This window comes from Sarcophilus harrisii, chromosome 5, assembly GCF_902635505.1.
Source record: "Sarcophilus harrisii chromosome 5, mSarHar1.11, whole genome shotgun sequence".
In the NCBI taxonomy this organism is placed as follows: domain Eukaryota; kingdom Metazoa; phylum Chordata; class Mammalia; order Dasyuromorphia; family Dasyuridae; genus Sarcophilus; species Sarcophilus harrisii.
In genome coordinates this window covers 109,729,768-109,790,715 of record NC_045430.1, presented here as the reverse complement: position 1 = coordinate 109,790,715, position 60,948 = coordinate 109,729,768, and the positions used below count along the sequence as shown (strand labels likewise).

The following is a 60,948-nucleotide window of genomic DNA, read 5'->3' as shown; positions in this document are numbered from 1 at the left end:
ATGATCAAATCAATTACAGGAGAAATAGTGAAAACCACGGGAGCGAGCAGCCAACCGGAGCCAAGGAATAGCAGCACGGAAGCTGACAGCTCAGCACCGCTGACAGCAAGACTCGTGTTGACGCGGGGAGCTCAATTGATTGGCGGAGAGCTTAAAGAGCTGATTGGTGGAAAGCTCTACACTCTAAAAGAGCTGATTGGAGGAAAGAAGAACCATCCGTTGTGACTAAATTGCGGCTGTTGCCTGCTCTGCCTGAGAGTGGAATTTCCTCAAAGGCTTTCCTCTCTTGCACTTTATTATTCCCTCTCACCCCAGAGAGGGAAAAACCTGAATATTTTTGTAGATTCCAGCATTAAAGGGTACTCCTCATAGTCACTCTGAGTTGACAGCCCACCAAAAATTCCTAGATCTTTTCCAAAGAAACATACTCCCTTAATGACAATTTCCCTCTTCTACGTATGCAATTGATTTTTTAAAAAAATATGCAAGATTTTTTTGTTCATATTAAGTTTTATCCTGTTATATATTAACCCCTGTTCTAGTTTTCCATAATTTTTTTGTCCTTTGAATATCCGATAAGTATTGCTACCTGTATTTCATTTAAATCACCTATGAAGAAGCTGAATAACAAAGCGTGGGCCGTACTCCACTAGAAACCCTCGTCCAATCTGACGTTGACCCATCCGTAGGTCAGATTATTCAACCACTTCCGAAACTACATTAGTGCAGTCATTAAGTCTACAGGGTTTTATATTTGAACACGAAGACGGAATGGCATTCTTTGTCAATTGGCTCGTTGAAATCTAGGTATTCCCCTGGTAATACCAGTTTGGAAAGGCTGTCTAAAAGAGGAAATGGAAGTCTGGCACAAGCAGCTTTTGACGAAATCCAGTCTCTTGCTTCCTTTTTTTTCTAAGTGTTCACAAACTGTCACTCTAGATTCACATTCTAGAACTTTCCCAGGAATCTAAATTAATCTCATGGACTCACAGTCTAGTCCCTCAGTACTACTATCAGACCGAGACTGGTGGGCGCAAAGGTGCAGGAGGAAGAGGGAGGTGAAATTGGAGGGAGAGCAAAAAAAAAAAAAGACTACAACTCCCAAAGTGCGGAGCGGCATATACGTCAAGCTCTCTCTCTCTCCTCCACGCCAGTTTCCGCTTCCCTATTTTACAATTCACATCCCTAGGAGCGGAGGACCAGCTATGAGGCACGTGAGTCCGCGTGACTACCGGAGGTGGAGGGGCGAAGGTTACCTACAGAAGGAAAGACTGGGTTTAGGGGCGGGGCATGCGAGATAGGCTGGAAACAAGGGAGGGACCCATCTGAGGATCTTGTTAGTGATTGGATGGAGTGGGGCGAAGGCGGAGTTAATTTTGAAGGGCGAGGGATTGAACTCTCTTTTGCCAATAAATTGCCAAATGGTGGGCTGGACTATTTAGGGGGAGGGGGAGAGGTGGTGAGGAGGAGCGGGAAGAGGCAGGGCTTTAAAAAAAAAAACAACCCTCTGTGGTCGCCTGCCGCGGAGCCTGGTGGGAGGTAGACTTGCCGGGCTGTAGGTTTTCGCTTCCTGTTTCCGGTTCTCAGAGCGGGGTACTGTGAGGTGCTACTGGAAATCCTGGCTGTTGGGACGGGGGCTCCCGGGACGGGGGCCGCGGCTGGGACTCTGAACTGCCCCCTCTTCGGGTCCTGTCTCCAGACGATATTCATTGGGGATTCCAAAGGAAGGGCATTCTGATTAATATTCATGAGGGATCATTAATAATTCAGGACGATCGGCGTTTCGCCCCTCCTCCCTAGTGACACGTGAGTATGCCGGGGCCCCTGGGAGAGGGACCCTCAGAAGGCCTCTGGAATCGGCATCGCTGGGGTTCCTTTTCACCCAAGGATTTAAACCCCCCCCCCCAATTTCCATGGCCGGAGAGGGGGAGTGTTTCGGGAAGAGGGGGAGGCTGAGACTCAAGAGTAGGCCACAAAGAAGTTGCCGAGACGAGATTAGGAGTGGAAGGAGAGGGGACCCTATGGGAACTCCGTTACATAGGAGGGATGTCGGTGAGGAAAGGAAGTCCCCTGCCCCCCTTGATGCGAAACCTGGCAGAACTGTTTGAGGATGCTCCCTGGTGTGGGAGTCCCAAAGCAACTTGATGGGGGCGGGGGGCAGAAGAAAGCGCTGGAAAAGAGGTCCGATAGAGGAGGAGAGGGACTCGGCTAGGAAGGCGCAGGAGTCTTAGAAACACTACCTGGGAGAAGGTGTAGTGACTCCTGCCACTTGACCCACAGTTTCTGCCGGCCACGTCATTTGAGCTCCTACCTAACTCAAAAACTTTCTCCTTGCATTCCCTAAAGGGTTTTGGTTCTGGAAGCAAGAGAAAGGTGGAGGGCCGGACTTATTATGATAGGGAAAGCTCAATCAAAGTCATTCCTTCGGACTTGGTAGGTTGAAATGCTACAGAGATGGAAGCTGCTTCCCATCTGCCAAACTAGTCTTTCCATACTGCAAGTAGAGGAAAACTCTGATGTCAAGAGTTGGAAGGGGATCGCAAGCGGTCATTACCCTTCTTGTTTCCATGTTTTAAATTAAGAAAGATAATTGCTTGCTTCTTGAGAATCTCTAGGCAGACCCCCTCAGCCTACTTTTGATGACCTTTTCTGATTTGGGAGGGATTTATTTTTAATCATGGCAAAATCAGGAAGTTCTTAGTTTTAAATTAAAAAATATACAGAAATCCTCGTGCCTTAATTTAAGCCCATTTCCTTTGTCACCATGTCAGGTGGATGTCAGTCATGTCAAGAATGCATGTTTTCTTCACTTCAGACTTTTAAGAATCAAGATACACCTCAAAGGTCAACAGTGTCCTAACCTCTTTCATCTGTTAGTCTCCCACCAGGATGAAACTAATAACAACAACAAAAATCCTATGTGTATAATCTGTATATATCTATATGCATATTTAAATCTGTCTCTTAGCAGATTGTCCAAATGATAACTAGTGTTGTGCTAAATAAACACTTGTTGATAGATCCATTGATCTTGTCTCTAATCATGATACTCTAATAGTCAGCCATTTTGAGGAGGATAAATAATTATAAAAATCTATTTACTAGCTTAGTCATCTTGGTAGATTTTATGAATCATCAGCATAAATAGTATGATGATTAAAAATTGCATGCAAAATTATTCTCTACTAAGAGTTGGACCAATTGGGGAACAGATAAGAAAGGGTTCTTTATCCCATTCATGCTGGTATTTGAATATCCTGACTCCAATTTTCCAGCTAATGCCTCTGTAAAACTGAGTGATAATGTTACCTAAACAGCCTTCTATACCACTTCCTAGAAGAGGCTTCCATAACTTAAAAGTTAATCAGATAGATTCTTGACTATTTGGTGTAGGTTGGAAGAATGGAAAACCTCTTTCTTTTATGGCCTGTTACTTGGTATTAACTGTTTAGAAAATTGGGGGTGTCCCCTACTAGTTGCTGACTAAGATATTCTTATAGGTTTTATTATTAGAGGCTTTTTTCAGCTAATAACAGAATAAGGGCTATAGAAGCCTTAGACCTTAACCCAATGCCTGAACTTCTCTTCATAAAACTTCAGAATTTTTGTTACTTTAATCTGTAAATATGTGGGGAAAGTAGCATGCAGTCAGTCAGTTATCAGACTTGGAAGTGATAGAGGAAGTTGCTAACAGTCTGGGACCTGAGTCCTTTGTTCCATTTTCCACTAAATTACTCGAGCTTTGGAAAAGTCATTTCCCCTTTATTTTAAGTCAAATGGAGAATGTAGTTTTTGTCATCTGTAACTTTTTTCTAGGTCTGGAGAAGATTGGTGTTTGGGAGATCCTCAGACCATGTGAGGGTTATTACAATGAAAAGTTAGTTTTGAAGGAGAGGTAGGAAAAAGTAGGACTATGAGAACCTGTCAGAATTCGGTGGCAGAATGGAGTGACTATAAAATTACTAGTTTGCAAAAGGGGTATTTTAAAGTAACCTGGGATTATTAAGGAATTTGGGTAAAGGTATATTCTGCAAAGTCTTGTACAAATTGGGAAGGGAATAAACAGAAAGAGACAATAAATTTTGAAATAAGGAGTAGATTCTAATTAATGAACAGTATTATTGTTCTCGGAGAAATTTGGCAAAATGGGTCAAGTATGCAAACATTAGATTGATTTGATTGAGTAATTCCCAGGAGCTTAGTCACAAGATGTGTTCTGACCTAATGAATTTTCTTATAATTTATAAAGTGATTTTTGGAGAATGAAAGACACAAGACCTTAAAGGAAATAAATGCTTATTGTTAAGTGGGGCTTTATTTTTTTATGTCATTTTGTCACTCTTTAGTAATAAAGTCAGGCAGGATTTTCTTGCTGATTTGATAGGTTAAGAACCAAGATAATCTTCACTTTTAGCTCTAGTTTGTTTGAACCTATATGGTGCTTTTGGAGGGAGGAAGGTACTAGACAGGTAGAAAGTAAGCTAATTTCAACTCTTCTCCAAAGAGGGCAGGAATGTACCCTGTTTTTCTGAAATTGAGATGTGATTTGTTTTGCCTTGGCTGCTGTGAAATCCTGATTTGAAAACAGCTTTTTTGGTGCCTTAACACTGAAGAGAGCTCTATTCATCAAATCTTCCCTATCCCCAAAGTATTGTAAATAATAGGAAAATTTTGTAAAGAAATACAAAATAACGAGGGTAACTAGCATAAGCTTGATACTTGGGGGAACTTGTAGAGACACTTTATAGAGGATTGTGGGGATATCTTCTATAAAATTGTGCCTGACTTGGAGGGAGAGCTCTAGGAAAAAGAATAGCTATAAGTTAGGGAGTATCTGACCAATGACAGAGGTATAAAATGTGGGTTAGCCAGAAGGGATATGTGTCAGACATTTTGATGTATTTGTGTATATTTCAAAGATTTTGCTGCTTTTTGACTAAATAGGATCAGCTTGGCAGTGTGTTGTGATGACTGATTTCTTCTCTCTCTCTCTCTCAATAGGATGTTCCCCTTTTACAGTTGTTGGCGGGCTGGGCTACTGTTTCTGCTACTTCTGACCTTGGCAGTGAAGGAGGCCTGGCAGGCAGAAGAGAAAACCTGTGACTTAATAGGAGAGAAGGATAAAGAGTCAGAGAAGGAGCTGGCCGTACTGAAAAAGCTGGCTCCACTTTTTGGCCAAAGGTAAAAGATGGAAGGAAATGACAAATTTGGAGAAGGAAAAGGAATAGGGTCATAGTTTGGACCCAATTGGAAAAAAATTGAACAATCACAAAGGACAGAAATTTCTAAGGGTTTCATGCCTTTGTTGTTTTAAAGAATCTTTCCTTTTAAAATCTCTGATTCCAGAATTAAAAAAAAACTTTACATCGGTGGCCTTTTTTGAGGACTAACCAGCCAATTTCATAATGAATAAAGGGAAGGGAAATCAGTCCAACTTTTCCCAGAAGCCTGTATTTCTCACATTATGCAGCCTGATTTATCTGTCTCCAAGAAAAGACTTCAGGACTAACCCTGTCTTCTCTAAAGTGGATGTTTTATGACAAACTATTTGACCTGGGCACTGAGCCTTTGTTATACGGGCATTGTTAGCTGTTCCTGCTACCTTAAGTCTTGGGAATCTCAAGAATATCAGTTGCTTGGAAGGAAAAAAGCAATCTTAGGATGCCTTATTCTTGAGCATGGGGAAATAGCATATATAGAGTAGCAGAGCTTAGTCCAGATGATCCGCTAAAAAGCTCAGAAGCTCTGGCAGGTGTATTTGTGTGTTTTAATTACCACCTAACCTTTCAGAGTCTCAGATATCACATTTCTGCAGATGGTATTGGCTACTATGTGTGACCATAATCATCTCTGCCAAAATGATGGGGGTGAGCTCTGATAAATAAATCAAAACCTCAGTGGTCAGAGCAAATTCTGCTTTAAGTAGAAATACTTATTTTGACTTCTTTCTTCCTCATTTCCCTGCTTTGCCTTAACAGCTTTGAAAGTACTGTGGGCCAGGGTTCAGACTCCTATACCTACAAATTTAGGGTGTGCCGGGAAGTTGGCAGTAACAACTCTGGGGCTGGACTGGTGCAGATCAACTTGAAGACTAAAGAGGAGACAATAATAGGAAGGATTAATGAAACCCATATCTTCAATGGAAGTAAGGCCTTTTTTCACTTTTCATCATCAGATAACTCTAAAACAAGCTCATTTCAACTCAGATATCTATTTCTTTACTCTTTCAACTGTATCTTATGATCTACCACTGGTCTCCCATTTAAGAGTATCCATTTTTATAATTTTCTTTACATAATTGTTGCTTGAGGAACAATTATTGGCGTGATTGTTTCACTTAGTATTAAAGATGGAAAGAACATAGTCATCCTTGTGCCACCATCCCCTTCTTCCCCTATTCAACCACTTCAGTACATAGATCATACTTTGAATTATCAGTCAGATAATTTTAAATACCAGAATGTAAAGAGCCTTCTCCTTTTCTGCCCTTTTGTCAGCAAATAATGTGTATTCAATAAATTTGGTTCAATATGAACTTATAAGATTGATTTGAAATAGCCATCCAGTATATCCCAGTGAAATAGAAATTTAGATTCATGTCATTACCGTTACATTAGTACTGAAAAAACAAGATTTCTTACAAGCCTAGTGACTTATCTTTTTCCGTTTCAGTTATCCTATAGGATGATGGGCATGCAGCTTTGTTAAACAAGATATAATACTTGGTATATAAGTCCCTTGATAACAATTACAAATTTTTCAAGTAAAGCTAATTCCTTCTGAGTTCCCTTTATATACTTTTCTATCTACCACAATGCCCAAATCTGTTGCTATCCTTTCCTGTGACAAAAAAGATTTTCCTTGTCCCTCAGGTGACTGGATCATGCTGACCTATAAAGGGGGTGATGAGTATGGCAGCCATTGTGGCAAGGAACAGCGACGAGCAGTAGTGATGATCTCCTGTAACAAAAACACCATTGGGGTGAGATATCATGGGGCTAGTAGAGTTGGACAGAGGCTGAACAGCAGAGTGGGCACAGCATTACTAGATGGGTATAGTAGGAATTATGTAGTTAAGGGAACTTTTCTTTTTCTTCATTAGGTTCCTGAGCTAAGGGGAGTATTAGGGTACTAGAATATTTTACTTTTAACATAGTAAACTATTATTTCCTGTCTTCACACAGGGCAACTTCCTGCCTGTCTCTGAAGAAAGGGGAAAAATCCAAGAATGTTTCTATCTTTTTGAGATGGACAGCAGTCTGGCTTGCCCACCTGAAGATTCTCACCTCAGCGTGGGATCTATTTTACTTATTACGTGAGTGCTCTGAAACACAAAAGCCTTTAATATTTATTCTGTTTTTTTCTGGATCAATAGAACAATTTCTGTAGAGGGCTAAGTGATTAAAAATGCATTCTCATTCCTACTTCTGCAACTTTGAGAATTTGAATGGATTTAACCATAGAATCAATCTAATTATATTTAAAGGGAGAGAGACTTTGTTCTAAGTATTTGATAATTCTTAGAAGTTCAGGGGCTGATGATGTCTTTGGATTAAGCAGGAAAGTTCTTTGTTTACTTGTGCAGGTCAGTAGCCTAGCTGGCTGCCTCAGGGTCGTGGCTGAGAGGTCACTTAATTGTGTTGCTAATTATTCACCACCTCTAGTTCTTAGTGCCCAGTCTTATTTGGAAGGATGTTTCATCTGTGCCTGTATCTCTGTTTAATGTGGCTATTTTTATACTTTTTTCCCTTCTGTGTAGGTTTGCCTCATTGGTGGCTGTCTATCTCATTGGGGGCTTCTTGTACCAAAGGCTGGTAGTGGGTGCCAAAGGCATGGAGCAGTTTCCTCATTTAGCCTTCTGGCAGGATCTGGGCAATTTGGTAGCAGTAAGTAGTAAGAGGACTGTTGTTCTGGTACTTATTCTGTACCTAACTGCAGGGAACACACAGATTCTGGGCTTATGCAAGAATTGGTTTATTCTAGTTTTCTCTTGAACTCTTACCTCTTTTGGAATTGGGAGAGGGGTAAGGGAAGGGAAATGGTTACTGCCATCAAGACCCTTAGTCTCCAACACTCAAGAAACTCAAAACTGAATTTTAAACTTTCATATCCTCAGATGGCATCTTTATTCTTTTGAGTTATTTTCCTGAAACAGCTTCTCTCGTGGCTAACCTGTGATATTTATAGACTAGGAAGCCTTTCTGCACCCCACACAACTCACTCCTTCAGTCAGTTGTTTCTTTTCCCTCACAGGATGGCTGCGATTTTGTGTGCCGGTCTAAACCCCGAAACGTGCCTGCTGCCTACCGAGGTGTGGGGGATGACCAACTTGGGGAAGAATCAGAAGAAAGGGATGACCACTTGCTCCCCATGTGACTACACTGGAGATACCCAGCCTTTCTTTCCACCCCTGAACCAAAGCATCCTCAGCCAGATTTCTCCGCCGCTGCTGCTGCTCCATCTCTTCTACCAGTTTTTTCCTCTAGTTTGCTTTTAACTTGCACTCACTCTTTCTACCCACTAAGCTGCCTTCTCTCTGCTCCATGTTTTCCCTTTGGAGTCTATTAGTGGTACTGACCCAGAGAAATGTGCCTAGGAAGGACAACCCTTACGGGCCAAAGGGAAATGAGGGTTTGAGAGGGAGGGATTGCCCTTGCAAAGAAAGGATGATAGGGAGATGTACAGATGGCTGGGAGTGGGCAAGAGACTTTCCTGGTCTTTTTACTGCATTTTTTGATGTTAGGCTTTTCTGTGAGACACTGGATTCTAAAGAAAAAAATTATTTATATTGGGTTTTCATTGTAACCCTATGCCTGCTCTTATTTACAAGAGTTTTTGATCACTTCCAACTTCATGAATTTGGTCTGGGCCCAAGACAGCCCATCTCTCTTAGTGTCCCCGCATCTCCTCTGGGAACAAAACCATAAAATGTGAATTTTCCCAGGCCATAGATTTTTGAGGTACCACTAGGTCTTTTGTTGGCTTAGATAGGGACCTTTTATCTTGAAATATGTGGATTGTGATTTTGTGTTGTCAATTCAACATTTAGCCAAAAAGCCCAATCCAGAAAGCCAGAAGCTAAAAGGGGGAAGTGAGACTGAAGTATTGTGCCACATTGGCTCCTAAAAAGGAAAATTAGCCATGCCTAGAATGGTAGAGGATTTTTTTTTTTTTTTTTTTTTTTTTTTTTGTCTCTGTGGTTCCAGAACCTGGTGAAGCTTTTATTATATACCTACCTTTTATGAACATGGTCGATCTCCCCAGGTATGTGACTTTTCTTTAGCAAAAATTGCCAAGAATGCAAATAGAAACAGGTAGGGAGCCTGGAGCTCTCCTTCCAAGTGTAGAGAATGCCTAACATTCCCTCTGCTGGCTCAGGGAGAAAAGTGTATCTTGCTCAAGATGTTTCTGGGCAAGAATGGGTTTTCAGAATCCCTTCTGGTGCCTCCCTTTTCTAATTAGGTGGTATGGCCAGGAAACTGGGCTGATCCGTTCTTTGGCTAATAAAGTTCTTCTGGCCAATCAGGGGCAAAATAGCTACAGACAAAAAAAAAAAATTATCTTTGGCTTTTTCATTACTGTTTATGAATTTTTTTTCCTTTTAAAGTGGGGAAATTAAGATTATAAAATCAGCAGGGTTTTTTTGTGTGTGTGTGTGTGTGTATATTTTGTTTTGTTTTCTTCCCTCTTCCCTAACCCAGTGTTTTGAAATAAGGCAAAAGTCTATGCCACATTTTGTATAAAAACACAACTTCAGAAAATTAAAAGGACCAAAAAAAAAAAAAAAGCCTCAATCTCTTTTTGGTCTGGCTGTTTGCATAAGAATTGATTGGGGTCTAGAAATTCAGGAATAAAGTAAAACAGACAACCAAGACCAGTTTTCATCTTTTTACTAAGGAAGGGAAAAAAAAATAGTTATTTTTGTTGTACAAGAAACAGGGTCTGAAACAAGAAACAGGCTTTTTACTCCTGCCCCCAGTAACTCGTATTCCTGGCCTTGTAAAGCTAAGGGACAAAGGAGGTAGAAAGAAAAGAGGGATTGGTGGGTAGAGTAGAAGAAAGCCAACAGATGAATGGGGAAGAAAAGAGAAGAAAAACCACACACGTGTCAGCCACAAACATGCCGGATGTCCCTAGACCAACTCATAAGGTTATGAGCCAACTTTCAAAGAGGATGGTAGCCTTGCCAAGGAGCAGGTGGAGCCTGCGAGGTACTTGGGGGAAAAGGGAGTAGGCCACAGTTAGTGATACAAAGAGAAGTACCATAAACTAGACAATCCTACCCTTATTTCCCTGATGGGGGAAAGCAGCCTCAGATCTTACCAGTTCCACCATGTATGGTCAGGCCCTTGCCATACTGTAGTCCTTCAGGATAACAAGCCCTGGTTGGACTCACTATCCAGGAAAGAGCTGAGTAGCCTTTGCCCTCCAGATCTCTCAGATTTGGGGGGAGTGGTAGGGAAGGGTGGGGTGGTGAGGGAGGAGCCATTTTTTAAAAAATAAACTAGAACTGAAAGTGTCAAAAACTGCTACCATGTGGTAACAGTAGTTCATCAGGGGATGGGTGAACACTCATTTTTCCTGTCTTATCTTCCCCACTGGTAAAACACCTCTCTTCCCCTGCCCAGATCTCTACTGGTCCTCAGCAGATTGCAGCTTGGGCAGCAAGGGAGGGCCCACTTTGAGCTAGTCTATGAGAAGGCTCTATTTAGGTCTCCTTGAGGACATTGATCTTGGCGCAGATCTTGAGGGCTGGGCCCAACTTGATGTTCATGGCACTCATGAGATGTTCTTCTTTGAGTAGTAACAAAGCTTGCCCATCAATCTCCTGGGAGCGGAACTCTTCTGCAATCTCTTGGCATCCTAGAAAAAGGCAAAGAGGGAAGAGTTTTAATTAACGGGAACCAGCCAGGAAAGGAAGAAAAAAGGGTAAAGGAGAGGAAAAGGAAGAACTGGAAGGCAGTGGGGCTATAACCTGGCCTGTCTCCCTTAGGACTGTCCCACCTGTTTCACAGCAGCCTCCAGCATCGTGGCCCCATCTCGTGCCATCCTGCTGCCCTCCTCTCCATCATTTCCATCCCAGGGTGCTCCTTCCATTTTCAGGTTGAGGAGCTTCAGATGCATAGCGACAGTATTTCCTTTGCCCTCACAGTGCCCCAGACAGAACAGTGGCAGGGCGTGATGGGTGAACTGAGGATAAGCAATGGCAAAGCTGGGATGGGACTCACTTATCCTAAGTTCAGTGCTATAATATGGATCTAAGATAGCATGTTCTTGGGATAGAATTGAGAGGAAAATGGGCAATTGGATATAACTGCCTAGAAGACGGAAAACTACAACAAACTATAAAACACAGAACAGCATATTCTATAGGGGTCCAAGTAAAGAATAAGCTTTACATTCGTAACTAAGCACAAAGAATACCTACCTACTCTACTCTGGGGCCCAGAACTCATTACCAGATCAAGTACCGTAGAATTGGATATTCCTTTGGGGCAGGGCAGGAATATCTTAAATCCCCTAAAATCTTGACTTCCTAGTTCTTTTTCTGACTTTAAGAAACCATAATCCCCTTATAGTGAAACAATGATTACTTCCAGTCACTACTTATAAAAAATAAGAAAATTTTCATTTTGTAAGGGAAAGCACAAAAGGCTCATGGTGATTAAAAGTAATAAAGTTGGAAAGCAGACCCTCTAATGAGAATAACAGCCATTAAAGTAGAAGCCCAACAAATTTCAAACAATGGAAAGTGGCTATTGTTTCTGTAACATGGTAGAGTGGCAAGCCAATTTCTGAGAAATTACATGAAGTGCCATAATCCCCCCTCTGAAATCCCAAACTATGCTACCGACAGGATACATAACTAAAGAAACGGCACTTTTTACTATATGTACATTAGTCACAATAAGGGGTATTTTCTAAAACAAAAAAATAAATAAAATGTAGATTATTCTTTTGGGTAATAGGGCGGGGTTTCTCAGTAAGGTCTGACCTTGTAGAGAAGCGATGAACTCATAAACTTCTTCCACGCTCCAGCGGCTGGGATTGCTGGACAGGAAGACCGGGTTGATACCATGCAGTTCTGGAGTTAGGGGCTCTGTGTTGGAATTTGCCAGGTCTCGTTCTCCATGACCAGCCCTCACTGATAAAGGTCCAGGGGAAGTGGGAGATAGCGCTTCATCATAACTAGAGTTATCTGAACCCCGACTAGAATCCTCCTGACCCTGTGCAGGAAGAGAGATAAGGAAGAGGGACTAGTAGAATTAAAAGCAGGACTATGATATGCATCTTCCACATTCTAGGGGCTTTAGAATATTTCTAAGATACACACATTTGAAATAATCTGCAAATGCAAGAGGCAACTCTATTTACAAGCAAATTTCAATTTTACCACATTGTTTTTGGATTTTTCACTTTTCTCCTTTTTTCCCCACAATATACTGACTATGCAAAAATTATATTGAAAGATAACAACTAGAGAACATATAAGGAAAATGAGGGAAGGCAACTATTGACATTTCTCACCCAGACTTAATGCTGGGTTGGAATCATGCTTCAAAACTCCTTGAAATAAGGGACATTTGAAAGTGAAGGATAGAAGGAAACTGTTTCAGGGAGGGTTCTAAATTTTTCTTTCAATGATCTTCTAGCGAGCCTCACCCGGTGTCGCTTGCCCTGGATCTTGGCGCGGGCAATGTCAGAGGAGCTTCGTCTAGGTCCACGCCGGCGCACTCGAGCATAATTAGCTTCTTGGAACTCCTTCATTTTTTTCCGCTTTAGTCGAAACTGATGGCTACAACTTACATTGTACCTATGGGAAGAGATGAGGCACAAGAGCAGGTCAAGACTTTGGGTAGGGCTTCTCAGCTCAAACATCAACCCTACACAAAACAAAGTGAAATTTTAAATGTTGTGAAAGGAAGAGTCAGGAGAGGAGCTAAAAGAGCATCTGGAAAATGGTCCTGGGAAGGGATGGTGAGGGTGAGGGGGCCATGAGTACCTCTTAGCACAAGTCATGGAGCAGAATCTCTTGGAGCCACGGAACTGCTCCTCTGGAGCGTATTTTCCACAGTACTCACACTTCAGCAGATTGGTTTTCTTATCCAGCTCTAAAGAACAGGGAAAGCTCAGGGCCAGGCTATCACCTCTACCACTAGGACACCATTCACATAAGACCCCTTCCAAGCCCACCACCATGAACCTCCTTCTCCAAAAGGGGTCTTCACAATCCTACTCACCTGAAGCTATGCTGTCCCCTACTATGGGGCCACCTGATTGGCTTTCATTCAGTCCTGCAGGAGCTCCTGTCTGTAATGGCTTCTCAGACTCCTTTAAGAGCTGGGAACAGCCCACCTGTAAGTGGCAACGTAACTAGTTAGCTTATTTTCTTTCCTTCTTCCTTTACAATTCTTTTTCAAGGATATTCCTCTGTAAAGTTCTTATAACCTTACAGATTATATATAATCAGTTACAGAATCTGAACCAGAGAAAAATCACTCTCCCAGGAATAGGTGGGACAATCAATCCCAGTTTTTCATAGACCCACTGGAGAGCGCAGATGGACACTCACTCTAGCAACTTACTTCTTTTTCCTGGCCTTTGCCTATGGTACAGTGAAATGTCTGGCCTGGGAGTCAATGGCTCTGCCACTAACTAGCTAAATAAGCTTGTATAGTCCTTTCAACTGCTGGAAACTGTGCTGGTTTATTTGTAAAATCAAAAGGTTAGATTACATGACCTCCAGAAACCCAACCTTAATTTCTTCTTTCACTTTCCCATGTCCATCATGCTTTCTTTCCAACTTATATAGGATCTTATATTGTGAGGCAGCAGGGTGCTTCGATTATTTAGTCCTTTCCATTCATTCTATAGAGGATCAGAGCCCATGCCCAAGGCCAGACAATGGCAGTGCCAGGATTCAAACACAAATCTATGAACTCTACATCCATCCATGGCTAATGAACCCTTTTCCTTATCACTGGGTCACTCATTCTGTTTTGGGGAACAACTATCTTTTGCTTAGAAGAGCAAATTGTAATTCCCAATTCTAAATTACTTGATCCTATTCCCTCACCGGGAAAGGTTCTGCCCCTTCCTGGATGACAAAGCCTTCAATGATGTGGGTGAGAATCTGAGGTTTCACAATGGCCTGTGGGGGCTTCAAGTCACCCATCTGTCGAGACATCATAGCCAGCGTGGGGGGTGGTGCAGATGGGGTAGGGGTTGAGACTGCTAGGTCACTGCTAGGAGTGTTAGGGACCATGCTGACCACTGGTTCAGCTTTCTCTAGAAAACAAAAAAACACGTAAGCAGTAGATACAAGAATAGGCTCCTCCGATTTGGTCTGCCATGATGGTGAATGGAATGGATCATCACAACCCACATTAGGGGTTTTGAGATCTTCCCATTTATCCAGCCCAATTTGGGTACACGACTGCACTAGAGTTGTCTTTTGGCTCTTTAGTGAACTCCAGAAATTGCTAGGAATCCCACTGCCATCTCACCTGCAAGGCTGCCCTTTTCTTCCATGGTTTTGGGACTCTCTACAATTGGTGATGACTTGGCAGGAAGCATAGTGTTTATAGTGGAGACTTCCTCTCTATCTTCCTCAGATTCAGCTTTTCGCTTAACAGCTAGAGTCTGGGGTTTGCCCTTTATATTGGGGAAATGAGAAAGAAAATAGCAAAGAACCCAAGGATGAAGGACAATATAGGATGATGATCACTCCCATTCATTCAGCAGCTCTAAATTCTTTTTTGTTTTTTGCTTCTTTTGCTGAGACAATTAGGATTAAGTGACTTGCCCAAAGTCACACAACCAGGAAGTGTTAAGTGTCTGAGGTCAGATGTGAACTCAAGCCCTCCTGACTTCAGGGCTAGTGCTCTATGCACAGTGCCACCTAACTGCCCCAGCTCTAAATTCTTTAATAAAATTTCTTTCTGGGTCCTCCCCTTTGTTCCCAGGCCAGGCGTTTCTGAGACTTAACCTAGGAGCAGAGGTCTGCCACATGTTGGTTTGTCCCCATACTCCTGTCTACCTTAGACAGGGTTTAAACAGAATTGCCACTTAAAAAACTGAATACTAGTGATGAGGAGTTTAAACACTGCTTACATTATTAGAGTCCTTCTACCATCAGGACCAGAAAAGCAATTTTCATGTTTGAACCACTCTTTGGCTAACAAGGGGAAGTACCCCCGCTGTGACCCAGGCCCTCCCTTACCAACTTCCCTTTCATTTTCAGGTGTCACTCACCGGCAGCTGGACAGACTGCATATAGAAGGCAGCAGGAACCTGGGCCACAACAGGTGAGGCAGCGGCTCCTCCCTTTACCACATGTGCTGTCCCCTGCAGAGGGGTCAAGCTGACCCCAGAGGCTAATGTTGGGGGGACATCTTGCAGGGTTCCAGTAGCCTGGGAGGGGGGGGAAGTCACATGGGGCTGGCCCACTCCTTGCACTGAGCCTGGCAGTCCTCGAGAAGTTGGCACAGCAGCCGCCAGCTGTGCTAATCCTAAAGCCTGCGCCTGAGCTGAACCCGGCTGCCTGCTTCCCACCACCTGGACAGGAATATGTGGTGGCGGCTGCTGGGTAGCAGACATCTTGGTAGCCCCTAACTGAGGGGGCTTAATGGATGCCATTGGCAGCTTGGACTGAATGGGCAGGGGTGGTTTAGGGGCAGAGTCAGGAGGGAGGGCAAGGGCCTGGGATTGGAGCATGGGCTGCACAACCAGGGTCTGAGCCTGCTGAGACTGTGGAGGCGGGGCTTGCTGGGAGGGGGGGACTTGTGCCGGAGGGGCGGTGAGAGTTGGGGCTTGCTGCTGCTGCTGCTGCTGCTGCTGCTGCTGCTGTTGCTGCTGCTGGGCTAGCTGGAGATGGGTAGCTGTGTGGAGCAACTGGGACTGCCGGTGCTGAAACTGTTGCTGGTGGTGGATGGCAATCTGCTGCTGGATTACGACTTGCTTCTGCTGTAGGTGGATCTGCTGCTGTTGCTGGATCAGTGAGTGGGGCTGGATCTGGGTGTAGGTTGCTAGAGGAATGAGGCCAAGGTGGGCAAGGGAACAGGGAAAGAATAAGATCTGATCAAACTAAAGCGTTCCTCCCCCATTTCTAAACTTTGAGGTCATATAATCAAAAGAATCCTAAACTGAAATGGATTTTCTGATGTCACCTTATCCATACTTTTGCTTCAAGTTAGGTATGATCAAATTTGCCTATTTCTAAAAATCAGTGGAAAGGGGATTGGATTTTGCAGAAAATTACAAAGAAGTGGTACTAAAAGTCGTTTTTTGTAACAACTACAATCTACTCCATCCTCTCTTAGTGCTTTATCTACAACAGATTATTTGTGGTAATATATAGGCTTCCTTTCACCCCTCCCTCTTGAGGCTCAGGACACCTACGCAGGGGATTAGGAATAAACAATAAAAAGGGTATTGAAAAGTAAGTGCATGTAGCTGGGTCTCTTCATCTACCTACATTCCAAAAAATTCTCTTTATTTTTATTTTTTGGTTTTAGTACTATCATTTCCTTTTCTTGCATTCTGTTAATACTATTTAATTATCAAGATCTGGCAATGTTAGAATATAGATTTTTCTTATGCTAATTCAACAACTGCTATTAACCCATATCTCCTAAAATCTCCAGAATGTAAACTTTTCAATTGCTTTAAAAGGCAAGAAAGTTGAGGTTCCCCCTTGAGGAAACCAAAGTCCAAGGAGCATCAAGAGGGCAGGCCTAATCATGTCCCAACTACAATTTTTTCTCTTCTCAGATAGTGAGTAATCCTGAATCTAGCAGATGGACATATTGAGCAAAGACTTGGTCTATTTGAACTCAATGCTTGGCCCATAGTTGGGACAACTTTCTGTTCCTAAGTCTCTGAGAGGGAACACAGTGGCAGCGGGAAGGCAATGGAAGATTTCAGAGTAAAGCAACCAGAACTGAGCAGCTTAGAAGCTGGCTGGTGCTTGGTGTAGAGTTCCAATTAGTATGCATTATTTTTCTTAATAGCACTAGCATGACATAAGATGAATGAGAATTCATTTTCTTTTCTCATGTTATTATAGAAGGGTTAATCAAGAGTAGTCTGATAAATCTTTTGAACAAAATGGAAATAAAGTAGCCAGTCCTCTTCTACTTTCCAAGAAAAAAAACCACAGGTCTCTGGTGAATAAAGATACCCTGCGGAGCCAAGATAGCTCACCTGAGCTGATAAGGGTCTGGCTGGGAGCAGGTGTAGCTGTCCGGGTCAGGTTCATGCCCACACTCTGCTGTCCACTGCTCTCTACCTCTGCCTTCTTGGCTGCTGCATTTTCTGCCTCTGTCTGGCTGCCCTGGCTCACTGTCACTGCCTGGGCTGCAGGCAAAGGCTGCACCACCCCAGTGCCTTTCCTGGAGCAGCTCCCACCTCCACCCATCCCTGAAGAGGCCACCTGACCCAGGCCCCCAGATGCCTGGCCACCCCCCGGCCCCACAGATCCTGGGATGCCATTCCCACTGCTCCCACCAGCTTGACTGAGGTTGAGGGACTGGCCTGCCCCGCCAGAGGAAGCTTGAGTCATAGCTAAAGGCTGGCCAGTGGCTTGGGGAAGGCCTGTGGTAGGAGAAGCTCCAGGGGGCATGGCCTTTTGAGCAGAGCCCTGCATTTGGGGACCCTGGGCTGAAGACTGTTGGCTCCTCACTGCCAAGTTCTGCACCTGAAAAACATGAAGTGAAAATGCAGATTGGGAGAAAAGGAGGGAGTTGGAAGAGACTCATTAGTCACTTCAGTCCCACCCCTCAGCTACTAGTATCTGCTTTAAGACATCCAAGGAGGAGCAGCTAGGTGGCGCAGTACAGAGAGCCCTGGTATTGGGAGGACCTGAATTCAAATTCAGCCTCAGACAATGATTGAGTGACCCTAGACAAGTCACTCCACTTCATTAACTCTCTGCCATCTTCCCCGGCCTCACCCCCAAAAAAAGACCTCCAAAGGGCTGGGGGTCAAGAAAGATCCACTACTTCTCAAGCCAAACTATTGTACTTTTGGACAGCAATTAGTATTAGGAAATTTTCCCCAACCTCAAATAAACCTAAATATGCTTCTTTTCAACTTCCATCAAATGCTTCTGGTTTCTGGTCTCTGGAGCTAAACTGAATCAATCTAACCTCTCCTTGATATTAAAAGAATTCAAATACTTTAAAACTAGTTGTAATGTCTTTTCTCTAGGCCAAACAGGCCCATTCCCTTCAACCAATCCTAATATCACGAACTCAAGGACTTTCACCATTCTGGTTGCCTTCCTCTGAGTTCTTGCCAGCTTTTCAATGACCTTAAACTCTGGTGTCCAAGTCTGAACACAGCTCTCTAGCTGAAATCTAACAATGGAAAAATCAATTGGTACATCTTCACTTCCATACTGCTGGAAGCTAGATCTAGCTAGAAGCTAATTCAGTTTAAGATTATATGAGTTATGAGCTTTTGGGGAACTGCCATATATCACATTAATGACTCATTGAATTTGCAGTCTACCAAGTATTGCAATTATTTTTCAGAATTGCTGTTTTCAGAATAATTACTAATTATGTCTCTTTTCTAGGTACACAAATGAAAGGTTTAACATTTATTCATTTTGAGTTTTTAACCTACTAGATTCATCTCAATGCTCTTGCTTGTCAAGACATTATTCAGTATGTTAGCTTTTATGTCACTTGCAAATTTTTACTATCTATGCCTTTTGAAGTCATTGAATGGTACAAGGGCTAGGGACAGATCTCTGTTATATTTCACCTCTTGCTGCAATGAAACTGAACTGTTAACTACTTTTTAAATCCAACCAGTTCTGATTCCACAATTATATTACTACTAAATCCTTATTTATCCATCTTCTTAAGGAATCTCTGGTGTTGATATGAAAGGGAAAAGCTTTCATTACACCATAACCTCAGAACACATCAGAAGCATTTCATTGTCCCAGATTAGAAATTTTAAGATAATAGACACAAAGCATAGCAGTTAGAAAGGACTCTCCAGAAATCATCTAGTCCATGAATGAACAGTTATGGCCTCTACAATACCTTCCACAAGGGGCCTACTTGAAGACTTCCAATGACAGGGACAAGATAGCTCTAATCTTTTTTCTGACCTCCAATCTCTTCTCAACTGCTTATTGTACATCCCAAATTGGAACATTCCATAAGCACCTTTAAAATACAGAAACTCATTATCTCTTCTCCCAAACCATCCTGACTTTGCAATGTTTTTATTATTCCAAAGGGCACCACTTTTCTCCCAGATACCCAGGTCCACAACCTTGTTCTTCTCCATAGCTCACTGATCCTTCCCATATATATGCACTATTATCAAATCTCTTCCCTCCACTCAGACAGTCACCACCCTAGTACCTTATTCAGCTCACATTTGCTGGATAAACTCTCTCCCCTCTAAACCCCACTCCACTCTAGTCTGCTTCCAATGTGATCTTCCTACAATCTGATCATGTCCCTTTCCTTAATCAAACTCTAGTGGCTCCCTACTACCTTTTGATCCTTCTGGATCAAATACAAAATCTTATTTTAAAGCCTTTCAGTCCTTTGATTGCCTTTCCAGTGCTCATACATTTTACTCTTCCACACCTTCCACAACCCAGTGATACTGAACTTTTCTCATAATTTCTCTATTTCTCATACATGTACTCTGGCTTTCCCACCTCATGCCTGATGTGCTCTTTTCTCATCTCTGCCTCTGTACTTCCCCTGTTTCCTTTAAGATTCAGCTGCTCCTAGAAGTGCCAGCCCAGAAGTCAAGAAGACAAGTTCAAATCTGACTTGAGACACTTACTAGCTGGGTGACACTGGGCAAGTCACTTAACCCTATCTGCCTCCAAGACAAAAAAAAAAAAAAAAAAAAAAAAATCAACCACTACTGCTTCTTCTCTAAGATTATGTCCCATTTATATTGCAAGTATCTTTCCCTGCTTTGATTGTATGGATTATTGCTCTCTCCTTTAGAATGTGATCTTGAAGGCATAGGATAGTGTTTTTACTTTATCTGTATCTCCAGACCTTAGTAGACTGGTATGACAAAGAGTTTTTCCTATGAGCCAAAATCTGCCTCCCTAAAATCTCTGCCTACTGCTCTTCCCTCTGGGGTTAATCTCTCCTCTATATGACAAGACCCTTCTCCCTATATTGAAAATTAGAAAACGCTATGGTTTCTTGCTTCAAAACAGTACTGATTTGCTGCTTCCTCATTTTCAAGTTACCTCACTAATCCAGGTTTTCATCACCCTATACCTGGATTACTCTAAAAGAATCCTCACTAGTCTTTCTACCTCCATTCTTATGCTCTAATTCTTCCTGCTTAGTCCTGCTGTCAAGACTCATCTTCCTAAAATCATTTCAGCTGCTATTCCCCTATTTAATGATCTATTTCCTCCCTGTTGACTATTGAATCAAGTAGAAACTCCTCAGAGTTTCTCAACTCAAAAAATTCAAAATAAAACACTTTTCCCTCCTGTAGGTCCATCCAATTCCCCAAATTTCCCATTTCTGTCAAGAGCATGGTTATGCTAGTTATGCAATTCAGTCTTGGTATCAATCCTTGACTCCTCATGTCTACCTGTTGTACACATTCATGTGTCAAATCTTTGTATTTCTACTCCACATCTTGCAATTCATCTCCTCTCCATTCACATGGCAGCCCTCTTAGTCCAGATCCTCATCAGTTCTTGCCTTTACTATTGTAACAATAGAGATAATGACTTCTGATTTATCTCTCTGCCTCAAGATTCTTCTCCTAGCCACTCTCCACAGGGCAGTAATCTTTCCAAATGCAGATCTGACCATATCACACTCCCATCCAATAAACTCCAGTATCACCCTCGTATCTCTAGGATCAAATATAAACTCTTCTGTTTAGCAGTTCTTTACAACCTCTCCCAATTCTATTTTTCCAGACCTATTAATGCATTCTCCTCTACACAGCCCACAGTCCAGCCAAATTGGCCTTCCTGCTGTTTGTCACATAATACTCTAGTTCCTGTCTCTAATGTCTGGAATGCGTTTCCTCCTAATGTCTGCTTCTTGGAATCTTTGATTTTCTTTAAGAAAATGACAAGTGCCAGCTCCTGTAAGATCTTTCTTGATGACCCTTACAGATATTAATTTCCCTTCCTCTGCCAGGTTAAAGAGACAAAAACTATTCTCAAGGAGTAGACTATTCTGTTTTCTAACAAGAGTCAAGATATATACATATGCACATACACAAAACACACAGAAAATCCTTAATTCTCCTAATAACTTTGGATAGCTGTAATATATACGGGGAAACTAAGGTCAATAGCAGTTAAGTGACTTGCTGAGGGACACAGAGCTACTAAGTGCCCAATGTTGGATTTGAACTTATCTTCTTGATCCAGACTCCACCTCTATACACTAAGACATCTAAATGTCCCTCTTTGAATGTGGAAATCTAGCCAATTCAGTCTAATGGCAAAGGCTTTCTGTTCTTCTATATAAAATAAGAATAAGGAGATGAGCTATTTAAATCTGTTTTAGGGTCTTAATAGGAGACATAAGTACTTTACAAATATGTGTGTTCTATGCATATGTGTATGTTTTCATTCTTGTTAGAAGAGAGAATACTGTATTCCTTGAGGGTGGAGAATACTTCACTTTTTGTCTCTTTATCCCCAGCTCCTAGCAGAACCCCGGAAAAAGGAAGGTGCTTAATAAATGCTTGTTGAGATTGACTCTCCTCAGGTGAAGGAGTCATTACTGACCTGATCTGTATCTGTGTGGACTCCAGGCGACTGAGCAGATGGTACTTCCTGCTGGACAGCAGCCACAGCCCCATTAGGCATAAGGATGAGCTGGGATGCCAGGGGCACATTCCGGCCCAGGGTCCGGTTCACCTGTAACAGGTTACCCAGCTGTGGCTGGCAGAGACAGTAAAAGAACAAGAATGGAGGAGAGAAGAAAAGGAAGAGACAAAAGAGGAAAAAAGAAGCAGGAAAAATGGAGAACATAAGATAAAAGACATAATTGATGGCACAGCTAAGCCTGGCTCTCTCCATATTGGCTCGTTTGTTTTGAATATTTGATTAGTATATATAAAACTGGATTTATATAGCAAGAAACCAGAGCCAGAAATTAATGTATTTAAGAAATGGTCAAAATACCAAAGATTTAAAAATAAGTAAAGTACAACTGCAAAGTAGGCTGAGATATAGCAATCTGCTGGAATTTTCAGAGTCTAAAGTATTGGCTACGCGTTATGGTTTTCTTCTCATATCTACATTTTAACACTGAGTATATTATAAACAAGAAATCATTAACAGAACTTTAACAAAGAGCTGATCCTTTAGCCCTGATTCAGCTTCTTCGATTTTGAAATCCCAAAGCACTCTGTTGTCTGCCTAAGAACTGTCAAGATCAGTAATCACTCCTAGGGTAAGCTGAGGCAAGGAAAACAGCTTGACTCAAGACATCTGGGAGACCAAGATCAAAGGAAATGACAATGGTTACCAGGTTTGGCCCAAGTTCTTGCCAGATGACATCCTGCAGGGATGATAGTTATAGATAGTGGCTTACCCGAAGATACATCTGAGCCTGGGACTGGTTGAGGGGTGGAGAGGTGGTATTACCCAGGAGCACAGACTGGGTAAGGGTGGTAGCACTGGGGGAGCTCACGCTCTGGGAACGGCTGATGAGCTGAGCAGCAGAGGTGGTAGCCAGATTGATCTGTGTGATAGAAAAAAAAAAAAAACAAGACCTATGAGTAATTGGGAAGATTTAAAAGTGACAGAAAACCCTTGAATGTTTCCCCTCCAGCAAATCGAGCATTTCAGTCAAGAGGAGAATATCTTCCCCCAATGCACACACTCCCTCAGGCAGGGTCAAAGGAAAGGAGCATCACAACTCCTTGTTTAAGGTTTAGGAGGCACTTATTTGATATCACTTATTAATCCTGCACCTGGGATTGTCAGTCACAGAAGCATAGGATAGTAGCCTTTTCACATAGGGCTACATGGCTGAGTGCTGGACACTTCCAGAAAGTTATCTCCCCCAGTTTTATGTTTTTTCCCATAAATTATGTCTTCTATTCAAACCCTAAAACAGATTCAAATAGCTCATCTCCTCTTTGTTCTTATTTTCTACATAAGAGCAGAAAGTCTTTGCTATTAAGACTAAATTGGTTAGGTTTCCACACTTAAGTAGGGACATCTAGGTGTCTCAGTGGATAGTGATGGAGCCTGGAATAAATACACCATTGGGCACTTAACAGCTCTGTGACCCTGAGCAAGTCAGTTAATTGCTATAGACCTCAGTTTCCCCATATATATAGTAACTACCCAAAGTTATTTTGAGGATTAAGGGACACCTTATTTACAAAGTACTTAGCATAGTGCTGGCCCTTAAGGGTCACTTAATAAATGCTTGTTCCCTTCCTAATTCCTTTACATTCCTCCAACACTGGGAAGGCTATCTCAGCTTCCTTCTTGGGAAGAAGTACTTACTGACGCCTGAGTAGTAGTGGTCTGCTGAGGTGTGCTGGTGCTTGGGGAGCTGGCTTGCCGGCTGGCTGCAATGGTAGCCTGTGTATAATAAAAGAGAGGAGAGAGAGCACAGAGACAAGGAAAGACCCTGAGTCTTCCAATAACATGTAACACACACACACATACAAAAAATCCCTGGTAAGGACAAAGAGGTTTTACTATAGAGTAGGGAGACAAGGTATTTCACCTTTTGTTTTGGTTGTTGCAGAGCAGTTTTACAATTGCAACTACAATAACCTTCTAATGCCTCCATGGGACATACAAGAGGTCAAAATTTTTATTCCCATATATTAGATAAGCAAATTTTAGGATCAGAAGATCCTCTTGTAGGATTATATCATGAGTCAGTCCTGAGGTGAGACCTTAGAAATTTTAACTCGGGTTGGCTCTCCACTGGACCTTAGAGACTCTAGCAAAATGTCAAAGGACTCCCCCTCCCCCAAAGGAGGACAAGAGGCAGAGGAGAGACTCTATCCCCAACCCTACTTGAAGTTTATGCAGTGCTCCCCGAGGGTCCCCCGACCCACCTGTGGTGCCTGTCCCCTCCCTCTTGGGCCAGCTGGCTGCTGACCTCTCACCTGCTGGACGGCAGCCAGGCTGTGCAGCTGGGCATTGCTGAGCTGCTGCTGAAGCATGAACTGGTGGAAATACTGGGCTGCATTAGGCTGTCTCTGTAATGCCTGCAAGGCCTAAAAGAAACAAGAGAAAGAGAGAAAAAGTTATTCAAAATGGGGAACTGCTGACTCCTAACCTACTTGCACTGCTGTGAGCCAGTTTAAAAAAGAAAGGCTAGGTAGAGGTAGAAGCCAGGGATAGACACAACAGCACTCTGATTTTGTCCTTGAAGAATTGAGTAACTATTACATTTAGAGCAATATTCTATTTGAAGCAATAGGTACAAGCTGTACCAAGCTATCCAAGTTAGTGAGTGGAAAAGGAGAACAGTGAAAACTCATATAAATCCATAGTTTTCCAAGTGGGATTTCTGGCTAAATGTTCTAGAAAGTAAAAGGGGAAATTCAGAGGGGAAATAAAACAGTAGGTAAAGGCAGAGGGAGAAAGAGATTAAAAACCAAAACCATGGTTTCTAGGGAGGCAAAGTAACATCAAATGAGGGGAAAAAAGATAATAGTAATGGATATTTATGGAAGTTTGCAAAGGGCTTTACTTGCATCATCTCATCAACCAGAGACAATTTACTTCCTTATGATTCCTTATATTCTGCTTGTCCAAATCTTTTTGGAAGCATAGAAAGGATAGAATTCTGAAACCAAAAGATCTCATTAGTTTACCTTCATTTCGCAAATAAAGAAGCTGAGGAAATGGACCACCTATCTGTCTTTCTATGCTCTTGTCTATCCCACAAATCATAGCCCCTCATTCTCAGAATCCCTTCTTACCTGCACAGCCTGTCGCTCATATAGTGACATTTGAGCTATCTGGGGGCGAGTGCTACCCCCTGAGCTGGAGCTCCCATTGGTGGAGTTGGAGTTTTGTTCACTCTCAGTTTCCATTACAGCAGTCCAGGAGCCCCAAAACTAATGCTCGGAAAGTGAGACCTGGATGGAAGCAAAACTAGTCAAATCATAACACAATCCAAAAATAGCTTTTCCCCTTATTATTCTAGGTCAAGGAAAAAAAAAATAATCTTCCTTTTGTAGAATGTCATTTTCTACACTTTTTGATCTCCCATAACTCTACCATTCATGACTCCCCACTCTATTCAAGACATTACATATGCTCTCCTCCACCCTAAACCCCTATAATCTTTTGAAGTTATATATCTCCAATATAATGTCATTCACCAAAGTTGTCAATAAAAAAAAGGGAATCGATGATCTTTGGTAAAGAAATTTATAGCAACAATAATACTTCAAGGAAGGTAAAATTAAAAAAAAAATTTTTTTTTTTTAAATCTTCCGTTAACTTTTAATCTTAACAATTCCTTGAGATGTCAGGGCAAATATTTTTATTTTACAAATGCAGAAAGTAGGACACAGAAAGGTTAAATTACTAGTGCTAAAGCTGATGATCTAAGTTAATGAGAGAATCAGAGTTTGAACTCTTGCTTCTCTTTAGCTCTGGTTTTAGTTTGGTCATGTCACTTGCCTTTTATTCATGCCTCAGTTCCTCCACTTTAAAAAGGCTTTCTAACAATGAGGTGTAAGAATTTCACATATCCATGTAAGATTAAAATTACCCCAAAATCAGAAATTTCAAGAGGGAATATGGTTTGATATTTTAACTTTTTATTTTAAACATCCTCCCATTAATATACAAAATCTCTTTAAAAATACTGGGCAGAAAACATAAAAGTCAGGTAAACGTCTTTGGAGTATAAAGAGCCCTTAAAGATCATCTAGTTCAAGCCCTTCACTTAAAGAGATTGGAGAAAACAAGTTCAGGAGGTGAAGGGGCTCACTCTGAAACACAAGGCGAGTTAATGGAAATCCAAAATTGTCTTTACTGAAGCCTATGCAAGTCTCAAGCTCTTTCATAAACAGATTTCCAGATATTGCTAGGGATCAGCTAAAAAGACCGGAGAAAAGATTATGAATGTACTCACAAAACCATCCTGAAAGAACTTTGTCTACTGTTCTTTTCTACTTTTTTCCTTAAATCAATTAATAGAATAGAGGCTATCTACAACTACCTATGATTCCCTCCCCCTTCCCCCCAGCCTCATCAGCACCACAGTCTCCCTAGGATGGGTGGGAGAAATCGGTAATCCACTTCTTTGTGGACTTAGTAAGAAATGTCAGGTCAGCAGAGTATCATCATTTGGCTCAGAAATGAAACACATCGAATCAGATTTTCTGTTGAAGCTTGTCAATGACAAGTCTTAGGACCATAGCCGTAAGAAACTAAATAAAAATCCAAAGTACCGGACCGTGACAACAATTTTGCAGAAATTCTTCTCTTTATTTGCAATACTTATCCTTCCCAACATTATCTGACACAATCATAACTGCCGAGAACTAAGCACATCCACAGTTAAATCTGGGAGCAGGATAAATCAAATGGCAAAAAAGCTTGCTCTCCGGCCAGTGCTGCTCTGCCGGGATCTGACTTCCTTCTATCTCACAGCTGAGATCCTAAGGCACCCAGGAAAGAGACCCAGGGATCCTATTAATAATTGCTGAAAAAGACAGATCCTTTTTACAGCTCCAGGTTGCGGGAGAAACTGGCACCGAGAGGGCCTCCAAGGTTTCGAAGACCCCCCCGGATTCTGGAAGCCAGTTCAGAAGTTTATTCCTCCGTAGGTCGAGTAGTAATACTACTAAAGACAGAAAATGGGGAGGGGGGGTAAGGATGAACTAGGCTAAGTTCTAAGTGGAATTGCCCAGGGCAGAAGCTTGCGGAGGAGGGCAGACGGGCGTCAGCGGGAAGGGGCAGGGACACTTGTCAAGATAAGGGAAGGGAAAGAAAGCAGGGGGCGCGCGGGGCAGAATGCCCGGGGTGCTCAGGAGAAGGGGGGTGGCCTCGGGAGGACAGGCGCCGGGTTGGGGGAGAGCGGTGGGCGCGGGGAGCCGGCGACGAGGGCAAGAGCCCAGCCGCGGGCAGGGAATGCCCAGAGAGCCAAGCCTCCGGGCGGCAGGAGCCACAAAGTTGGAGGCAGAAAATGAATGGGAGCAGAGGGAGCTGGGGGAAGGAGGAGGAAGGAGTACGGCCGTCGGCCTGGAGGAGGGACCCGGGAGGCAGACGTCCCCAGGACCGCTCCGGCCACAGCCAGGGGAGGGGGCGACCGAGGCGGGGTGTCCAAGCCCTCTCGGCGGCTGCGTTACCTTAACGCCCGGCTCGGTCCCCGGGGCCTCCCGGGAGGCATCCACCTCAGGTGTCGGGGAATCCCCACTCGCCCGCGCCGGGGGGGGGGGGGCGGGGACGGAGCCCCGGGGCCGAGGCGCGGGCCGGGGGCTCGGGCGGGCCTCGGCTCCGCGGCGGCGGCGGCGGCGGCGAGGGCAGCGGGCTCCGCGCCTCCTCCCTCCCCGGCCCGGAGGGAAGGGGGGCGGGGTGTCCGAGCTACGGTCCCGGCCGCGGAGCACCCGCCTGCCCGCCGGGCTCCTCCTCCTCCGTCTCCTCCTCCTCGGCCGGGGCCGGGCAGCGGGCACAGGCGGCAGCTCCGCTCTGGCCTGCGGGGATCCCTCCAGGGCCCTGTCACTTCCTGCCAAGAGGGGAGGAGGGGGCGGGTGGGCTGGCAGGCTGGGGATGGAGGAGGGGGGGAGGCTGGAGGAGGAGGTGCTTCCGGGGCAGCCCGATCCCTCCACTCCTCTCCCTCTCCTCTCCTCCCTCCCTCCCTCGCTTCCCTCGTTTCCTGCCTGGGCCCGGTTGCCATGGCGACGCAGCTCTCAGGCCTCCCTCGGCCTGGCTGGGCCCCAGTTCCTCCCCCTCCCCCCCAACCTCCTCGACCCTTTTTCAGTGGTGCATCTTGGTTGGAGGGATGAGGGCCCCCTCGAACTGCTGGACTCTAACGGGGGTTCAAAGAGAGAGAGGGGGTGATGGCGGGTGGGCTCGAGCATCTGGGAATGAGGGGGAGAGGGGAGGAGGGGAAGAGAAGGGGGGAATGTGGAGGGTGGGCTCGAGTATCTGGGAATGAAGGAGAGAGAGGGGGAGGGGGAGATGGAGAAAGGGGGATGTGGAGGCTGGTGGGGGTGGACTCTAGCATCTGGGAATGAAACAGGCAGAGGATGTAGGGGGTTGGGGGGGGTGGGCTCGAGCATCTGGGAACGATGGCTAGAAATTAGCTTCTAACTGGCAGAAAGAAAACTGGGCCTTGAAAGATGGTGAAACAGAAAGGAAAGGCACAGGGAAGAAAAAGGTGGGGAGGTGTGGGGGGGAATACTGACCAAAAAAAGGCTGTTGAGTGGGAAACGGGCTCCTCAGTTTCTGTAGAGTTGCAACCAAGAAGACCTGAATGCAAATCCCCTGGCTTTCCACTTAACTGTTGATCTTGCACCCATGCTTAATCTCTCTGACCCTCTGTTTATTCATTTGTAAAAATCGAAACGAAACCAAACCAAACCGAAAAACAGGAGGTTGGACTGACTCTATACCAACAATTCTCTTGTTGGTTCCATATATAAGGTGTCCCCCCAAAATGGTGCAGTTTTAGGCTTTAATAATTTAAAACTATTTAAGATCAGTTTTTAGGAACTAAGAATTATCTGCTTAATTATATAGCAGTTATTCAATTATATATACAATATATAAAATACAATTTCACAATACAACTTTGCATATTCTCACCCACTTCTCCCGGAAGGATAGTACAGAACATTAAATTGTGCCTGCCCACTGAAAACTTACATTCTTCAAAGTTAGGCAGGCACATCATCTTGTTTATGTATTTTATTAATTTTTATAAGAATTTATTTATTGTAGGTCAGTGAGTAGAGAAGATTTGAATTTTAAATTTTGTTTTTGGCAAATACTTGTTTGTATGCCAAAATATGTGTATGGGATTCTGTTCAAATCATTTAACCTCTTAGTATATCCTCTGGTAACTTTCTAACACTATAAATTGTTGGGCTTAATGGGTAAAGAGTTGATGATGAGTTTCCTTCTGGGCATTTCCTATTAACGACAATGAAGTCATTTGTTTTGTTCAAAAAATATTCTAAATATAAATTCCAGTAAGTTTTGGGTAAGGTAAACATTCATTTAAATGTATAAATTCTCTCTATAAATGTATACTTCATAAAATCAACATCAACTCCTTCAGTGGTGGAAATCAAAGAGAGGAAGGACAAAGATCAAAAGAGATAGAACCAAATCTGTCATTGTCAAACATCTGTGAAGAGCTGCTTTTATTATTTCCTCATGCTACTGGTTCATCTTAATAAAACATTTTACAGATGTCAAATCACAGAATTTCAGAGCTAGTAGGACCCCTGTGACCATCTAGGCCAACAATATCTTAAGTAGTCATCCGGTCAGGAGATTTCCACTGAGGGAGAAACTTTCCATTGAGATTTAGATAGGTGTAATTAATTATTAGCAGGCTTGGCTTTACAGTAAGTCTAATTTTTGCTCCTATTTCTACTCTGGGGCCAAATGGAACAAGCTAACCCTGTTTTCCTGAACAGTTGCCCTTCAAATACATGAATCTTCTTAAATTCTTCCCAACTTTTCTACCCACTGCACCATCCTGCTTTTCTTGGAATTCTTATAATAATTAAACAGTATCCATAGAAAAAAGAATGATGTGCATAGCTATCACTGAATGAATAGAAAGTTTTCAATGGCTAGGTACAATACATTCTGGAGAGGTGGATGAAAATATATGGCAAGTTCTTAGTTGTATAAATAAACAAACCCTACCTCTTTCACCACGCTGGTTATCCTCTAGATGCTTTCTAGTGTCAAATCTTTTCCCAGAATTTGGTCTAAGAAAGGCAAACAGAGTTAGGTGCTAGCTGTAGGTTTATTTCTCCTAAAAAGGCGAACGTGTCTACAGGGAAGCACAGATAGAACTGAGCTTGGGGTGGGTTTAGGCAGCACTGGTTATAAAAAAAAAAAATCTGCAAAGTGGGGGGAGGGGATGAAGTAACTACATATTCGTCGGATCAGGTTATCAAGACAGAAATCAAAGGTCAGGGGTGGGGTGGGGGTAATTGAATAGTGGTTTTTATCAGGTCATCCCAGGGCTGGGTTGTTTTTCAAACCAATTCAGACCATTGAATTGACACAATTCTATCTGAGTTGGTTTTCTGGCATGGCAGGGGGAGTTCCGGGTTCACTATACCAATATTGCAAGGAACTTCTGATGCTCCCAGTTTCAGGAATGCTCAGTTTTATATCTTCATAAGCTGGTTCTGATTCCCAGGTCAGTCTGGTTTCTTCTGTATAGCAATGGAGCTTGAGCAAATCTAAGCGATTTGTCATTAACCATTCCATTTTTGTACCAGCTTATCAATGTCCTTCCTAAACTGTGGTGCCCAGCATTAAACACAACATTCCCAATGTATTCTACTAGAAAAGGGTACTGTGATCCTATCACTTCCCTCTTCCTGGAAGCTGAACCTTTTTTTTTTTTTTTTTTTTAAATAGCTTCTTATTTACAAAACATATGCATGGGTAATTTTTCAATGTTGACCCTGCAAAGCCTTTTGAAGCTGAACCTTTCTTAATGCAGCTCAATATAATTTTATTTTTTGGCTTTTCACATTTTTGAGGGATAATGGACTTGGAGTACGCTGAAATCTTCAAGTCCTTTTTAGAAAAGACTGCTATCTTACACCTCTGTAAATTGTACTTAATCAATTTCTAGATTTCTGGAACCCAAGGGTAAGGCTTTATATTCTCATTAAATGGCTTATTTAATTTGGCTCAATGGCCTAATCCTTAAAGATCTTTTTAGGTCTGGATTATCATTTTAACTATTGTCCTCAACTTGGTGTCCTCTGATGATTTGATTCAAATGCCATCAGTGTTTTTGTCCAAGTCACTGGAAAAAGAAAATGTCAAGTTTCACAAGATCCCTGAGGCACTGCTCTGGAAATCTGCTTCCAAGTTGACCTCAAACCAGTAATGACAACTCTTAGCGACAGTCATTCAGTCAGTTCTGAGTCTAATTATACTATTACATAGCCCACATTTCTCCATCTTTTTTCCCTAGAATATCATAAGATACTTTATTATCATTTTGCTAAAGAAATATAAATGTGATCCCTATGTACAAAGGCAGGTAAGGAAAGCAAAACTTTTATTTTACCTGTGTGGTAGGAGTCTTGGTTAGGTTAGTTAGGTTAGGTGCTCTCCACAAGTGAATGTATGTACTTTGGAAAGTTGAAAAACAAAAGTAAGCCCCTACATCTTCTCCTTTGGTCCAGATTCTTTTCATTGTGATATAGGATTCTTAATGAAAAGGAATAATTTAATATTTTATAAGGGTATGACAACTTAAACTTTGTTTTTTTGGCCACCATGTATAGTTTAGTTTATTCCAGGAAAAATCTCCAAATCTAGTTTAGTATACCTCAAGTCTTGTCTCTTTCCCTACTTAACATAATCCATAAGGAAATGTATTCACATTCTTTCTTAGTATATATTTGGTACAAGAAAAAGATAATAAAATCTTTTATTGAGATTCCTCAATTGGTTTTGCTTAGCATAGTTACTTGCAGGTCTGGTAAAAATCCATGACCATATCCAATAACTGTTTCAGCTTTTCTAATGATTGAATATGTTCATACATTTGATTCCCCATAATGCAACAAATTTTTCTAGAAGTCCTTAGCCAGGAAATTTATCTTTTATCTCTCAAATATCACATTCATAGAGTAAAGGAAAATACTCTCTCACTCTGCCTTACCTTTGACTTAAAAGTAGTTCATCAAAGGGAATAATGTTATGACTATTTCAATATTCTCACTGGAATCTTGGGTTAACAACTGAGCCTCATTGTTTCTACCCCCAATTTGCTGATCAGTAATGATAGAAGGAGCTGCCTCTATGTGATTTCCTACACCAAAAAAGTGTCAAGTCTACATAAACAGAAAAGAAAGGAAAGAAAAATAAAGATGCAGCTAAGCTTTTATAAACTTTCAGTTTTAAGGTAACATATTTAAAGGATAGGTATCATTTCATAACATATCTGCGTTAAATTTTTTTAAAAGCCCTAAAAGAGAAAAACTGTCAAGACCCTAAGTAGAAATCAATTATAATCTCTGTCACTACATTAATGTTTTTATAGATTTGTCTTTTCTCTCCTATTACATTGTAAGGTTTCTGAGAACAAAGACCATGTTTTCTATCTTGTTTGAAACTCTCAAAGAAGTTAGTATTGTACTGGGCTTCTTGGGGAACCTTAGTAAATGATGTTAAATGAATCCATTTAATTTGGGTTGAATAAAGAGATTTATAGCTTGTTAATAAGGAGGTGATAATCCCTCCAAACTGTCCTAATGAAACTCCAACTGGAGTATTGTTTTTGGTTCTGGATCCCCAGATTTAAAAAGAAAATTGATAGTTAGCTGGAGAGTATTCAGAGGACATCATGTGAAGATCAGTTGATGGGAACTAGGGATGTTTAACTTGGATAAAGGAAGTCTTGGGGAAACAATGAGAGCTACCTTCAAGTTTTTGAAAGACTCTCATGAAAGAGTACCTAGGTGGCACAGTGGTTAAGACAAAGCACCTGAAATCAGGAAGACCCGAGTTCAAGTTTGACTTCAGACAAAAACTAGCTATATGACCCTGAGCAAATCACTTAGTCATGTTGTCTCAGTTTTCCTCAATTGTAAAATGAGCTGGAGAAAGAAATGGCAAACCACTCCAGTATCTTTGCCAAGAAAATCCCAAATGGGTTTTTTGACTTTCCAAGAGTCAAACAGAACTGAAAAAAATGACCAACATCCTGCCATTTAGGGGAGGGGGTGGGGGGGGTAAGAGGTGAAAAATTGGAACAAGAGGTTTGGCAATTGTTAATGCTGTAAAGTTACCCATGTATATATCCTGTAAATAAAAGGCTATTAAATAAAAAATAAAAAATAAAAAAAAAAAGAAAAGAAAAGAAAAAATGACCAAGTCCTTCTAAGGCCTTAGTAGTTCCCAATCCCTGATCCTTCCTCTACTCCAGGTGCACAATTGACTATTATAGTTCTTCAGGATTTGTCTCAGCTCATTTTATGCTTCATCCAGCTTGGATATCTTCAACAAGCAGTAAACGACAACAGGCTGCCTGCTGCACAGAGAACTTCTAGTTTCAGGAGCTCTTCTGCTCCCAGATAAACAGAAAGACTCAGATGGAATGACATTTTAAAAGTCTGAATGGGAAAAATCAAGGCCTAGAAGTCTTTCCAATGGACAACGCCAACAATACATCAAAATGGGGATTCATCGACTCATGGGACCTATCACAAAATCTCAGCTTTGAATTCTAACTTCTCATTTAGTTTTAGTCCTGCTTTGAACCCATCCTTATGCCCACTGCATACCTTGATATTGTTACTTGTGTACTTCTTTCCCTGCATAGAGTGTAAACTCTGTGAGGTCAGGAATTGTTTCATTTTTTACTCAACTATCCCCAGCATCTAGCAGGAGTGATGGGCACATAGTAGGCATTTAATAATTTTTGTTGAATGAATGAATAAAAGATTCCTCTAGATGATGAAATTGAAATCATTACCACTCATATGAAAGAGTGTTCCAAATCATTATTAATCAGAGAAATGCAAATTAAGACAACTCTGAGATACCACTACACACCTGTCAGATTGGCTAAGATGACAGGAAAAAATAATGATGATTGTTGGAGGGGATGCGGGAAAACTGGGACACTGATACATTGTTGGTGGAATTGTGAACGAATCCAACCATTCTGGAGAGCAATCTGGAATTATGCCCAAAAAGTTACCAAACTGTGCATACCCTTTGACTCAGCAGTGTTTCTACTGGGTTTATACCCCAAGGAGATACTAAAGAAGGGAAAGGGACCAGTATGTGCCAAAATGTTTGTGGCAGCCCTGTTTGTAGTGACCAGAAAATGGAAAATGAATGGATACCCATCAATTGGAGAATGGTTGGGTAAATTGTGGTATATGAATGTTATGGAATATTATTGTTCTGTAAGAAATGACCAGCAAGATGAATACAGAGAAGCTTGGAGAGAATTACATGAACTGATGCTAAGTGAAATGAGCAGAACCAAGAGATCATGTAATCTGATGGAAGTGGATTTCTTTGACAAAGAGACCTAATTCAGTTTCAATTGATCAATGATGGACAGAAGCAGCTACACCCAAAGAAAAAAACACTGGGAAATGAGTGTAAACTGTTTGCATTTTTGTTTTTCTTCCCGGATTATTTCTACCTTCTGAATCCAATTCTCCCTGTGCAACAAGAAAACTGTTTGGATCTGCACACATACATTGTATCTAGGATATACTAGGACATATTCAACATATATAGGACTGCTTGCCATCTAGGGGAGGGAGTGGAGGGTGGGAGGGAAAAATCGGAACAGAAGTGAGTGCAAGGGATAATGTTGTAAAAAAATTACCCTGGCATGGATTCTGTCAATAAAAAGTTACTATAATAATAATAATAAAAATAAAAATAAAAAAATAAAAAAAGATTCCTCTAGAGCCTTTTGAAGTAATTTTTCTTTCCTAAGAGGCAGGAAAATAGAACATAATTCCCAAAGCCACCAGATAGAAGTTATGGCTAATCAGGGTTTGTATTAAGAGCAAGGATTAAATCCCAAAGTTTTATTGTTGCTATTATTGTTTGTTTATGTGGCATGCCAAGGGTTTATTTGTGGCTAACCAGACTGATATAATTCAAAAGTTTTCTGAAGCTTTCAGAAATGGGCCAAACCAGAAGTATGAGAAAGAAATAAGTGAGCAGTGAAAGGACTTAAAAAGCAGAGAGATGAACAGTGTTTTGTCAAAACATGAATGACAGATTGAGGGTGAAATTGTCTCTAGGCATGTTTCAGAGATTTTGATGTAAACTGAGATCTTCTTGGGAAAAATGAAGTAACCTTTAGGATGGGCTTGTCCGGGAGAGATCTGCTTTTCTCAGGGTTTGGTAGTCTCCCCAAAGGGGACACAGTTTACATCTGCCTCCTCCTCCCCCAAAGGTTACATCATTTCCCCCCAAAAGATCTCAATTTACATCATTATGAATGGCAGGCAACTAGGCAAAGCTGTGCTGGAAGAAAGTTCTTTCCTCCTATCTCTCTCCCTTCAGCCTCAATCCCAAAGTATAGGTTTCCCCAAAGGGCAAAAAATTTATTATTTGGGATAGGTAGAGACAGAGGCCTTTGGACAAGTCATTTAAACTCTTTGGGCTTAATGAGCAAAGTTTTACTAGATGGCACTGAAATTCTCTTTAAACTTCTATGAGCCTATGTATGTTTCTACAAATGAATGTTTTAGTTTCTGTTTTGTGCTACTGGTTAAGTCAACAATAATTTGCTAAAGTGTTTTTATGTAGTTAAATAAATAGTTCAAGATTCTTGAGTGGAATGTTTGTTTTCTTACTGCAAGTTATCAAAATAAATACTATGGGGAGTTTGGAGTGAAATTAGGATCTAGTACTTTGGACATTTTGAAAGATTAATACTTTATAACCTTAACTTTGTAAATAATGTAAAAATAAAATAAATTTAAACAATTTAAACTCATTTCTCACCCCCATTGCTTAATTTTCTAAGGTGTAATTTCCACAGGATTCACTCTTCACTTTTTATCCACACCAGTAAACTTATTATTTATTCCACTTCCCTCAACTCAGAGTTGTTTTCTGTAGAAAGACAGTAAGTACAGAAGCCAAAGTGTTCGTTGAGAAGGAAATTGAGATATTGGCAAAATCAAAGGAAAATTTTAAATGATCTCTTTATCATCTAGATTAGAAGTTAAATTGTCTTGGATATGAATATCAAGCATGTGATATCTGGATTTAAAATAAAAATATCTTCTGGACCTCTTCTTTAACTCTTGGCATTATCTATCCTGTATTATATATATCTATAAACAGGCCACCTCATTTCTTCCTCCCCCCATTAAAATGTAAACTAATTGAGAGAAGGAATAAATGTGTTGTTTTACTTTTCTTCCACTTTGTAGGCCTAGAACTAGCACAAAACCAGTATAATCTAGTTTCTTATTAAATATTTGAGCTAGGAATAATGCAAATGCTGTAGAACATAATTCCTATTTTCTTTCAAAGGATAAATGTCCTCATTTCAATACCCAGATTAGACTTGACCTAATCTTTTCTTTTCCTTGAATCACCAGATTGTCATTCTGAGAAGAGATTTGGGCTATTCTTTCCTCTGCATAACATTGAGGATCATTAACTGTGTGAGGAATGCATTCAACTGGCTTCCAGAAAATGTTACACTTTCTTTTGCAAAGATATCTAAGTAAAGTGAAGTTCAAGATTTGAAAGATGGTTGTCTGGTTAATCTGAATTAAGATTGTGGAGATCCTCCCCACAATTTTCTTAAAACACATGGAACTTTTGGAGTAAAAGGAGAAAAAAAGAGAAAAATTCAGACTTTTCAAGTTGGGAGGAATTGTAGAAACTGGTTAGTCCAACTGTTTATTTTTACAGATGAAGAGATGGAAAGGGAAGAAGGTACTCTCGATAGTTGCACCTGGTCAGAAACCGGGGAGCAGGAAATCTGCTCCTCCCCCAAAATATCTCCCCCTATTCCTGCACCTCATCACTTCTTTACCAACCTCTTGTTGAGTTTTTGACCTTGATCTCACCCTGTACTTTCAATGTCTTTCTCTAGTTTCAAATAATGAAATAGCTAACATTTTTTCTTGTCTAGTTCAGTCCCTGTAAGTGTGGACTCTATTCTATCCCCTTCAAATTTTTTTAAAGGAGAAAAGACATATTCTCAATCATTTTGATGTGTTTGAGATACAGCACTAAAGGATGAGATTGTTTGCCTTCATAATTCTCAAGTCTTACACAAAACAAAATTAAGCCCACAATAGATTCTGTCATCCTTTTAAGCTCTCTGTTGTCTTATAGTTCTATCTCAAATTTCTAAAAAAGCGATTCTACTTATGATCTCCATGCTCTCATTCACTCAACATTTTGCAAACTGGCTTGCAGCTTAACACTCAACTGAAAGTGATATTTCAATATTACTAATAATCTCTTGTATTAAAATGAATCCTGAACTTAAATGTATACAATAAAAGGTATTTCCATTCATATTTCAAAGCTTAAAAAGAGGAACCTATAGAAAATCATAAATCTTCATTTCATACCACTTGCTTTCTTTAAAATAACATGTAATAAATTTTACATGTTACTTTCAAAACTGCCCTGCTATCTTTGCATCACTATTGCTAACCCTTTCACAGACCTTGACTCTAAACCTCTTTGTAACAAATAAGTAAAGTTAAGCAAAATGAATTCACACAATGGCCAAGTTTAAAAAAAAAAAATCATATCTCCTGTAGATTTATCAGAAGTTGGGTAATGAGTTTAAGCACAGATCTTCTGGTTACATGGTTGGTCATTGTATTGATCAAAGTTCTTAAGTGTTCCAGTTTATTTCTTTACAATATAGCTGTCCTTGTATAAATTTTTCTCACTCTACATTAGTTTATACCACAGAGAATTCTCTAAAATCTTCTCTTTTGTCATTTCTTGTGGAACAGTACTATTAAATTACATTCAAACACCACAATTTGTTCAACCATTCCCCAACTGAGGCAAACTAAGGCACTTCTTTATATTTTAGTTCTTTCTTTTCTTTCAATTCTTCTCTTCAGGATCAGGAAGTTTATTTTGCTTATACTATACTCTTTCTTCGGTTATCCTTCCTAACCTTTCCCCCCTCATTTCCCAGTTGTAATTGATATTAAACCAAACTGTGGGCTTTTATCTTCCTTTGTACTTCTTAGAGAAGATTGAGCTTCATCTGATGCATATTTCCCCCATCATTTCCTTGGTTACTATAAACTCTTCTCATGCACCCCAATTATGATTAATATAGGAAGAAATCAAATCCCTGGCTGAGAAGAGACATGTAAATGTTGTCATACATACTAAGTATGTATAAAACACAGAAATATGTATAAGGGAAACTTTGGGGGTAGGTACTAAGAGCAGGAAGAAAGGCATCTTGCAGAAGGTGGCTCTGAGTTACATCTTGATGGAAACCAGGGATTCCAAGAGGTGAAGATGAAAAGGTAATTAATTCCAGGCATGAGGAGTAACTAGTGCAGAGATCCAGAGACAAAAGATGGAATGTTATGTGTGAGGAGAAAGAAAAAGGTCAGTCTGGATGGATTGTAGAGTACATGAAGGTTAATAATGTGTAATAAATATATAAAGCTTAGATTCACAGGTTGTAAAGAGCTTTAAATGCCAATGGGTTGTGAGAATTGGACTAGAAAGAAAGTGGAGAGCCTCAGAACGACATTTTCAAATCCCTGGTGAAGACTTTTGTGAGACTCTGAGACAACAAAGAGATCAAATGAGTCAATACTTAAAGAAGTTAATTCAGATTATTCTCTGTGCTGTGGCTAATGTAGATACCAGATGATGGCAGGCACCTGGGTTGTGTGCAGAATTCACAATGGCCATTCTCTTTGGCAATAGGTAGATTTACCTAGGGGAAAAGGTTATGACAAAATGAGGGAATACAATAGATACCAGGATTGGTAAATATGAAATAGAAAGGGAGAGCATATGAAAGACAAGGTCCTCAGTGGAGCTCACAATTATCCAGTGGAAACACCCTGTAAGGTTGGGGCATCCCCTTAGCTGGCAGGCTAAATCCTGAGAGGGACTTAGCACCCTAAAAGAACTAGCTGTAAGGAGAAATGGGGTTGGGAAGCAGAATGGAGTTAGGGGAGATTCCATATGGCATGGAGGAGGGGGAAAGAGAGAGAAACCCCAAGGCAGAGTGCTGTGATGGACTGACACTAAGGAGGGCAGCAGCATGGGATGGTCCATAAGTGGGTTTTATAGGGAAAATTTAACCTCAGGGACATGACTGGGATTTCTGACAGGACAAGGCAGGGTGAGACTGCTGGAGACCTCAGCAGAGGGTGGGTCTCAGGAGTTTGACATAACTTGGATTTCAGACTGGAAGACCTAAACTGACCTCCATTATAGAGCCTTCTGCCTGATTGCCTCAGGGATTAATTTTTATCAGCTCCTCTGCTAACCACACCCAGTATTGAAGACCTCATTAGTAAGCATCATGTTGAGGTGAGGTCATGTGAAGAATTCACAATGGCCATTTTCTTTTTTCTTTCTTTCTTTTTTTTTTTAATTATAGCTTTTAATTTACAAGTTATATGCATGGATAATTTTTCAGCATTGACAATTGCAAAACCTTTTGTTCCAACTTTTCCCCTCCTTCTCCCCACCCTCTCCCCAGATAACAAGTTGACCAATATATGTTAAATATGTTGGAGTATAAGTTAAATACAACATATGTATACATGTCCAAATAGTTATTTTGCTGTACAAAAAGAATCGGACTTTGAAATAGTGTACCATTAGTCTGTGAAGGAAATAAAAAATGCAGGTGGACAAAAATAGAGGGATTGGGAATTCTATGTAGTGGTTCATAGTCTTCTCCCAGAGTTCTTTCACTGGGTGTAGCTGGTTCAGTTCATTACTGCTCTATTGGAACTGATTTGGTTCATCTCGTTGTTGAAGAGGGCCACGTCCATCAGAATTGATCATCATATAGTATTGTTGTTGAAGTATATAATGATCTCCTGGGCCTGCTCATTTCACTCAGCATCAGTTCACATAGGTCTCTCCAGGCCTTTCTTACAGAACAGTAATATTCTATAACATTCATATACCATTATTTATTCAGCCATTCTCCAATTGATGAACATCCACTCAGTTTCCAGTTTCTAGCCACTATAAAGAGGCCTGCCACAAATATTTATGCACATACAGGCCCCTTTCCCTTCTTTAAGATCTCTTTGGGGTATAAGCCCAGTAGAAACAATGCTGGATCAAAGGGTATGCACAGTTTGATAACTTTTTGAGCATAGTTCCAAATTGCTCTCCAGAATGGCTGGATGTATTCACAATCCCACCAACAATGTATCAGTGTCCCTGTTTTCCCACATCCCCTCCAACATTCCGCATTATCTTTCCCTGTCATCCTAGCCAGTCTGACAGGTGTGTAGTGGTATCTCAGAGTTGTCTTAATTTGCATTTCTCTGATTAATAATGACTTGGAGCATCTTTTCATATGGCTAGAAATAGTTTCAATTTCTTCATCTGATAATTGTCTGTTCATATCCTTTGACCATTTATCAATTGGAGAATGGCTTGATTTCTTATAAATTAAGAGTCAATTCTCTATATGTTTTGGAAATGAGGAATGGCCATTTTCTTTGACAAAAGGTAGGTTTATTTAAGGAAAGAGGTTACAGATAAAATGGAGAGGTACTACAGACACCAGGAGTGTGAGGTGGGAGAGCCATAGAAAAGGGTTTTATGGAAAGGCAAGTTCCCTTGTGGAACCTGCCATTTACCAGGAAGTTGGGGCATTCCCTTAGCTGGCAAGTTGTCCTGAAAGGGACTTAGCACTCTAAAAGAATTAGTTATGTGTGGGACTGGTGCTAGACTTCCTTCCCCAAATTAGCTAATCAGAGACATCTTCAGGTACAAAGAGAAAGCATTTATTTAATCCCTGCAGGGAGAGGCCTAGACACACCTGGGAGCCATCCCAGCTCCCACGATGTGCTGGTGGAACCTGGCCAGCTTCTGGCTTGTTCAATGTTTAAAAAGCAAAAGATCTGAGTCTTTTCATTGGATAGACTAAAAGGATTTAACCATCCTTGACCAATGGTCACCAATGCTGTCTGCCTCCCACAGGTCATGTCACTTCCAGCAACTTCATTAACTTCCTACATCCAGGGTTCAAGGTCTGGGAATAGGAAGGATGTGACTTCCTGAAATCCAAGATTCAACTGGGTATAGGGATCATGTGATTTAGGCCTAGTCTCATAAATTTGAGAAAACTTCATCCAATCAGTTCCATTCAGTTAATTGGGTTTGTATCCTCAGGAAATCATAAAGAGAAAAGGACCCACATGTGCAAAAATGTTTGTAGCAGCTCTTTTTGAGGTAGCAAAGAATTGGAAAATGAATAGATGCCCATCATTTGGGGAATGGCTAAAAAAGTTGTGGTATATGAAGTTAATGGAATATTATTGTTGTATAAAAAATGGTGAATAAGCTGCTTTTAGAAAGAGCTGAAAAGATTTACATGAACTGATGCTGAGGGAAATAAGCAGAATCAGGAATATGTTGTACACAATAACACCAAAAATGTGCAATGATCAACTATGAAAGACTTGGTTCTTCTCAATGGTTCAGTGATCCAAAGCAATCCCAATCGACTTTGGACAGAAAATGACGTCTGTTTCTTGAAAAAGAACTATGTAGACTGAATGTAAATCAACACATGCTATGTTCATTTCGTTTTTCTGTTTTTTTTTTAATCTCACAGTTTTTCTTTTTTACTCTGATTTTTCTCTTTCAACATGATTCATAAAGCAATGGGTATTAAAAATAAATCAATAGAAAAAAGTTAGCTATGAGAAAGAGAAATGGGGTTAGGAGAAAAGAGGCATCACAAGACACGGAGGGTTAGGAGGGACACCATGTGGGGTGGAAAGAGGTAAGGGGAAAAACAACAGAGATGGGAGGGTAGTGATGGACTGACCCAAAGGAAGACAGAAGCGAAGCAGTGGACGATAAAGTGTTTTATAAGGAAAATTTAGCCCCAGCCTTGATTGGAATTTCTGATGGGACTTGGCAAGGCTGCCCAAGATGCTTACAAAGAATAGGCCCCAGGGGTCTGACATAACTTGGATTTCCCACTAGATAACCTCCGCAGGGGGTGGGACCTCAGAGCTAACCATCAGTGCCTTCTTCCTGCCTGCCCCAGGGAATACTTCCATCAGAGATTTCTCTCTGACAACCACACCCACTATGCAGGACCAACTGGAAGGTCAAGTACTGGAACTGAAACTTCAGTCACATGCTAGAAATGCAGGTCTCTTTGGAAAAAACCCTGTGGTTGGGAAAGATTGAAGGCAATAGCTCTACCAGACCTAAAACTATATTATAAAGCAGCTGTTATCAAAAACCATTTGGAACTGGTGAAGAAATGAGTAGTGGATCAGTGGAATAGGTTAGGTTCACAAGATCTGATAGTTAATGACTATTGTAATCTAGTGTTTGATAAACCCAAAGACTCCAGCTTGTGGAATAAGAGCTCACTCTTTGACACAAATTGCTGGGAAAATTGAAAAATGGTATGGCAGAAGCGAGGCATTGACCTACCACTCTATATCAAGATAAGGTCAAAATGGATTCATGATTTAGGCATAAAAGGTGTTGTTTTAAGAAAATTAGAAGAAACAGTCTACCTCTCAGATCTGTGGAGAAGGAAGGAATTTATGGTCAAAGAAGAGCTAGAGAATATTATGAAATGCAAAATGGAAATGCAATAATTTTGATTATATTAAATTTAAATTTTTAGTGCAAATAAAAGGAATGCAGCTAAGATTAGAAGGGAAGCAGAAAATAGTAGAAAAAATTTTACATCCAAGGTTTCTGAAAAAGGCTTCATTTCTAAAATATGTAGAGAATTGCCTCAAATTTATAAGAATACAAGCCATTCTCCAACTGATAAATGATCAAAGGATATGAACAATTTTCAGATGAAGAAATTAAAGCCATTTCTAGCCATATGAAAAAATGCTCTAAATCACTATTGATTAGAGAAATACAAATGAAGACAACTCTGAGGTATCACTTCATGCCTCTCAGATTGGTTAAGATGACAGGAAAAGACAGTGATAAATGCTGGAGGGGATGTGGGAAAATTGGGACACAAGCTTGTTGGTGGAGTTGTGAATTGATCTCACCATTCTGGATAGCAATTTGGAACTATGCCCAAGCGACTATCAAACTGTGCATATCCTTTGATTCAGCTGTATGATCAAAAAAAGGGGAAGTAGCCCTTTTTGTAGTGGCAAGGAACTGGACACTGAGTCCATCAGTTGGGAAATGGCTAAATAAGTTATGATATATAATAACAATATTATTGTTCCATAAGAAACCATCAGCAAGATAATTTCAAAAAGGCTTGGAGAGACTTAGATGAACTGATGCTTAGTGAAGTGAGTAGAGCCAGGAGATCATTGTACGCGGCAACAGCAAGATTATGTGATGAACAATTCTGATGGATTTGGCTCTTTTCAACAATGAGGTGATTCAGGCCAATTCCAATGGACTTGTGATAGAGAGAGCCATCTGAATCCAGAGAAATGATTATGGGGACTGAATGTGGATCACAACATAATATTTTCACCTTTTTGTAGTTGTAGTTTACTTGCTTTTTTTTTCTCATTTTTTTCCTTTTTGATCTGATTTTTCTTATGCAGCATGATATATATGGAAATATGTTTAGAAGAATTGCACATCTAATTTATATTGAATTATTTGTCATCTAGGAGGGCGGATGAGGGTGGGAGGGGGAAAATTTGAAACACAAGGTTTTGCAGGGATGAATGTTAAAAACTATCATTGCATGTATTTACAAAATTAAAAGCTATTATTATTACTAAAAAAGTAAAAAAATAAAATGAGGGGGTTGGGGAAAAAAAAGAAAGATTGAAGACAAAAGAAAAAGGAAGGCAAAGAATGAGATGGATAGATAGTAACATAGAAACAATGAACATAAATTTGAATAGACTTGGAGTGATAGTGAAGGATAGAAGGTCCCAGCCATGCAATTGTTTATGGGATTATGAAGAGTTGGACAGGAGTGAATGAACAAAAACAAAGTTTATAGGGAATCAATGGGATTTAATAAGGAGGTACAGGGAAATGACATAATCTGACTTACAATTTAGGAAAATTACTTTGTCAGTTGTGTAAAGAATGGACTGGAAAAGGGACAGAGACATAAAGCAGGGAGAATAATTAGTAGGTTTTTACACTAGTCTAAGGAAAGCAGGATGGAGGCAGCTAGATGGCACAGTGGATGAAGTACTGAGTCTAGAGTCAAGAAGACATCTTGTTGAGTTGAAATCTGGATTTAGGCCTTTATTAGCTATGTGACCCTGGGCAAGTCACTCAAGCCTGTTTGCCTCAATTTCTCAAATATAAAACGAGCAGAAGGAAATAGCAAACCAATTCAATATCTTTGTCAAGAAAACCTTAAGTGGGTTCATGAAAAATCAGAAATAACTGAAATGACAATAGGGCAAGGGGATGAGGACTTGAACCATGGTGGTGGTAATAAGAAGTGAAAAAGGCAACTAATGTGAGAGATAGTATAGAAGCCTGCATGATAAGATTTGGCAACTGAATGAATATGTTAGGTGAATGATAATGAAAAGTAATGAAATGACAGTAAGGTTGTAAAATATGGCATCACTGGAAGAACAGAGGTGCCTGACCCAGAAAGAGGGAAAGTTGAAATAAAGTTGGAATCATGAAAAAAAAAAAAAACAATTTAGTATTTTTATCCTGAGAAAACTCCAAAAGTGTATTTGGATGGTTTTTCTGATTATTAAAACTATGACATCTTTCTTATTAAGTAAGCTTAAGTTTCTACCACAATTCATTAAATATTACTTAAGAAACTAGAGAAATCTTCTTTCCCAATACTAATTATTTCTTTATATAGTAAATCCCTTAATATCATATGAAAAATATTTATATTAAAATTATTCAACATGCTATTTTTTAAAAAATGGAATAAATAAAAATCAAATACATATGTAATTTTAATTTAATTTATTTTTTTTTGCTAAGGCAATTGGGATTAAGTGACGTGCCAAGTGTCCCACAGCCAGGACATGTTAAGTGTCTGAGATTAGATTTGAACTCAGGTCCTTCAGAATTCAGAGCTGGTGCTCTATCCACTGTACCACCTAGTTTTCCCTACATATGTAATTTTAAAAATGATTTTTCACTTGTGCAAAAGGTCACAACCAGACTACTTTCATTGCAATGACAGATGACTTATGTATTCAGTTTTTTTTTTTTAAGAGATGCCAAATAAAGTCTCTTCTCAAAAATCTTCTAAAGGAAACCACATCATTAAAAAAAATGACCCAAAGAAAAAACACTGGGAAATGAATGTAAACTGTTTGCATTTTTGTTTTTCTTCCCAGGTTATTTCTACCTTCTGAATCCAATTCTCCCTGTGCAACAAGAAAACTATTTGGATCTGCACACATACATTGTATCTAGGATATACTAGGACATATTCAACATATATAGGACTGCTTGCCATCTAGGGGAGGGGGTGGAGGGAGGGAGGGAAAAATCGGAACAGAAGTGAGAGCAAGGGATAATGTTGTAAAAAAAATTACCCTGGCATGGATTCTGTCAATAAAAAGTTACTATAATAAAAAAAAAATGTATCACCTATCTCTGTGTTCTCCAGCTTCTCTTCAACCATCTCAAGAAAACCATTTCTTCACCAGATTTAATCCTCATAGAATTCTCTTTAAATTAAGATAGTTCTAAGGTAAAATGTGAAGTAACATCTCCCTTTTACAGTTATCTCTTCATATAGGGCATTGACTGTTTACCCCTCCAGATATGGCTCATCCCACTGGCAGATCTATCTTCCCAGAGAAGGACCACCACTATGCAGCAATTCATTTCCTTCAGGATTCTAGAGACAAATCTGTGCTTGGCACATAATAGAATCTTTTTTCCCCCATAATAATAATAATAACGATGATGATGGTGATAATAAAACCTTTTTATTTTTCAAAGTACATGCAAAGATAATTTTCAACTCCCACCCTTGCAAAACCAATAAAACACATCTAAGTAAAACTCCTTTCCTCACCCTCCTGCTGGAAGAGATGAATTACCCTAAGTAATACTACTAGGTGGTTGTCCTAGTAAGGGAATTTAGCTTTAAGCTCTGCTTTGAGTGGTCATTTGCTGCCCTAGACTGCCCAACAATATCACACTAAAAGTAGTGAAGGGAAAGATGTCAGAGCACCAAGGAGCTTCTTCCTTACAGAAGCCTCAAGCAGAAAGCCTTTTTCCTTTTGACATAATGTAAAGACATATAGCAACCATTCTGTTGCCATAGTATTGTGTTTTTGTTCCTGCTTTTCTCTCTGAGTTCTCACCTCTGGAGATAACTTTTCTATGTGTGAGATAAAAACAAAACTATAATAAAGGTCTTACTTTTGTTGTTATTCTTTCTTAATGTCTACAAAGTTGGAAATTTTACAAAGTATTATTTTCTAAATACCATTTCTATACATGTTTATAAACAGTAATACCTAGTAATTTCTGTTCTCCAGATGGAAAAGAACCCATTCATCCCTATTATTACCTAGTTTCCAATGAATTGTCAAAAGTCCCCATCCCATCCAATCTCATTACAACTCAAATGATTTTTAGTTTTTTGCCATAGAAACAGAATTTTGTCAAAGGCTTTTTGATGTTTGAAAGAAATTGAATAATCTGTTTCTCTTTTACATTCATTTATATATTCAACCAATATTGGTTTAGTAACTGGTATGGTAGAAAAAGCACTACAATTGAAGTCAGGAAATAAGATCAAATACAGGTATGGTAGGGTTGGGTGTTACCTGTGTCACTATGCATAAGTCAAACTTCTATGGGCCTTGATTTCTTTATCTGTAAAATGAGAAGGTAAGATTTTTAAGGTCCTTATTAGTTTTATCTATAATTTTATGAAAAAAAATATGAATAGGGTTACATTTTAAAGTTGTTTAAAATATACATTTGTTTTTATTCCTTCTCAAATAATTATAACCCCTATTAGGTAGGTATAATAGACATTATTGTATCCATTTTATAGATGAAAAAGTTGACGCTTATAGACATTAAGAGGCTTACCTATAATTATACCTTAGAATATAAAATCCACCATTTAGTCCACTATGTCACATTATGTCCCTCCCCACATATATCCTGGCCACACATTTGCTCTACATGAATATCTATTTACAGGTGTTTCCTAGATGTATTTACTCTTGCCATTAAGGGAAAATATTGCTTCACCATAATATTTCATTCATTATCTTTATCTTGAATTGTTTTCTCTACTAATAATTGTTTTCTCTAAAAGTAAACATCATTGGTGACTTGTGAGTCAAGATATTCTGAGGAGAGACCCATAGAGTACTTTGAATCTGAATTAGCTTGTCTTGGAGTACCAGATGTGAGAAAGTGATACCCCAGATGTCACAAAACTGAATAGAATATTCATATGAATATATTTTCTATGTAATAGAAATAAGATGTTCAGAGGAAGTAAATTTTTTTTATTTCAAAACAGTTAAAATTGTTTTGATTATGTAAAACTAACGAGTTTTTGCATAAACCAATGTAGGAAATAGAAGAAGGAAAGTAGGGGAAAAATCTTTGTAGCAATTTTCTCTGGTAAAGGTCTCATTTCTTAGATATACGGGAAACTGAGTCAACTTTATAAGAATGAGAGGCATTTTCCAGTTGATTAATGGCTATAGGATAGGAATAGTCTTCAGAGGAAGTTATCAATAGTCATGTGAAAAAAATCACTTAAATCACTAATAATTAGAGAAATGTACATTAAAACAACTACTTTATACCAATCAGATTACCTAAAGTGACAAAAAGGGAAAGTATCAAAGGCTAGGGGGGCTGTGAGAAAAGAGGTACTATTTTGCACTGTTGATAGAACTGTAAACTTGTCAACCATTCCGGAAAGCAACTTAGAATTAAATCCAAAAATCTAAAACTGCATATCTTTTGACCCAGAGACACTACTCCAAAGACATCAAAGAAAGAAGAAAAGGACTCATGTACAAAAATATTAATGACATTATATTTGTGGTGCCAAAGAATTAGAAAACAAGGCATTGTCCATCGATTGGGAAATGACTGAACAAATTATATATAGCATGTGATGATATTTTGAAAAGATGAAGGGAATGATTTCAGTAAAACCTGGAACATTTTTTATGAACTGATACAGAATGTAATACATAGAACCAGGAGAAAATTTATATAGCAACAATATTGTGAATATATTAAATTTTGAACTATTTAAGAATTTTAAATCAACACCACGATCAATCACAACTCCAAGGGTCTCATGATGAAAAATGTTATTTCCATGAGGAACCCAGAGTATAAGTTGAAGTATCTTTTCTTTTCTTTCCTTTCATTTTTCTTCTTCTCTCCTCATTTCTTCTTTCCTTTTCTTTTTTTGAGATAGCTAATATAAGAATTTTGTTATATATAACTATACATATATGTAATGAGTTTTGTTTTTCTCATCTTCTTAATGGATGAAGGGAAATGGAGGAGAGAGAATTCAGAACTGAAGATAAAAATGAAATTGAATTTAAAAAGCTCATTAGTGCTGGTTTTAAATCATTTAATAGATTATGGACTCAACATACTAAAACAACAACAACAACTATATATATATATATATATATATATATATATATATATAGTAACATAGTGTTTGATATATGCAAAGACACCAACTATTAAAGTGAGTAGTCCTTATTAGAAATTGCTAGGAAAACTGTAAAGGAGTCTGGCAGAAATTAGGTTTAAACCACCATCATAAACTCATATCATGTGCCAAGATAAGCAATGATGAATATATAGAATAGATAAAAAAAATTACTTCATAAGCAAATTAGGTGAATAAGAGAAGAAATGCCATTTGAAACTATGAATAGGGGATGAGTTTATGACCAAATAAGAGAGAGAGAAAATTACAGAAGAGATGGACAATTAAGACTGTGTAAAATTAAAAAGTTTGAATAAAAATGAAAATCAAGGCAGTTAAAATAAGAAAGGACTAGGAAAAAAATTTCTGCAGCAAGTCTCTCTTTGACCTATTCTCTAGGCTTATACCTGTTAGTGAGTCAGTACTAGACTTATAACCTCAAGGAGACTGAAGAAGAGGGAAAATATTTACATGTATAAAATTTTATCACAACTCTAAGAAATAGGACCAAAGTGATGTCCATCATTTGGGGAATGACTGAAGAAATCATGAATTTTATTGTGATGTAAAAAATGATAATAGGAACAGGTTCAGAGAAAACTAAGAAATGTGTATAAATAGATGAAGAGTAAAGTAAGAAGAAACCAAGAATAATTTATACAATAATGTCATGGTAAAGAAAAACAAGACAGGAGGACCAGAATTCACATCTGTTCTCAGTGACTTAATATTCTAATTCTACATATCTACAAATAAATCTACAAACAAATAAGCGACTTAAGACTTACTAGCTGTGTGACCTTTTTCAAGGCACTAATCCCAATTGCTTTGCCAAAATACATGAATTCTCACTAAAACCCCAAACTTACAAAGCATAGACATAGAGAGATCTTTTCTTAAAAACTGATAAAAATTTACTCTGCAAAATCAAAAAGAAGTATTATGTACTAGAAGATTTCCCAAAAATACAGGAACAAAGATAATGTTCTCCTTTCCTACTTTTATTTAATATGATTTTAGAAATGCTAGGCATAGCAAATAAGACAAATAAATGTAAAACATTAAGATAGGTGAAGCTATCCCCATTTCCCCATTACATGATTGTTTACTTAGAACATCCTGCTGCTTCAACAAAGAAACTAATTGGGACAATAAGCAAAACAAACAAAATCTATAGCATTTCAATATAAAAATAGCAGAACCAGGAAATAGCAATAGACTGGGAAATAACATTCAAACTAATTACAAAATTCATAAAGTATTTGGGAATGAATCTATTACAGTATATTCAATACTTGTATGGATTCAACAAAAACTGCACTTAAAAGAAATAATGACACATATCTGGATGATTATCAGCATTCACTTCTGAGCCATGCTAATATAATAAAAATTTCAATAATATGGAAGTTAATTTATAGATTTAATTCTTCCATACTAATTAAACTACAAAAGATACTTTACCGAGCTAGATAAAGATAATGATCAAATTTATTTGTAGATATGTAAAATTAGAATATTAAGTAAAATAATGAAAAAAGTTATGGATGAAGAGGAAAATAGGATATATCCAGACCTCACATTTTATTACAAAGCAGCAATCATCAAAATGATTTAATATTGGTGATAAAAAAAAAGAAAAGTAGATAATGGAACTGACTAGAAAAAGAAGAATCAGAAATGATGAAATTCAATAGCCCAAATTTTTCTGACGAACCTGAAAACATGAATTATTTAGAAAAGAATATTCTACTTGATAAGAATCGCTGGTGAAAATAGAAAGTAGGTTGATCGAAATAAGACCAACAATTTACACCATATTTCACAACAAATTAAAAATGGAAACATATTCAAATATAAAAGATCATGCTACTTTAAAAATCAGAAGAGAAACCCATTATATATATTTCATAGCTATAAGCAGGTCATAAATATGTAACAAAACAAGGAATAGAAAAAATGACCAAAGATAAACTAGACCATTTCAATTACTTGAAATTGAAAAGCTTGTTCACAAATAAATTTAGAAAAAAGTGAAGTGGTCAACTGGATAAAAAAAAATCTTTGCATTAAATGTTTTTTGATAAGTTTTGGTATCTAATATATTTAGACAACAAAAAAATATATCATTTCCTCATAGAAAAATGGTCAAAATATAGAAACAAGAAGCTGTCAAAAAGAATTGCAAATTATTAACAAAATATGAATAAATATGATAAAAGAAATCAAATAAAAATAATACCTTCCCTCACTTTGGCTAAAATTGTAACTGGAACTGGAACATGTGCTTATGAGCCTAAATTGGAATCCCAAGACTGTGTGCTGCCTTCTTCTTTAGTTCTCCAAACAAACATTTCAGAGCAGATGACCTGAACTTCACTAGTTGTATCCAACTATTAAAAACTTGTATCCAACTAAAAAACTATTTGATAAGAAGTCTGCTCTTTCCTCAACTCAAGGTGCCTCTCTATTCACAGCTATTATAATATAATCTTATCTTTCATTACCTAAGCCCTCTAACTTTAATTTTCCTTTAATTACACAGAGATCAGGGATTAACTAGAGAAGATATAAATGTATATCTGACTGAGAACCTAACCTCTTCCTAAATTTCTTACCTCAGGAAAGGAAGGTATTATGGGAACCTAATATAACTTACCTTTTAATTATATTGTGTCAACAAAGATTCATGGTAGCCCATGCTTGTAAAAAAAGGTAGGAAGAGATTTTTGAAGCTCTAGAAGTGAAAAGGAAGGATTGGGGTCCTACAGAGCTGAGCTGGACAGATCGGAAAGCCCAAAAGCAACCAGTAGAGCAATAAAGTAGCTAGGTGGCCCATATACCGTTTAGGACCTAGCATCAGGAAGATTTGAGTTCAAATTCAACCTCAGACACTAGCTGTGTGATTCCTGGCAAGTTACTTAATCTCTATTTGCCTTAGTTTCCTCATCTATAAAATGGGGATAACAATAGCATTTACTTCCCAAGGTTGTTGTAAGGATCAAATGAAATAACAAATATGAAGTGCTTAGCATAATACCCCCCACATAGTAAATGATATGTAAATATTCATGATGATGATGATGATGATGATGGTGTTAGGTTTGATTTATGGCAGAGAAGGGGGATATTGAAGAGAACCATTAACCCTACAGGCATCTTGAAGCAGAGGACTAAGAATGATGAAACCAATTGTACTCAACTACTCAAAGACGAGGAAATTCCAAGACAAAGTTTGGCTCTTTCCCTGACCTCCCCTCCCACAATTTGTCTATTCACAGATACTGTAATATAATCTGCTTTGTTACCCAGATGTTTCTGATATCTTTAATGTCCTAACCAAAAAGACACTAGGGGTAAACTAGGGATAGTTGTAAATATAAATTAGGCAGAGAACCAAATCTTTGCCTAAATATTAGGAATTTTCCTAATTGGGGGCTGCAGTGATTGTCATTGTATTCATAACTTTTCATCTAACATAAATTCCCTAAAGCTACAGAGGAGGGAGCCCCGTGGACCTCAGGGGCCATTATATTTCCCCAGACTTAAAACAAACTAATTATTGTAACAGGGTGTTATACTTGTTTGTGTGATTAATGCCAGAATATATGGAGATTTCAGAAGAATTTTTGCTTCTTTAAAGAAACAGAAGATAGATAATCCTTCTTTTATCATAAATTGCAGTGAAAGGCCAGTCGTTTTCTTTGGATTACTCACAAAAACAGAAATATAATCATAAGCCCTAGGTAGAAGCAAGTTTACTATAAATAGGATTGCATATAAACATATACCATAATTTATATATCTTTAAAATAAGATAAATTAAATCCTTAAAGCAAATGAGAGTCTAAGCAGAACAAGCCATACGTATTGAGAGTACTGACTTGAACCAATTCCTCTTCACTAGTGTCATGTGAGGTGATAGTGAAGAATCTTGGGGCCCCTTGGCCTAAAGCTGCCCTCCTACTACAGTTCTTTTACATGAATTCTGCATATAAGCCCACTTGTCACATTGATATTATAATTATTTTCTTAGAAATGTGAAAATTGTAAAGGATTTTATAAATCAATAAATATCAACATAATTTGTTGTCATTGCTATAAAATTATAATACATTCTTATTTGACAAAAATAGAAACTAAGTATGGCTTTTAAAAAAATAAAAAAGGAGTGGCGTCATTATCGAACATTTGGAAATGACTGACTTAAAAAGAACATTTTAATTTTTTCCAGGTATCTGATGAGCTCCTGTGTTGTAGGACACTTGTTCTTTTTGACCCCAGAGAGCATAACTAAGATCAACAGGTAGAAGATACAGAGAGACAGATTTAGACTTGATGGTGGAAAATTATTTCATTTTTTCAATACAGAGTGCTGAGCTTGGAATTAGGAAAATTGAGTTTGAGTTTTGACTCTCCTGCTTTCTCTCTGTGTGCCGCTGGGCAAGTCTCTTAATTTCTTTGGGTTTCAGTTTCCTGATCTGTAAAATAAGATTATAATAAGAGTTTGTGGTATATCTAGACATATGAAAAACTCTGGGAGACTGGAGAAATGGTGCATATGTATTCTACAGTTGGCTTATCCCATGATGAAAGCAATCTTTTTCCATTAGTTGTATAGATGAAGCTGCCATATCTTAAAGCCTTCCTGGATGAGCACAATAGGGATTTTTTTTTTTTCTGAATTCAAAACTCAGAGTTAAGGTGAAACCATATGTTAAGGAGGAAAGATCCTAAGGCCATTCTCTTTTCTTCCCTCTCCACTATAGGCCATATGGTCCTATCTCTCGGTCTCCCATCTCCCGTCTCTCTATCTCTGTCTCTCTCTGTCTCTCTTTGTCTCTCTATTTCTGTCTCTGTTTCTCTGTCTCCGTGTTTCTCTCTCTCTCTCTCTCTCTCTCTCTCTCTCTCTCTCTCACACACACACACATACACACACACACACACACACACACACACACACACACACACACACAGGGTCACATCTGAATGCATGAAAAGCCCCAGTTGTTCTCTGTCGGGCAGTTTTAAGGCAGTTTCAGCTGTGTAGCCAATGGAAAATGACTGGCTCGATAAGCCCACTTCACAAACTCTATGCAATGCATCTTTCTTTAGTCATATAGAATCAGGTTCTCCAGCATCTTCCACGCAGATGATGCCGTCTTAGATGGTCCAGGGGTCCTCAAACTTTTTAAGTAGGGGGCCAGTTCACTGTCCCTCAGACTGTTAGAAGGCCGGACTATAGTAAAAACCAAAACTTTGTTTTGTGGGCCTTTAATTAAAGAAACTTCATAGCCCTGGGTGAGGGGGATAAATATCCTCAGGTGTTGTATCTGGCCTTGGTGCTGTAGGGACCCCTGGTAGGCATAAGCTAATCCCCTATCATAAGGACATTGGGCTGATTGCCTCTAAGGTCCATCCCATCTAGTTCTTGATTTATGAACCTGTTAGCTAGGGAGAGCCACCAAAAAGCAGAATGTTGCCTCAGAAGCCTTTCTTTTTAAAGTCTTCAAGCAAATTCTGGTTGGCTTTACTGAGGACACAAAAGAGAGAATTTTTGTTTAGGAACAGGCTTCTCAGATCTATGACAGACTCATGTCTGGAATGATTAGTTGTTCTTGAAGTAGTGGAATGATAGCCTTCTGAGGACTATCAGCTTTAAAAAAAAGTGAGGGGTGGCTCTGCAAAGAAAGATTAGAACAAAACTCATAGTATTATCATGACAGAATAGCTACAGATGGGTGGGTGGCCAGGACATTATTACAGGATGGAGACATGGAACTTCATCAACAATTAATAACGAGCTATCTGGGATGCCTCTTACCTCTACCCTGTAGGTTGAACTTAGGTAAGGGGTGAACTTGGAGTCATGGTACTTCAGTTCAATGCCTAAAAAGTAAAATGCTTTCACGGAGTCATTTTATCTCTGTGATTGTGTTTTGTGAAAAGCAAGAGAATACTGGAAAGAGAAAATAGGTATATTAAGTAATCGGCACAAAAACAATGGAAAACACTTTCTAATTCCAGTAGACTTGTGATGGAAAGTGCCATTTGCATCCAGAGAGAGAGAACTATCGACATTGAATATGGATCAAAGCATAGTATGGTCACCTTTGTTGTTGTTGTTGTTGTTATTTATTTGCTTTTTTTTTCTTTCTTGTGTTTTTTCCCTTTTGATCTGATTTTTCTTGCATAGGGTGACAAATATGGAAATATGTTTAGAAGAAATGCACATGTTTAACCAATATCGGATTGCTTGCTGTCTTGGGGAAGGGGGAGGGAGAGAAGAAGGAAGAAAAATTTGGAACACAAGGTTTTGTAAAGGTGCATGTTGAAAATTATCTTTGCATGTATTTGGAAATATAAAACACAAACACAAAAAGAGAAAACACTTCTCTTTTGATTAGTGATTCATATTAATAGAATTAATATTCAAATCCATTTGGTTTTTCATATTCAAATCCATTTAAATAAATGGACACCAAAGTTTTAGTTCATTTCAAAAATGCTTATTATGTAAAAAGTACTGTTCATATTCTATGACTGAATCTTAAATACTTTGTGTTTACTTTGTATGTATTTATGTAAACAGGTGGAGATAAGTCCTTTCTAGAAAGAGGGCTCTCATCTCAACTCATATGACCTGTGTTCAGTTAGGAGGAAATCTGATTGAAAAGATAGGGGATCAGGCTTTTCTTGTATTTTTTAGCTCTTTATCCTCAACCTGGAGTTCTGGAGAGAATCTCCTCTTCTCTAAAAGGATTTTTTTCCAGAGTACTTTTTAGATTTAAAAAAAATTAATATGTAAAATAGATATCAGGTATAGGACAGATATTTATTATATTTATTACAAGATTAGTACTTAAACCCCCAAAGATTCATAAGGGAACCTTAACAAATGTTTATATAATGACCCTTGGTCCCAGGGCAGGGCTTCTTACTACAAAGGAGCTATATAAGCCTGGGTACACATTGTGTTTATATCCTTGGATTCCTAATAAGAATGAAACTGTTTTCACGGTTTCATTTTTGCATTCATCTCATTCTCCTCACATTCTGGGGAAAACCTATAAAACAAGGTTTAGGAATATCTCCTGTCTAGGATCTCCTCAGAAGGGATTAAGAGGGTCCATTCTAGAATGGAATAGGACAGCAATTTATTTCCTCTGTCACAAAAGAAATGTTTAAAGCACTAAAGATTCAGACAGAGCACACTGACAAAGTAAAATAAAGCAGAAACCCATTTTTCTTCTCATATTCTCCTGGGATACTTGTGGGACTGCAGAGTAAGAATTTTACTTTCATCTTGGATCTGTATTAAGTAATCATTTAAGTTCCACATCTGCACATCTAGGGCACTGCTTGGCTTTCTTAATCTGTAGTACTGGTGGTATCTCCCTGGTGGTGGTCATTTTATCCCCTGAGAAGATGTTTTGAAGGTAACCTCTGTTGAGCAACCAAACTCTCAAGCTCACTTGATAACCATTTGCAAGAGGAGAAAGGCTGGAACTCCAGCCTCAAGTCTGAGGCAGAACTTGAAAGAGTTCTGAAATGTTTTACAGATAAGATAGGAAGAAGCTGCCCTCCTTTGGGTCAGTCTGCCATGGCACCCTGCCTCATGGTGTTTTTCCCCTTCACCTTCCCCCGTGCTATGTGGTGTCTCCCCAACCCCACTGCTTCTCCTTATAATTAACTTTTTCAGGGTTCTAAGTGCCCTTTCAGGATTTAGCCTGCCAGCCAAGGGCTTGCCCCAACCTCATGGAGTGCTCCCTTTTTACTGGATAATTGTAAGTTCCACTAAGGAACTTGTCTTTCCTATGCTCTCTTATTTTATTTCATATTTACCCTTCCCAGTGACTATTGTATCCCTTCATTTTGTCCATAACCTATTCCCTAATAAATTTATCTTTTGCCAAAAAAAGAAAAAGGAAGATAGGAAGAGCAGATCTATTTCACTTAAAAATCTTCTGAGGTGGTTCCCACTGGTCCCAACATGAAAACACGCTCTGCCGTGGGGATGAAGGGTCATGCATGCCATTTAACAAGAGACCAGAGCACATGTGTCGGGAGGAGATTGTGGGATGCAGACTCAGCGCCACTCGTGACCCAGGCTCACGTGGGCTCTAGGTTAATCCCTCACTGCACATCAAACAATAACTCCTATTATACTCTCCTGAAAAATAAAGGCACTTTGTTCACTGCTGAACAGTTATTTCACTTTACATGTGATCTTCATTTTCTTTTAACTCATGAGTTCAGCTTTCCTGGAAAGCCATGCCCTGACTTGGGCTGTTTCAGTTTTTTCAGCAACCTCATCTTCCTGACGGTCTCTCCTGGCACGTTTCTCCTCTGAGAGGCCGCTGAGTTGCAGGAAGCATTTTCTTTTGGGCTACCAGAACTAATTCAAGAATTCCCATTACTTGAACTCAGGTTGTCAGGGTTTATCTCATAATAGTGATCCGTGACCTGGAGTCATGGAAGGAAAAACAAAGCAGAAGAGGCAGCCGGAGACTTGAGGGTGATTCTCAGACTCACCTAGGCAAGCTGATGCTGATCACCACTGACATTCTCCAAGGGGTCACTGTGGGCTACTGAGTCTGAGAGAACGGAGAGAAATTCCTTCTCTTACAGAGGGAAGTCCAAGGGAGAAAAATATCTCAAATCAGACAAGGTTCGAAATAGATAGAGGTGGAACTTTTCTGCTGCTCTTTTAGCCTACACAAGGATGAAGAAAACCCTTCCTGACACCCCCAAGGACCAAATTGGATCTGCTTGTTGTTATGCCCCTTAGCAGTGAGCCGGAGCCTGTGTCCATCCCCAAAGAACCAGACTGCATGCTAGACACACACACAGGTGCATGTATTTGCAATATATTCACATGTATGTACCATACACATATACTTATGTATAGTATGTATATCAGGACTTGCCTTTAGAGCCTGCTGCATCTCCCCTCGAGATTTCAGGGGGTCATCCTGAGAGACTGGACACATTTTTTCTTTACTGCCATCGATGGCTGTGTTTACCTTATTGTTAGGGGGGCCAGTGACTAATTACAAGTTCTATTTAATCACTTAACACCCAGTTGCTTTTACAAAGGGATATTTGCTTCAAAAGTATAGATCTTAAACATACAAACATTTCCCCTAATATACTTCTAGGTTATACTCTCCCATATGCCATCTTGGTTTCTGGGGGTATAAGCTCAAAATTTAGCTCAGTTCCTACTTATCTATCACAGCTCTCACTAAGTTTATATCCAAAAGGACATCATTGCTAAATGAATCCTTCCACCAGGTTGGGATCTCAAAAGTTACTTACAAATACTATTCTGTGCTTCTTATAGCAATGATGCTAGACTATCTGCAAACTCAGTCTGTATTCCAGTTTCTATATTCCTATGGTTAGCTCTCCTATGGCTCAGTGTTGTACTCCCTGTTTGTAAAATGGAAAAGAACAAATGAAAAAGCCAAGGATCTAGGCCTGTTTCTTGGGGAGCCACATAGAAGAAGATGGCCCCAGGGACTTTATTCTTCTTCTTTTTTTCCCAATTAATTAATTAATTAATTAATAAAGCTTATTATTGGGTAATTTTTTCCAACATTGACCCTTGCATTTTTGTTCCAAATTTTCCTCTCCTTCCCCCATCCCCTCCCCTAAATGGCAGGTAGTCTAATACATGTTAAATATCTTGAAATACATGTTAAATCCAACATATGTATAAATATTTATAGTTATCTTGCTGCACAAGAAAAATCAAATCAAGAAGGAAGAAAAAGAAAAACAGAAAGAAAACAAAATATAAGCAAAATAACAACAGAGAGAGTGAGAATGCTGTGTTGTGGTACGTACTTGGTTCCCATAGCCTTCTCTCTGTGTGTATATAGCGCTTTTCATTACTGGACAATTGGAATTGGTTTGAATCATCTCATTATTGAAGACAGCCACGTCTATCAGAACTAATCATTGTATAATCTTATTGTTGCCGTGTATAATGATCTCCTGATTCTGCTCATTTCATTCAGCATCAGTTCACGTAAGTCTTTCCAGGCTTTTCTGAAATCATCCTGCTGGTCATTTCTTATAGAACAATAATATTCCATAACATTCCTGTACCACAACTTATTCAGCCATTCTCCAGCTGATGGGCATCTACCTAGTTTCCAGTTTCTGGCCACTACAAAAAGGTCTGCCACAAACATTTTTGCACATGTGGGTCCCTTTTTCCTAGGGCCTTTATTCTTACTGCCAGGTCTCTCCCTAGGATGATGTGAGAGAAAGGATCAAAGATCTCTTCCAGATGAGAATGGAGCGAAGTGAGAGGTAACCAAAGCTGACTTTTTTGAAGAGGTGGACAGTTTTATCTATGCAGCCAATTGAAAAAAAAAATCTCCTAAACACATGGCTAGCCAACTGGAAGCAGTTATAGAATATCTGTACAAGCTTCATATATTCTCTCCAAACCATCACAATTCTCCCAGATCCAGCATCCTCCATGTAGAGAGATTGTATCAGCTGAGCAAGTAGGTAGGGTCTGAGAATGTGTCAGACTCTCAATGCCCTCTCCTTTTCTTCTAAAACTTTGTCATGGGGCAGCCAGGTGGTGCAGTGGGTAGAGCACCAGCCCTGAAGTCAGGAGGAGCTGAGTTCAAATGTAGCCCTCAGACACTTAACACTTCGTAGCTGTGTGACCCTGGGCAAGTCACTTAACCCAATTGCCTTAGCTAAAAACCCCAAAACTTTGTCATTCTTGGTAAAAAAAAAAAAAATGCATTTTGAACACATTGTCCATGTCCCCAGTCCAGTTCTCTGGGCTCTCTGGTGAGACTCAAACATTGTCCTTTTATTTACTTTCTACTTTCCCAATGCTGTAAAGAAAATAGTTTTAAAAAAATCAATGCAGCAAGATCTTAGACAGTCTTAAACATGTAGGCAAAACCTAAGTATCTCCAAATGAGTTTTTGCAGATTCAACAAATGAGAAACATTTTGCTAATTTTACAAAAAAGTTACTGCTTCTTTAGTATTCAATAAATGCTTGACTTAGTGCTTCAATGACCTTCTTCAATACCTCCCCCCCCCCACCAAAAAAAGAGAAAAAACCAAATAATCTTCCATTGGTTGAAGGAAATCTGGTTTGTACATCACTTATCAGACCAGATGGAGCTCTTACTAAAGAGATTTAGGACCTAGGATTGTGTTACCAACATTCTAAGATGAGAAACCAAATTTACTTAGCTTGGTGACAACAAATCTCTCTCTGGGTGAGGGTTGAGCAGGTACAATACCCTTGCCCACTCCACTAGAGATCAGATCTTCACTCTGGATTCCCACAAAATAAGTTCAATTATTGGATGACTTCTAATAAAAAAGAAAATGAAGCTTCTTCAGACACAGAAAAGCGGAGTCTCTTTTCAGTCTCAGAGCATATAGGACACTCCATGAGAGGATCAGGCATTTAAAGTAGGCTGGAAGTGACTCCTTCACTCTCTGGTGAGAAATCAAAAGTCCTAGATGATTTTCTGTCATGATTCTCTCAGTGCAAAAAGCTATCAAACTAGAATCTGAACAACATTTTCAAGTGTCCCTTTCTACACAGGGGACACCAAAATTTCTCTTGGGGTCTCTGAACCGTAGCTGGTTCCCGTACAAGTCCAGATAACTTTTCTCTGGGTCTTTATTACACAGGGCACCTAAATTTTCCTATACTAGATTCTAGATATTGTAAAGTCAATATAAGCACAATTGTAAACTCACCTACAGGATTAAACAGAGAAAACAGAAAAACAAGGTTTGAAGCTCTCAAAAAAGGAATACATATAGATTTTGTTTATTTAGGATTTTCAGGCACATAAGCAAACTTTAACTGTGAATTTGCTGGGTTTAAGGATGTCATAGTAAGTCAAGCAGTCTTGATATATATAATATGAAAAGAAAAATATTATATTTCTCAAATAAACACCAGCATTGTAATAGTGATGCAAACTCGATATTTCTGTTGAAATAGAAGTATTAGACTCAATAACAATAAGGATTCAGTAACATACAAATATCATCTTCATACATTCCCATTTCAGCAAAATCCAATAGCCTGACTGATAATCTCAGTGAAATTGATTTGAGAGGAAACACACTCCAGAAAACTGATGTTATAACTGCAGCCTAAATTTTTTTTGTGCTAAATTTCTCTAGGATCCTATAAAATAGGATATCTGAAATTGAAAGATGTAGGTAGATTCTCTCTGCAAAGGGCCCAATTTTATCCTAGACAAGACCCCACATGTAGAGTGTATACTTTGGTCTTCTCTTTCAGGGTCAAGCAGGCTATATCTATTCATTCCAGGTACCACACAGTGACCCTGAGGAATTAAAATCTTTTTACTCTGTCATTGAGTCCCTACTGACTGTATTCCTTCCTAATTCAAAGAGGG

The 60,948-nt window shown here is 39.5% G+C and overlaps 2 protein-coding genes across 3 annotated transcripts; one reads left to right on the top strand and one right to left on the bottom strand.

Moving 5' to 3' along the window:
• The first annotated feature begins 1,486 nt into the window (after positions 1 to 1,486).
• M6PR (mannose-6-phosphate receptor, cation dependent) lies at positions 1,487 to 9,872 on the top strand. Its single transcript, XM_003771198.4, has 7 exons — positions 1,487 to 1,806; positions 5,002 to 5,181; positions 5,979 to 6,145; positions 6,873 to 6,982; positions 7,185 to 7,315; positions 7,760 to 7,886; positions 8,254 to 9,872. The coding sequence occupies exons 2-7, from the start codon at positions 5,003 to 5,005 to the stop codon at positions 8,374 to 8,376; spliced, it is 837 nt and encodes a 278-aa protein (XP_003771246.1). The 5' UTR covers positions 1,487 to 1,806; position 5,002; the 3' UTR covers positions 8,377 to 9,872.
• Position 9,873: 1 nt separating this feature from the next.
• On the bottom strand, positions 9,874 to 27,452 carry PHC1 (polyhomeotic homolog 1). 2 transcript variants are annotated; one of them, XR_004229523.1, is made up of 16 exons: positions 27,325 to 27,452; positions 24,940 to 25,098; positions 24,118 to 24,228; positions 23,501 to 23,578; positions 22,575 to 22,724; positions 21,764 to 21,919; positions 17,206 to 17,698; positions 15,256 to 16,028; positions 14,508 to 14,655; positions 14,078 to 14,289; positions 13,242 to 13,356; positions 13,004 to 13,112; positions 12,664 to 12,814; positions 11,996 to 12,227; positions 11,005 to 11,190; positions 10,703 to 10,863 (listed from the first exon to the last, which is right to left on the bottom strand). XR_004229523.1 is itself a non-coding variant. In XM_031938324.1 (15 exons), the coding sequence occupies exons 2-15, from the start codon at positions 25,051 to 25,053 to the stop codon at positions 10,709 to 10,711; spliced, it is 2,997 nt and encodes a 998-aa protein (XP_031794184.1). In that variant the 5' UTR covers positions 25,054 to 25,098; positions 27,325 to 27,452; the 3' UTR covers positions 9,874 to 10,708. The 2 variants fall into 2 exon arrangements, 1 of the variants encoding a protein (XP_031794184.1); XM_031938324.1 differs by lacking the exon at positions 11,005 to 11,190 and having other exon boundaries at positions 9,874 to 10,863.
• Between the last annotated feature and the right edge of the window lie 33,496 nt (positions 27,453 to 60,948).

Coding starts and splice junctions, on each gene's coding strand:
- M6PR (XM_003771198.4), top strand. CDS start 5,003: ATGTTCCCCTTTTACAGTTGTTGGCGGGCTGGGCTACTGTTTCTGCTA. Junction 5,182..5,978: donor GCTCCACTTTTTGGCCAAAG/GTAAAAGATGGA, acceptor TTGCCTTAACAG/CTTTGAAAGTACTGTGGGCC. Junction 7,887..8,253: donor ATCTGGGCAATTTGGTAGCA/GTAAGTAGTAAG, acceptor TTTCCCTCACAG/GATGGCTGCGATTTTGTGTG.
- PHC1 (XM_031938324.1), bottom strand. CDS start 25,053: ATGGAAACTGAGAGTGAACAAAACTCCAACTCCACCAATGGGAGCTCC. Junction 13,113..13,241: donor AGGGGACAGCATAGCTTCAG/GTGAGTAGGATT, acceptor CCTGTTCTTTAG/AGCTGGATAAGAAAACCAAT. Junction 10,864..11,995: donor GTTCATCGCTTCTCTACAAG/GTCAGACCTTAC, acceptor GCCTTTTTCTAG/GATGCCAAGAGATTGCAGAA.